This window comes from Amblyomma mixtum, chromosome 3 (genome assembly GCF_055824585.1).
Source record: "Amblyomma mixtum isolate Tamu chromosome 3, ASM5582458v1, whole genome shotgun sequence".
NCBI lineage: Eukaryota > Metazoa > Arthropoda > Arachnida > Ixodida > Ixodidae > Amblyomma > Amblyomma mixtum.
In genome coordinates this window covers 27405114-27477202 of record NC_143014.1, presented here as the reverse complement: position 1 = coordinate 27477202, position 72089 = coordinate 27405114, and the positions used below count along the sequence as shown (strand labels likewise).

Below are 72089 nucleotides of genomic sequence, written 5' to 3'. Positions count from 1 at the left end.
ACTCGCTGGGCTAGCGATTGCTGCTCTGCCAGATCCTGTAGGGCATTGATTTTGCTGCATGCGTGTAGGTTCTCAACTGGGCAGTACTGCGGCAGACCAGTAACCAGGCGCATCGCCTTGCGATTGATTCGCTCAAGCTGAAGGCGTTGGGTTGCGTTAAGCCGCATGTACGAATATGCGTACAGGATTTTTGATGTTATGAGTGCCAGGGTAATCTGACGGAGCCCCACCTCCTTGATTCCCCATCCACGCGCAGAGACGCGGCGCATAAGGTGTAATGCCTGATGACAGCTATGCATCGTGTTGTGAAGCCAGCTTTTGGCTCCTCCATCCTCGTCAATAAGCATGCCGAGTATACGGATTGTTTGTTTCCGGCAGATAATTGAGTGCCCTAAATGAAGAGAGATAAGTTTGCGTTCGGCCTCGGCTCTTACCCGCGAACCATTTAATACAACCACATACTCGGTTTTTTCGGGAGAGGTTTCCATTCCAAACTTCTTGATGTATTCATGGACGGCATTAAGGCCTGTTTGTAGGGCTAGTTCTTGCTCTGCAGGGGACCCTGAATTAGTCCACAACGTTATATCGTCCGCATACACGGCAAAATTAAGACCGGGTATCGACGACAGCATTGGCGGGAGACCTGACACAGCAATGTTAAAAAGAGCCGGTGATATGACAGCGCCTTGGGGGACACCTGTTTGGTTATGTTGCCATTCACCCTGAGTATCTCCAACCATTACCGAGAAAGTTCTTTCTGCAAGAAAGGCTTTCACGAAGCGGTAGAGGTTGCCGCCTATCCCCACTTCCTGTAGCCGGCGAAGTATGGTCGAGTGGGGCACGGAATCAAACGCCTTTTTGACGTCTACCCCAACAACCACTCGGAGCTGTGCGCTGCTAGGGTATGCGAGAACGTCGTTATAAAGCCTTCTGAGAATGTCTTGGGCACAGAGCCCTCGACGAAAACCTACTTGCATAGGAGACAGGACGTTGTACTTGTCTAAGTACCATTCAAGTCTTCTTAGAGCCATACGTTCCATGACCTTACAAAGGTTGGACGTCAGCGATATTGGCCTGAGGTCTTGTAATGTTCGACTTGGCTTGCCAGGTTTTGGAATTGGTATTACCACTGACTTCTTCCAGGCAAAAGGAAGATCACCGTTGGCCCAGTACTTGTTCATCTCTTTCAAGAGGGCAACTTTATGTGACTTGGGAAGGTTCAGAAGTGTTGAGTAGCGTATACCATCCGGCCCTGGGGCGCTATTGTGATTGGAGTCATACAGAGCTGCCTCCAGTTCGTCTAACGTGAAGGGAACGTCGTAATCGTTTGATGTACCTGATACGGGGTCCGCAGGCAAGACATCTGCATTTTCAGGTTGGGGAAAAAATACCTTCCCTGCTTGTATAGCTAACTTCGCCGGGGAGACATTCAATTTCAAGGCCATGCATTGGGCAGGGGAAATTGGCTTCTTGCGTCCAAGGATAGCTCGAAATATGTGCCAGGCCTTCGATAAGTTAGCTGCTCCATTGAGTGAGTGGCACAGCAGCTGCCAGTCTTGGAGAGCGAGCTGCAGAGTATACTTCTCAACTTCTTGACTGATGCGAGTGAGAGCACGCCTCCGATGGGGTGTCCGGCCTGATCGGCGATACGCCTTGAGAGCCCGAAGCCTACGATTCCACAGATTCAAAAGGTGGGAATCCGGCTTTGGGGCATCAAACTTGACTGAAAGCTTCGTTGTAGCTTTCTTCTTGGCATCGCTGATCTGAGTAATGAGCTCGTCTAACCCTGTGGGAGCGTTCACCGTACCGAGCATTCTACGAAAATCGTCCCATGAGACGTGCTCCTCTATTCGACGGCGTTGTTGCCGCTGTAATGACTTTCGCCCTCGAGGAGCCCATGAGACCACCACGGGATAATGATCACTGCCCATGACATCATCAGCCCTCGACCATAGGATCTCACTGGGATGAGACACTAGTGTCAAGTCGGGGGAAGTGTCTTGTTGACCTTTGTGCTGGCCAAGGCGAGTAGGTAGCGTGAGGTCGTTGGCTATGGTCAGTTTCGCTCTGACAATTTGCTGCCAAAGGTGCCTTCCCCTAGCATCTGAGTGATGATATCCCCAGCTGCTGTGCATGGCGTTAAAATCACCCCCAACTACAACGCGATCCTGGGGATATATCCTTAAGAAGTGTTCTACAAAAGACATATCTACTCGATATGTCGTAGTACCGAATGATCGCGCATAGATTGAAAAAACTAAGGCTTGTTGGTCGCCATCTAAGCTAAGGCGTACTCCCGCTACCTCCTGCGTCTGCGTGCACCACGCGGAAGTATCTAGTTCAGTGTGGGCCGTGCGCGACAGAACAAGAACGCCTGCCTGCCCATTGGCTATTGGAGGCGCAGATCGCGATCCTGGCCCGGGACGCCGGTGCTCTATGGAAGGGGTGCAGTAAGGTTTGTACCCTATTAGATTGGGCTTATTAATGCCAGTCTCCTGAAGCAGGACAGCTAGAGGAGGCGTTGGCGTGATGGACAGTCTCCTCTGAAGTTCCGCTTGTTTGCGACGGATTCCCCGGCAGTTCCATTGCAAGAACCATATAGGAGAGTCCGAAGCAAAAATGTCATGTGGTTTCGCGCTAATTCCTGCCATTATTAAACTGAAAGGTACGCGGAAGTGAAGATGATGTGTGCCCAATTTCGGGCTCTTGATTCGGAGAAACCTGTGACATTCCCAAGAGTGGGAGCATACGCTTGATCACCTCGGCAGTGACCAGTTCGATAATGCGCGTGAGCTGGTTTTCATCTAAGTGTAGCGTACGCGAACTATCTTTCTATCTTTTGCAAGATTCGTTTGCGCGTCGCGTTGCGTATCACGGAGTGTTTCAGCGTAAGCCCGATGAATGCGCGCTTGCTTTGGTGCCATCGCGGTATGCTCAAAAACTGCGGTTAGAGATGAGGTGGCATTCCTTTGACTATTGCTCTCAGATTGTGTGGAGGGCTTGTGCGCGCCTTGCCGTTTACTTTTATGTTCGCTGTCTCGTGTCTTCTGCTTCGGCTGACTTTGTAGTGGAGGGAAGTCCTGATTAACAAGCACAATTGACTCCGAGGCTGATTGCTGTGTACTGACAGGGCTCTTGGGCGCCGTCGTCGACACCGTTTGGTTACCACGTAGAATCTCGGCTTGTTGTTTGCGTTCTTTTCGTCGCGATACTCGGATACGACGGAAAATGCCATTCCTCAAGGTTTTTGTGGCCTGCCGCCGAGCAGGGCACTTTGGGTCCGTGGCTACGTGGGGACCTCTGCAATTGCGGCATAGTGGTTCCGTCGGACAAACCTCGAGGTTTCCATGTGCAAGGCGACCGCAGTACGAGCATCGACGTTGGTCGACCAGTGGACACGAAATTGCCCTGTGTCCGATTTTGTGACAGGTCTCACATATGATAGACTTCGGGTGATAAGGTGTCACCGGAAGCAGTATGCTGTACAGATGAATTTTTCGGGGAAGTCTAGAGCCCTCAAACGTGATTAGAGCTGCTCCGTTCTTGCCCATAGGCCTGGCGTTTATTATCCTGCACGAGTAGCACGTGAGGTTTGCCATGAGCTGTTCGATTGTTAACCCGTTGGCACGATAAATGACCCCGCGTATCTGGCCGGGGCGTATGGTTTCATAAGCTTGGATAGGTGTCTCCTTTCCAGAAATTAGGAGAGACTGCAGTCCAATCAGATGGTCTCTGGCATGCATATGCGATATGTCGACAGCAAACTGATTGCTTCGTTCAAGGGGCCGTACTTGAAAGCCAGAGTGAAAATGAATTTTCCGAAGCTCATTAGCAACAGCTTCGTGCAGCCAGTGTGCGGGGAGTGTCCCTAGTTGTCCAGGTGAGGTTAGCTTAATTATCACAGTGTATTTAACACTGATTGGATCGGCGGCTGCGGCCTTGTTCTTTCGCCTAACAGGCTGCCAATCATCTTCTTCAGTATGATCATTATCAGCCAGTTGATCGATTCTGCCCATAGGGGTGACTATGGACGCTGAGGCACAGCCTAGCGATCGATAATGCGCATCCGTGAAGCGAGCATTTATAGCTATCTGCGAGTGGGCATGTTTTACGCCGTGTCGTTTGTTCTCAAAGCGAGTGCTTTCTTGAGCCATCCGCGAGGTGCCTGACCCCATCCTAGGTTGCTTGGCAAATTTCGAAAACGGAAAAGTGCAAGATCCTACCTCGGAAGGGGCGCTTCCCGGCTTGTTTTCCGTGGAAAGAACAGAGAATGGGTTGGAGACAGGTATCGTCGCAACCACTTGAATGGCTTCGTCATCTGCCATGCTTTCGTCGGCGCCGAGCACGGCGTCAGGTTGGGCCGCGTTATCTGTGCCGCTGCAAAACGATGTTACCGCGGCGTCTTGCCGAGGCTGCTGCGAAGCCATGTTGGCGGCTTCGGCGGTAGGCGTATCCGATGCATCCGGATGGTTTCCTGGGGTAGTCGTTGACGCGGAAGCGTTGAAACCGTCGTCCACAGGTGGAGAGGAACACGATGGGGGTGGCCCATTCATTTTTGGGAGCCTAGCCCAAAAACGTCCGGGCCAAAAAGCTTCAAAAAGTCGGAGCGATGCGAACGTGCGTCTGTTCGAGACGGCTGCTTGCAGCCACGCCGGTTCTTTATTGTGCGTATTACGTGCCTGACCAAGGTCATTTTTTCGTGTGAATTTTAGTATGAGGTCAACACGCATTTGGTCTGACTGACTGACTGACTGACTGACTGACTGACTGACTGACTGACTGACTGACTGACTGACTGACTGACTGACTGACTGACTGACTTCGACTGTCTGAGTGGCGTCGACTGACTGGACTGACTGACTGACTTCGACCGACTGACCGACCGACCGACCGACCGACCGACCGACCGACCGACCGACCGACCGACCGACCGACCGACCGACCGACCGACCGACCGACCGACCGACCGACCGACGGACGGACGGACGGACGGACGGACGGACGGACGGACGGACGGACGGACGGACGGACGGACGGACGGACGGACGGACTGACTGACTGACTGACTAACTGACTGATTTTTACATGGCACAGCTACACTGGGGGCTATGGAACACGCTGCAGTGGATAGCTCGAAATTTCGACCACGTGGGGTTCATTAACAGGCACAAAAATCTGCCTATGGGCGCATTTTCATTTTGGCGCCGTCAAAATGCTGCACCAATTTCTGCACTCCATCGACCCATACCTCAGACCAAGATTGCCACCCAGACATCCTTGCCATCTGGAAGATCTTTATCATCGTCTTCGTCTAAACACTGCGTTTACGACCCCCTTATAGATCCATTTAAGTCAAGCGAACAGTGCGCATTGAGACAACTGCGGCTTAGTAGTGGAGCATATGTTTTCAGAGTACCCAGAGTACACTGAACAGCGTGCACATTATGAGCGTCTTATGGAATCACTCAAGTGCCTCTAACACTCGAATGTGTATTAGGACCCATAGGTTTCCATAGACAGCAGAGACGCGCTAAAACTTTTTATTTGATTATTTAATGAAATTGGTATTCTAGACAAACTCTACTCCCTCCGTACAGTGCTCTCACTGCGCATTCTCTATGCAGTGAACTCCGTCATCCCTTTCCTACAACTGTCTTATTCAGTCTTTCTCTCTCCGAGTCCCTTCCTCACGCAGAGTAGCAAGGCAGCGGCTTTAAACGCCGTCTGAATTGTCTGTTTTTCAATGAAAGAGCCCCTCTCTGTCAAAAGGCTGCCGCCGCGGCCGATACCGAAACCGGGACCTTGGGCTGAGCAGAATTACAGGTCCGGAGTATTGCGCCTGCGCCCGAGAGCGCCTGAATCCGGCAGAGAGCACACGCCCCAAGTCTGCATTTGGGCCGTGTGCACAAAAGCGGAACAGCGGAGGGAATCAGTGCAGACGTAACGTCTGCTGGTGTCTTGTTGCAGTGCCTGCGGAGCCCAATTCGAACTGCCTGCTCTAGTGTACAGGGCATGGGCTTCGTCGCCTGGTGCTAGAAAATGGATAGCAGCGGAGCAAAAGAAAGTGCATGTCATGGTACAAGAACGCGGGCGGTTCGAATTGGACGCCTTGGGCATTGCAACGCGTTATCAAGGAATAGTGTTTTCTCTGAACTTCCGGCGCACCTCAGGAGCTCTGTTTAATCTTGTGAAAAAAAACAAAAAACACCCGATTTCCTCGCGATGCAGGGCTTTAGAGAAAGAATTTATGACATCGTCTGGTCTATAGCTACGCACTCCCCATTGGCCGTAACCACTAGACTGTGCTAAATAACAAGTAGATTTGTAATTTTGAGTGAATTAGCCCATAAGCATGCTTTTCAAAATGACTGGCGTCGCCCGCGGCTGACAATTTGTTGCTGAGAATATGTGCTTTCTGTATTTCGAACATCCTATCTCGGGGATTTTCCGAAAGTGTTAGCTTAAACAATCGGTATATGTACTCTTTCACTACAATTTTTTTTTTTAGTGAGCTGGATTCGCCAGACTGCTGTACATCGTGCGCGTTAGTTTTCTTCATATTAGTTTTTAGCCCTACCACACTACTTTGCCTATTCACGCGAAAGCATGGTGACGTCACTGGAGAATTTTGTGCCATGGACGCGCAACAGACGCCGGCTTTTGTGCTGATGGGACATATGTTTTGGCGTTAATATAGGCAAACGCGTGCACAAGAAATCGTAAAGAAGCGTCAGCGTCCCGTCACCGCGTCGTATACGCTGTCGCGCTGCACTTTGGCGATCACGCAACATTGATCGCAGTCATGTAATATGCAAGTCGAACTGAATTTTGCACAAACACACGCATCGGCGTTGCCTTCCATAGTGATCACGTCGCACAAGTAATGTAGGCTGTCGACTGTTTATACTCTCTGCTGGTTAGCTGCATTGCGCGAATCGCTGTACTATACATCGATGTTTACACCCTGAATACACGCAGCAGTCGCTGCGCGACAAATTGCGCGACAGCGTAGAACCCAGCGGTTACCTCAAACGGGTACAAGATTTCTACCGCTATAATACTCGGCTTTGCTGGGTGGTTGGCTCTAGAAAGGAGCCTGCACCTTCACATCCCGCCGCTGTATACGCGATAGCGCATACGCGACTAGAGGTGACCCTAGTGTATGCGTTTTCTTGCTAATGTATGCCAATGAGTACATGTGCTATCAGGGAGGAAGCGGTCTTTAATGAACTTCACAACACAGCTCACGACGAGACAATGCTTTCGCATTCAAAGCACGTACGCAGTGTGACCCCCGTTTTTATCGTTCCCTTCTCCTCAGCTCAAATGTCCGTGGTCGCTTGTGCTCGCGCCCCGAGAGAGATTCCTAATGGTACCAAAGCGATGGTCTTCCGGTGCCACTGAGTGGGTGAGAACGTGAAGGTGTAAACATTTGGGGTTTAAGGACCCAAAGCGACACATGTCGACGATGGGGGACACCGTATAGCGGTGGGCTCCGGATTAATTTATACCAACTGCTGTTCATTGATGTAGTACGCTTACATCGCACGGCACGCGGGCGTCTCTGTTTCGCTCCATTCGAAATAGAGCCAGCGCGGCAGGGATCGAACACACGACCTTGGCATCAGTAGCCGAACACCAAAGCCACTAAGCCACCGCTGCGGGGATAAAGTGTGGGATCCATGACGTCATTTCACCAGACGCCACAGCTAGGTGGAATCCAACGGCGGCATAACTGGCAGCTGTCACAGTTGAAAGAAATGTGAAGATTCCTCGCCGTGCTTGCAAATTAATCTTTGGCGACAGTTGAGCCAGTGTGTTTTTGAGATACGATGGTATTACCAACTCGCGAACAACAGAAACTATATAGTAGGATACAACTCAAGAACGAAGCGGCAAATGCTCCTTAAAGGAGGCCCTCCAGCCAATGGCGTCCACTGATTTTCATGACGTCGCGGTTAATCCGTGGTCACGCTACAGCATGACAAGGGATTGACCACAGATTGATCGCGACTTCATGAAATCGGTCTACGCCAATGGCTGGGGAGTAGAGCACGGCACAGGCCTAATCCTGAGGCCCGAGCCCGGCCAAAGGTCCGTGACTTGAAGCAGGGGCCCGCTAAGCTATCACTGTACTGAACTTGGCTCGGTCCACCGTGCTCGGAGTGGGCTCGGCACCGTTGCGGCAGCACCACGAGAGGTAAATTGTTCACTGTATGGAAGGAGGTTCGTATTATACACAAGTTATAACGTGGCCAGAAAGTGCGCTGAATTCGCTGAATCGCTTGAAGAAATACGTTTGCTAATTATAAAAAGACGTGAAGAGAGGCGGGTCCGCGCGCATGGCTTTTTGAACAGTGATGTCATCTGTGAATAGCTCGGGAGTTGCAAGGGTTAAATGAAAAGGATCGCATACACGCGTAAAAAATATACTTCGAGTTGCCTTAAGATTTTTAATCTGCAGTCGTATTTTACGGCGCGCGGTGTTTAATTATTAAAACATCCTTGCAGCCACAGCATTTGTTTTTATTTAATGAACACGATTGCACAGATAGAATTCATGGCCGCTTTTCAGTGAAGACGAAAAGCAAAAACGCTGGTTTAGTGCATAGTATGTGTTAAAAGACACGACGTGGGCTGCACCAGTATGCTTTTCCTCAATGGCATTTCTCAAAGCCTGGAGGTGTGACTTTGGGAAATCACACAACGATATTCCTACCGACAACTGCCGAACAGTTGAATGAAGCTCCTCCTAGACCCGCAACCTCAAGCCTGGCCCAGGCCTAGGCGCCACTGATCAGTGAATTTCCATATATTCACTCCGTGCAAGTGTATGCGCGTACATGTACGTACCTGTTCAGCTGAGTTTTCACATACTTGGTGAGGTTACGTTTTGCACTGCAGGCATGAATCCGCCTGTCCTCTCCTTGTAGCCTCCTCCTCTTCGCAGTGCTGAGCGCGCCTCAGTTGCTTAAAGGGACCCTGAAATGACTTCGATGGGCATATTATAGCGCAACATATCTTTAGAGATGGTCTTTGTGGGCGTTCGAGTCAAATCTGAAAGCTCCGCGTGGACCCATAATTTAGAATGAATGTTCAAAAATCGCTACTCGCACTAGCTCGAAACCGATTAGGGCGACACACCTCACCGCACGTCCCTTACCCCGATGACGTCAGCGAGCAGAAGAGCCAGCGTCAAGCTCGCCCCGTCAGCCCGCTGACGTCATCGGGGTAGGGGACGCGCGGTGAGGTGTGTCGCCCTAATCGGTTGCGAGCTATAATCTGATACAGCTTAAGTCTTCAGTGAAGCTCCGCCCACATTCAGCCTCCGCGCACAGAATTCCTCCACGACTAAAAAGTAGACAGCTGCTTAAACGTTTCTTGTTGCCTAGACAAGAAGCTTATCACAAGAAAAAAAATATGATCTTTAGAATTTTGTTACGTGGATTGTTTCATGTAGCCAAACATCAAAAAGCTGATTTCGTTTACTGCTGTGATTGGGCAGCGAAGTAATACAAGACGCCGCGGACCGCGGCTCAATGTTAGCAACTGCTGTTTTTTTTAAAGTTGTATCCTACTATAGTGCGAGCAGCGATTTTTGAAACTTCATTCTGAATTATGGGTCCACGCGGAGCTTTCAGATTTGACTCGAACACCCTCAAAGACCACCTCTAAAGATATGTTGCACTATAACCTGCCCATCGAAGTCATTTCAGGGTCCCTTTAAGCAACCGAGGCGCGTTTCATGTGACCGATCTGCACACGCGCGATACCCTAGCGGCGACTAATGAAAACAATCTGCACGACGCTGCCAAGTATTTGCATGCTTTTTTTAAATGCAGGAATGCGTTTAGCGCCACATTTTCACCTCTCTTGGTCCGCAGATTTTCGTCCGCTCGTCAGTCCATTTCGGAGACGTGTTAGCGGGGACGTATGCCGATTTTACCGGACGCACGCGCAGTGACATGGATGGGGCTGGGCGAGGCCACTGCGCGTGCGCAGGAGGCGTCCGGCAAAACTCGTATACGTCTGCGCTAATACGTCTCGGGTATGCTAAAAACGTCTAATGACTGCCTCCAACTACGCCGCTGTCACTGCCGCCCGTGCAGATAGAAAGCGATTGAAAGAAATAGATGCGAAATAAAATATTGAAAAACTATGCTTGTCGCAGCAACCACGTCAGCCCAAGCGATTGCTACAGCAACAGATACACCCAATGCTCCCGTGTCAACGGGCATGCAGGTCATAGAAGCTTATGCAAAGGGGCACTTGCTCATGTAATAGTTAGCTCGGAAGAAGTGTGACAATAGCAATGACAGCGTTTCTGAACATTGACTTTAAGGTCGTACGCACCGCAGCATTGAAGGAAAGCAAAGAGTGATATAAAACACACCCTACGAAAGAGAAATTTCATCCACTTATGAATTCATAATATCCTCACGAGATGACCAAAGAGACATTCCTTGAATATTTGAAAGCGTTGCAGTTTTTTATGCTTAGGAAAACACAGTTCCTTCCTTTGCAGCATTTAAGTTCCTGTACGAAACAGCTCACCTACAGCTCATTTCAGTATTCTGCACTGATCAATGAATCACATTGAATTAGTGAGCAGTTGTGCTAAGATCGATTCAAATGGACAAAAGTTGCATGTGTGTGTCCGAAATTTTTGCGTTGCAGGGCTGTACTGAGCATGAATGCAATATTTGCTGCGTTAGCATATAGACTGCACTGTGTGACTGCGCTGTCAGTTGGGCTATTCCTCTATAACGTTCCCTGTCCACCAATTCAGACAGAGAGACTGCCGTGGTGTGCTGCTAAATAAATTTAATTTTGCTTAACTTTTTTTAGTAGGCCAACGGCTAAAGAATATTTTTGTTTTCTGGCCATGATTCGCCAGTGACCGCGCGGTGTAAAATTCTTTTGTATACAGTCGCTTGACGTACTAAGTTACAGGGAACATGTAGCGCGGCACTTTGAAAAATTCTCGGATCCGTCATTAATTGTAGAACCGGCAGCCAACGGAACAGGGTTTTTTGCGTGTGGTTTTCAGAATTTTGAAAACGTGAATACCATCGGCGCTGCTGTGCTCCAACAAATTCCGCCTATATCACGCCAAAAAAGTCAGGGGGCACTTTGACTGTCGAAAGTGCGTAGAGGCGAAAGCGTTTTCCGCACCACTTTTACTGCCTCTGTGGCACTGGTGGCGTCACATATAATTGAGTACTAATTACTAAGTGATGACAAATCGCTAATTAATGCTTAATTACTGATTAATGCCTGAATACTAATTAACTGTTAATTAATGACGCTTAAGTTTCGCCTTTAGGAGTGGAACGCGACAGCGTGTTGTAGCGCTGCCAGGGAGTCCACGGAACCCCACCACCCGTTCGGCGCGATGCCTTGCCCTTTGAACGCAACGCTTTTTGAGGACAGGAAATGTCGCAGTAATTCTCTGTCATCTCGGTGGACACCTGAACCGCACCGTACAGGAAGGGAGGAAGTGAGAGTGAAAGAAGACAAAGAGGGCCCGTAATGAAGAAAATGAAAATTGTATTTGAGGAAAGGAAATTACGCAGTAACTGTCTCGCATATCTCGATGGACAGCCGTCAAAATTCAGGGGGCACTTTTTTTACCTAAAGTGTGGTCACTTGATCACTGATGTGTGGTTAAGATGGTAAGCTTCGCCTCTAAGAGTGGAACGCGACAGCGTCTTGCAACGCTGCCAGGGAGTCCATAGAACGCCATCGCCCATTCGGGTCTACGCCTCGCTCGTCGGTAAATTGGTTTTTGAGGAAAGGAAGTGTATCTGTCTCTCATACCTCGGTGGACACCTAAATCTCGCCAGGAGGAAAGGGAGGAGGATGGGAGTGAGCGAAGACACCGTATTCACTAGACGCACCTTTGTTCATCTCAAACCATCGAGCTGGCATGGCGGAGTGGATAGCATGCTCGTCTTGCACGCCGAAGACCGGGGTTCGATTCCCGAGCTCGACCAATTTCCTACTCGTTTTTATTTATTTATATGGCCTGACTATAAAAGTTAATTAGGCTAATTAGGTAATTAAGAAATTAACTAAGCTCAGTCCCACTTACTTGGAGCATCACTATACGATCCCTTCAATTGGTTGCATGGTTACTACCCAAAGTACAATTGGCCCCGTTTGAAATTCGCGCACTGTGACGTCACGATCGTTTCGACCAATTGAAAAGCGTGACATTTCTGTCGACAACTGCTGCTTACAACGATGAGACAGTAAAGGCTTTCGCCTTAATACATGCGCTTTCGAGAAACATGCAGGCAAATCAACGCTCCAGTGCATGTAACAAGTTGAAGTACCCAAATTTTGTTGAGCTACACCACCAAAGGTAATCAAGTTTTAGAAATTCTAAAAACTGATATGGTTCTACTAACGACGCTACAAATCCCTAATTGCAACCAGGTGTCTAACTGTAATAGTTAAAAAGTTAATTATCAAAAATTAGTTAAGCGGCGAACTAAATAACATTACTCATTAGTTTTCTGATTAAGCGGGTATTATTGTTCCGCAGAAGCAGCCTTCATACCTCAAAAAGCCTACTTTTTTAGAAAATTTTGGTTCCCCTTCGCTGAAACCCGCAGAGGGCAGCAGAAGAACGATGGTGAAGGAAATTAAAAAAAAAAGGATTTTTGAGGTATGAATGCGGCCTTCGCGGGAGAATAACACCCGCGTATTCAGAAAACGGAAACCCGTAGAGGGCAGCAGAAGAGCGCTCGTCTACCGAGCCGGAGTTCCCAGGTTCGAACCCGGCCGCTGCGGCCGTGTTTCGATGTAGGCGGAACGCAAAAGGCGCCCGTGTGCTGTGCGATGTCAGTGCTCGTTAAAGATCCCCAGGTGGTCGAAACCATTCCGGAGACCTCCACTACGGCACCTCTTTCTCTCTTTCTTATTTCAATCCCACCTTCCTCCCTTCCCTTATGGCGCGGTTCAAGTGTCCACTGAGATATGTGAGACAGATACTGCGCCATTTTCCTTTCCTCAAAAAGCCAATTTTCAATTTTTCCCATTTCAGAAGAGCTGCATCCCACCCAAACAAAGCGAGCTATAGGCGCAAGGCATGGCTTCTGATACGCATCGCTTCCGAACGAAGCGCCGCCGACCAATCCGCGCAGTGACGCACGGTCGCGCTCCCACTGGTCGGTTACTCTTGCTGCGACTGTCCGTGGATGGGTGGCCTATTGTCAGAACCAGCGTGCGTGGACAGCGTCGCCAACAACGACGTTGGGATTTCGCTGAACGTGCCATGTATACAACTGCAGTCGCTGTGGAAACGATAGGATCTGCCCATGCGCACGTAGCTCCCAGCGGAAGACGACCGTGGTAGCAACTCACGGATCGCGCTATGCTAGACCTCTTTAATAAGGAACTGCTCAGCACCAAATTCGTTCATGTCAAATATATCGCAGGATATATGTAGACGCGCAAGTAGCTTCATCAGTACTGCGCCGACTGATCGTCGTTAGCCCGCTAACGATGGATGCGAACGCCAATCTCAAACCTCTCCGCGCCGTTCTTGAACATGCTATGTAGTTTACCTTCCGGCTAGAAAAGTGCAGTTTAATTTTTGTTTCATTTTTTGTCTGCCTGGCGCCGATTTTCGAACCGCTTGTGAAAACAGCGACTCGCGGCCTGAAACGGCAAATCTCGTGATTCAGCTCCCTTCGCGGTTGATTATGACGACGACATAGGCAGCACTAGCCCTTAGGGTGCTGCCTAGCCCTTAGGGTGCTGCCTCACCATCCGACTTTAGATGAGAGGGCGAAGAAGACCCGAGGAACCAGCCCAGAGCATCGGAACGCCTCGGTTAAAAAATTGATTGTTTTTTAAGGAAAGGAAATGGCGCAGTATCTGTCTCACATATCTCGGGGGACACCTGAACCGTGCCTTAAGGGAAGGGAGCAAGGTGGGAGTGAAAGAAGAAAGACAGAAAGAGGTGCCGTATAGTGGAGGGCTCCTTAATAATTTCGACCACCTGGCGATCTTTAACTTGTCCTGACATCGCACAGCCTACGGTCGCCTCTTGCGTTCCCGCCTCCATCGAAACGCGGCCGCCGCGGTCGGGTTCGAACCCGGGAAGTCCGACTCAGGAGCCGAGCGCCATAACCACTGAGTCACCGCGGTTCATTAATAGGAACTCGGGACAGTTCCCAGTCAGTGCTGCGAAGCCCAGCGGCCTATCACTTTCTGTTCTTCAGTCATTCAGCCATTCTCTTTGTTTGTTACGTCACGATGATGTCAACGCGCTATTTTTTAATGTTCAAAGCCAAGGGTGGTTGCAGCAGAGGGGTGTATAGTCGGATACAATTCAAGAATGAAGCGGCAGATGCCCCTCAAAGGAGGTCCTCCAACAAAATGCGTCGACCGATTTTTATGATGCAGGGGTTAATCCGGTTAAGCCATGCGTCAGCCCTTATTCATCCCCCATACCATGCGATTTCAGGCTAGCAGGTCCAAGGGAATTAACTGTGACGTCATGAGACTCGGTGGACGCCATTGGCTGGAGGGCCTCCTTTGAGGGGCATCATTCTGCTTCGTTCTTATCCGACTATAGAAGCGCTTGTCCCGAATTGCTGGTAATTATTTTCTTATTTGGGCCCATTTTGCTCGACTCAGCGGCCGTTTTGATAAGGATGTTGACGTTACCGCTGTTATCTGACTCATTTGTAAGGCTTCCACATGACTTGGGCAGGATTTGATACCGCCTGCGCTGCGAAGGGCTCGCACGACTGTTTCGCACAACAGCGTGCCTAGCTATAGGCACCCTGCGCATCTAACTCCAGCGTGACGCGCGCGCCACTGGCGGCGGCGCGCGCGTCCCTGTCAGGAAGGCGGGGGCAGTCCGACAGTTCCCGCTGTGTTGCGAGCTCCGTCGCGAAGCAGTTGTGCGCGTCCTTACCGAGCAAAAAATGGCACATAACAACTGCAGGGCACACTGCTGTGTTACAGGATGCAATAATGCGTATATAAATTCGCCTGGGACAAGATTTTGTAGATTTCCGACGCGACATTGGGAGACTGCCCGCCCTTCGCGACGGGCAACACGTACGCGCGGTTTCTGGTCTAGCAGTGGTCAAACCCGTGCAGAAGCTTACTTGACTCATGCATGGCTGTAAACAATATGTGGTATTAAAAAGCCACGCATAACTCTCCCGCAGTCACGCCTGAGGAAGAAGCCCGAATTTTGCGCAGTAAAGAATCGTTTACCTTACTTCCAGTTATGCGCGGAATCCTTGCTCGCTTCCACTGCGCCTTGTCGTCCAGCGTCTTTTTTGACAGTAAAGGCACGTTTTCAGGGGCAACGGCAACATGTTCCTGATAAATCTTTGCCTCCACATCTGAAGGACTGGGTGATAATTTAGTACAATGCTAATGTCGAAAATTTAGGGTACTTGTACTGAATGTGTAGAAATTAAACAAAGCTTGCAATGAAATCCTGCTTTTTGAGCACACGCTTTCTGCAAGAATCCTGCATGAAATAGCTGGGATGCTCCTTTTTTGCACAATCTCAGTCAAAAAGTTTTATGTTTTCCGCAGGAGTTTCAGTGCGCACAGGCGCTTCTCCGCAGCTTGCATCCTTTTCTGCTTGCAAAAGCTCGTTCATTGGACATCTCATATCATCAAAACACTGGCACACGTGTTGCAACGACAAGGACCTGGCAGTTGCTGGAAAAATTAGAAAATATGAGCGGCAGATTACGCCATGGGTACATCATTTCAAGGCGTAGTTTGAACAGGGCATTTCACATCGAACACCGAAGGTGTGTCAGACGAGAATGTTATGAAGTCAAGTTTGCGCCGCTCGTTCAAAAACTGGACTTTTCTAATTACCTTCAATGTTATGCCGCCTGGCCGTCTTTGAAAGTTTAGGGTAAGTTTTTTTAAATGCAGGAACGCTCCAGGCTTGCGGTTGGCTCGTTTTGCAGAGCGTTTCACACCGCTCCAAAAACACGGCAACGGTAGCAGCGCATTTACATTTGCCTGCGATGCCTGCCTTGCAACTACAGCTTGCAGTAACAAGCTGTCTACTGGAAGATAGCTAAATAAAAAAAAAATGAGTGAGAGTGCAGCGCTGAAAGGCATTAGATAGAAATATTTCTTAGCGTTAATTTGGTGGTTTTCGGTGGCGCAGGGATGCTTGTCTGCGCAGTGCACCGGGCTGCTACTTCGCTCCCGTCTCAAGATACCGCCTCTTTCACGTTGTGTACATGGCCTGCTTCAAAAATCTTTGTTCCTTTCCTGACGTTCGCTCCTCGAAAGAATTTTTCCGCCTCATGAATGAATAGGTCGAAATCCCGCCTCTACGAACAGCGGCAGCCGCTAGCAGACGCCATCCCTTCGCAGTCGCGGGGCGAGCCTTCCTGACAGGGACGAGGAACTGGCCGCGCGGGGGAGCTGAACGCAGCCTCGACGGTGGCGGTGCCTGGCGGGTGCAGGGTGCCTATAGGGCCTAAAGTGATTCTTTTAAAGGTGGAAAACTGCGAGAACTTTGATTTTTTTCAGAAGCATCTGCTATTGAATAGGGAGGCTTGGTTGGTTGGTTTATGGGGTTTAACGTCCCAAAGCGACTAGAGCTATGAGAGACGCCGTAGTGGAGGGCTCCGGAAATTTCGACCACCTGGGGTTCTTTAACGTGCACTGACATCGCACAGTACACGGGCCTCGAATTTCTCCTCCAAAGAAATTCAGCCGCCGCGGCCGGGATCGAACCCGCGTCTTTCGGGCCAGCAGCCGAGCACCATAGCCACTGAGCCACCGCGGCGGCGAATAGGGAGGCATTTTATATTGTCACGGACTAGAAGACGACGAACTGTGCAGTGGCGCGGGCGGGAGCGCTCGTCCCCGGCCGTCCATCGTTTAATCATGCACTCGGCTTATGTCATATCGTTCTGATTTCATCGCTTTGCCGTCACGTAACAATATATTCTTAAGTTTCTTTAAACTTTTTCTCTTTAATAGAAGCCTCTCCTTGCAAGTTTTGTTCAAATTTTATATAAAAACCTTGATTTCACAGATACAATTTGACAAGACATGAAGTACTTCAACGAAGCTTTTATTATTAGAAAGTGTGTTTAAATGCCTTCATTTTGACGCAGTGCATTAAATTTTAAGACTCCTCTTGGACCAGAAAATTTTAACGAAAACTTACAAAGTACGGCTATTTTTCCCACGGAAGGGAAACAGGTAGTGAAAGGGTGGATGGAAACATCTGTCAGGAGCAAGACCGAAAAACATAGTCAAGCCGCGAAAACAATAAAGTAAAGTAGCTATATTGCCGGTCGCAGGGCGTGGATATCGAAGCCAGCACGATGAAGTGACACCGTCGCTACACCGGCTCAAGAAAGCTGAGCACTTCGTTACGAACTCCGCTTCAAAGACAGCATAAATTTCCGTTATCACAATAGTACATTTTGTAGTGTGTGATAATCACTCGCTTTAACAGCGCGAAGCATTAGCGGAGCATAAACGCAGGTAAATTCACGAGTACCACCTTCTGACTAGATCAGGAGCAACATTCATCTGGGGTTCTTGTTTGACACCAGCATAGTCATATTACTCGTGAAGATAAAGAACTGAATGCAAGCGAATATGTGTGAAATATTCCTTGCCGAAAACAGCAACTAGGTGATTCACAAACGTACGGAACACTCATTCGTCGACCACAACAACCATACAGTAGGCGGACAACACTTAAAGAAAAATGAGTGATCTATAACTTAGTCTCACAAGTTGTTCGCAGTGGAGTGAAAGGTACAAGCAGGGCTGCTAGTTCAGCTGTTTTGTAACTAGATTTAGCTCCTTTTGGAAGCAGCTAGCTACCAAAAATTTGCTTCAGCTATGAGTAGCTAATTTGGCTCTTTTTCAAAAATCTGTCTCTGGATTTAACTTTTTTTGCTTATTGTAGCTTTAATCTGGCGAATTTTAAGAATCAGTAACTTGGAAGATGTTGGGCAATTCTAATGAGCATAAATATTAGTGTGAAATCACTGTTCCAGACGTACCAACCTCGAGCAAGAACCTTGTGTTCCGAACTAACCCGGGTAAGTTCGGAGGAGCGTCGCGCCAGCTGTAGCCAATGGGAGGAGGGTGACAGTTAAATCAACGATTAATCGCGAGAGGTTGCTGGGGAAGAGCAACATGGATCGCACAATCCCTTCCGGTGGCTGTGACAGGAACGGCCACCTGCCAGTGCAGTGGTATATGAGGACTCGCCGCCATCTATGAATCTTAAGCAGAGAACGACCAGTTCTGCATATATGGGCATTAACCAAATAACGCCCTTAAAGCGGAGCTTAAGTGTCCCCTGCTTTCGCACGTGCACTCGGTTTAAACCCATACCACTTTTCCTATTCCATTGTTTCCTCATCGTGCAGCGCCAATGACAACACAGACCCTATCCACGACCCGTCTTGCTGCGCTGGCTTCCCCGCTTTGCCGCAGCCCGATTTCGTGCACTTCGCCATTGATCACGCGGCGAGTAATTTCCCAGAAAGCAAGACAAGCTTCTTTAGGGCGAAGAGGAGAGGGCATCGCCTAACAACATGTAACATGCACAGTCGGCGAGAAAATAAGCCGCGGAACGCGACGGGGGACCAAATTCGGCAAAACTGCACAGCCGCGCCATCTGACGTTGCACTTCAGGTGGCGAGATCTTGCTGCATGCATGCGCGTCCTTTCGTGTTCGCAGCCGAGTCTTATAATGTGAAAGCATTACTGTAGTCCCACTGCGAGAAAAGCCGGCGGCGTGTGTGTACTCGCAGAGGGTACATGCATGCAGAAAATCCCAGCAAGAAAAAAGGGCGACTTGCGATAGGACGCACACAGCAAGCCGAGCACCGCCACTTCAGACAATCCTATACATGTTGCCCGGCTATATACACTCGCCACTGGCCGACTTCAGTGTGGCGCAATTTTTCCCGAGATTCGCGCGAAATTATGGCGCAACAGTTTGTCGCACAACGTTTTGGGTGGTGTCATACGATTTCTCGTTGCAAATGTACTTAAATGTGCTGGTCAAGTTGGAGGCTATAGCTTGCGACAGGGATTCGAACCGACTACATATGCACCCTCAATTGTATGCTTTCCCAGACTTTGGTATCGGAATTGTGATGCAACAATTCGTCGTACAGCGTTCCGTGTGGTGCCATAAGGGTGGGTGTCGGTGCAACCAGGGACAGTAATGTTTTCTCGCTTCCGTTGAACAAGCTGGCGATACTCAGCGCTATAGGCGCGAGGGCTCGCTGTTTTTTAACCACCGTGTCGCACGCGCAGTTCGGCGGCGCGCGGAGGGCGATGGGGCATGCGCCGTTCACTTTGTTGTGACACTTTCCTGCGTTCTACAGCGTCTCCAGCCAACTCACCTTACTCTAGTTTTATGAAGCAAGTCGTCCGCACTTCCAGCACATCCCCCAAATGCCGCAGGTGCCGTAACAGTTCGATAATCTCCGAGTTCTGGTCGAATCACAGCGCCAGCTTTTGATACAGGAGCTCTTTGGAAAGTGAACTGGCATTATCAAAGGCCTCTGGTTCGGAAGGCGCTGGTCTGATGCGCGCCTTGCGTCCATCCTTATCGCTTCTTATTCACGCAGCCACCGAATGCTACACCGAAAAAGTTCAGCAATGACCGTCGTGCTCGCTTGCCGGCGGCTGAAAATCACGTTGAAAAAAGACAAGCGGCGCTACAGCACATATCGCTATGTGGGAGCAATAAGAGTCGTGGTTGCATCTACTAATCCCGTAGCGTCTCGAGAAAAGCGTAGACGACGAATTCGGCGCACGCTGATATCTCGGCGCGCAGTCGCTTACATTCGGTACTCACTGCTGTGCGTCGGCGGCACCGGTGCGTTGGCTTTTTGATCATGAGTTCGGCGCAGAAAAATGTCGCAGTTAGGAGCTCGGCCTGTACTGGAGTAAATGGCGCTAAGAGTCCTGCGCCACCATCGTGTCCTGGCAAAAAGAACGCTTGTGACGACGTCGAAGACGTCTTGCTGAGTATCGGCCCGTCAACACCGTCGGAAGATTACTACGCGGCCGAAGAGCAGCACCTACAGGACCTTGCCCGCCATTTCGATGCTCCGACGGTGGCAGAGCACTCGACAACGGCGGTCAGGCCACATCAGACTCCTCGTGACGCGAGCACGGTCGAAGAATGGCTCGAGGGACCTTCGTGCAAGGCTTTGTCGGGGCGCTCTACGGCTGTACCGTCCACGCCGGAGGACGCCGCGCCGAAGGACCCCGCCGTAGCGACGCCCATCACAGTCCGCGTCATCGACGACCCCGTTGTCAAAAGAGAGGTAAGGGCTCGACGCGAAAATTGGCGACCCTCTACAATGTTCTACGTCGATAGCATCGGCCTCGTGACTAGTACGATATGACCTATATCGACAGGGTACTACGTTCCAACCACTAAGCAACCACATTCACCGTAAACGGAGCTTCTATAAGCTAGAAAAGACCCAAAGAAGAAGCGATTTACATGCGTTAATTACACCATTTTTGTTTTGCGCGGGTCGGAGAGCCTGCACTACGCCGCCTTTCACTGTGGCAACCCGTCCTTTTAGGTAAGACGTTACGAGTCTGGATAGACTGGCGGCAAGATTGTTAAACGCACTTTTATCGGTGAAAAATTTGTGTTTTGTTGCCGGAAAAGAGAAGAAATTTTTTATTAGAACAATAATAGGATGGAGTTGTCTTCAGTGCCCCTACCAGCTCTTCCGATGGGATTTTTCGCACTTTCCGGGATGAGTCATGGATGCTGCCAGCCGCGCTCTTTGAACTGTTTGCGGCGGGGTTCGCCCGCTTTTCTTATCAATGCGAGAGCATTGTATGGCTATGTAGGCGTCATCAAAAAGTGTCCGCAAATTTTGCCCGCACGTTGATGTCGTTCTATAAAGATATGGGCGTGTTCAGATAAGAACGGTAATCGAGGTGCCATGACCATTTTTTGTTTTCAATTAAATTTTAATATATGATGGGCAAATGTGTCCGCACAAAGGAATGAACCTTAGTTTTGCAAGAAGCTTCATAGTTTTCTCGGAAAAAAATCGCATGTCACAAGAGGTGGAGAATGTCGTTTTTGGCACTTCGCAATGTTGCAAGTTTGAAGCCTCATTCCATGCACAAAAATTTTTTTCCACGCATCAGAATTTTTTCAGAACTTCTTTACAACTTGTAAAATCCGAGAAAATAAAAAATGTTTTCTTGCTATCTCAATTTTCCGAGTAAAAAAATTTCAAACTTCGCTTCTGGAGCTATGCGATGCAAAAAAGGCACTTTTCAGGGCAGCCTTAGGGCAAGATGCCTAAAGATCTTCCCACTGAATATTTTTCTCAGTATTTATCACCTGTTTTTACTCCCTTCAGGCAAGTTCTGTTGCTCTAGACTTGACAGATAGTTTTCAGTACGGTCTCAAAATTGGCCGAAGTTCAAAAACGCCAAAAAAGTGACAACTTTGACTTGGGTTTAAAAAAAAAACAACATCATCGAATTTTGTTAAAGTTTGCCTGAATAATCCTCAATACATGATAAATTTAAGGCACCAGAAAAGTGTTGCATTATATTGTTTTAAAATACAAAAATAAACACAAAACTGAGTTCATGTTTTTGTTATATAGAAGTGCTTATTACTGCCTCTTAGAAATAGTAGCTGTCAGAAATTTGATTTAGCACTCATTGAACGTGGTTACATTTTATTTACCCCAATATCCAAACCATTCTCAATGCTTATAGAGCTTCTATTCGCTTGTTAGCGGCGCTCTTAATGCGTGAAAATGGGAATACGCTATTTTGCCTGATGTCATAAGAATTGGCTGGTGGCGGTCAAACGTTGTTTGTATTCTCTAATTTATTCGTCGTACGGTCTATTGGTATATACAATCGATTCTTTAAAGATATTAGATCATTTCTCGGTTCTTACAAAAATTTGTATATATAAAAGTTACTATTAATGCGTTTCTCAAGTCGGCGTTTTCGAACCTGCGTCTATTTACCTCTGTGTTCAATGGTTCTACAAGGCACTGTCAGGAGACAAAACGTCGTCTCCTGAGGGGAACGATTTATCTGCAAGGTTTTTATTCATGGGGAGTTTTAATCGGGAGGCAATTTAAAAGTTTGATGCCGCTTCATGTGCACATTGCAATTCAGAAAATCGTAACAAGAAATGAACGGCGGCAGTTGATTTCGGTTTTGCGCACAGTATATTGTCCAGCACGAAGCACTAGCCAGATCACAGTCCCTTCCATTCAGAAGCAGCGGTGGAGGCCACGTAGGATGCATTGCCTTAAGTTGACTGAGCGTACTTCCACAGGTGGAGCGTCTGAACTCCAGGCACTTTCTTTGCCAGTTTCCAATGTTCCTTCTTCACTTCGCGAAAGTCTGCAAGCTCCCTCTGTGGCAGCTCCAGAATGGTGATGTTCTTTAGTGTTTCTTGAATTGCGTCTACGAAGCCTCCGGCTCTGTGTATGGCCTCACTTGCAGGCTTCCGCAAGTTGTGTTCTGATGCTCGATGGTGTGATGCTGCGTCATGTTTCCTCAGGAATTGTGCCACTATCCACATGATGGCATTTTCACTTTGGAAAATTTTGAAATGAGCAGCGAGGATGAGGTCTTGATTGCTACATGGGAATACGGTGAGCTTGTAAAAAAAACTCTGACCGCTTCATCGTTTATTAGAGAATTTCTAAGAGTGGCCATGAAATGCATTCCCTACAACTATATTATATCTGTGCAAGCAAGAGCAATACGCTGAAAAACACACAGCTGCAATAGAGGTGCAATTGTTTTACATTTTGATTTCGCCAAAAAATGAACAGTTGTGCTTCCAGACTGAGTACAAGCGTACCATTGGCAGAAAAAGCAGGTAACCGTGTTTACCTGCGTTGTCATGTCAAGAAAATCGACTGGCAACTACGCCGTTAATTTCGACGATATGTCTCATGATTCCGCTCATGCTTGGCTCTGTCGAAAATCAAAGCACATCTCGAATAAAACGCGCCAATATACACCAAGATAATATATTTGAGCGACGGGGCTCCCGCTCACTTCAGGAATAAATACCAGTTTCATGAGCTGCAGCGCCGTGAATGTCAACGGACGATATTGATGTTTTCGGCCTCTGGACACTGCAAAAATGCTTGCGATGGCGCTGGTGGGCTAGTGAAACATTGAGCACCAAACCACAACTTGCAGAAGCCTGCCAATGAGGCCATACACAGAGCCGGAGGCTTCGTAGACGCAATTCAAGAAACACTAAAGAACATCACCATTCTGGAGCTGCCACAGAGGGAGCTTGCAGACTTTCGCGAAGGGAAGAAGGAACAATGGAAACTGGCAAAAAAAGTGCCTGGAGTTCAGACGCTCCACATGTGGAAGTACGCTCAGTCAACTTAAGGCAATGCATCCTACGTGGCCTCCACCGCTGCTCCTGAATGTAAGGGACTGTGATCTGGCTAGTGCTTCGTGCTGGACAATATACTGTGCGCAAAACCGAAATCAACTGCCGCCGTTCATTTCTTGTTACGATAATCTGAATTGCAATGTGCACATGAAGCGGCATCAAAATTTTAAATTGCCTCCCGATTAAAACTCCCCATGATTAAAAACCTTGCAGATAAATCGTTCCCCTCAGGAGACGACGTTTTGTCTCCTGACAGTGCCTTGTAGAACCATTGAACACAGAGGTAAATAGACGCAGGTTCGAAAACGCTTACTTGAGAAACGCATTAATAGTAACTTTTAAATATAGAAATTTTTGTAAGAACCAAGAAATGATCTAAAATCTTTAAAGAATCGATTGTATATACCAATAGACCGTACGACGAATAAATTAGAGAATACAAACAACGTTTGACCGCCACCAGCCAATTCTTATGACATCAGGAAAAATAGCGAATTTATTCCCATTTTCGCGCATTAAAGGGACCATGAAAGGGATTAAAAGACGCTTGTAAATGTTAGAAGTTATGCTCAGAAGCACTGACACCAAGTATGAGTCTTCGGAACTGAGCCGGCAATTTATTATGGCTTTTTAAAAATCGCGTTTTTTAAAATTCGCGGGCCGATTGGTGTCTTCGTAGGGAGCGATTTTGAAACCAAAACCGGGAAAACAGACGTCACTAGTCCCATGACGTCGGTAGGCCACCACACGCTGTCATTCGCTCGAGCCGCGGCAGCTACGACGTCACGGGCACACTTCCGGTAGCGGTGAAAATCGTCTGCTCGAGGCGCCGCGCGACCCCCTCGGGCAAGCGCGGGCCAGGGCATTGCCTTCACGCATATGTTTCCAATTTACCTCTGCCGCCTCTTTCTGCCCGGAGTTCGGGAGCAAAGAAAGCGCCGAGACCGGAGAGACGCTGCCGACGCACGCTGCTCCTCGGGAGTGCGACAACCGGAAGCCGTAAACCGAACGTCAGCGAATGACGTATTCATGGGCGGAGCCCAGTCCCGGAGCTGTTTTCTTTATTTTTTCTTGGTGCTCCGCGCGTATGAGTTGAGGGGGGAGAGGAGGAGCGTGATTTTTAATCGTCTATAACTTCGTTGTTATTCATGCTAGCTCGAAAATTCTTTCGCTGGGGTGACGAGTGATGGATTGCCTATCTTTACGTAATCTCAATTAATTTGTTTCATAGTCCCTTTAAGAGCGCCGCTAACAACGAATAGAAACTCTATAAGCATTGAGAATGGTTTGGATATTGGGGTAAATAAAATGTAACCACGTTCAATGAGTGCTAAATCAAATTTCTGACAGCTACTATTTCTAAGAGGCAGTAATAAGCACTTCTATATAACAAAAACATGAACTCAGCTTTGGGTTTATTTTTGTATTTTAAAACAATATAATGCAACACTTTTCTGGTGCCTTAAAATTATCATGTATTGAGGATTATTCAGACAAACTTTAACAAAATTCGATGATGATGATGTTTTTTTTTAAACCCAAGTCAAAGTTGTCACTTTTTTGGCGTTTTTGAACTTCGGCCAATTTTGAGACCGTACTGAAAACTATCTGTCAAGTCTAGAGCAACAGAACTTGCCTGAAGGGAGTAAAAACAGGTGAAAAATACTGAGAAAAATATTCAGTGGGAAGATCTTTAGGCATCTTGCCCTAAGGCTGCCCTGAAAAGTGCCTTTTTGGCACCACATAGCTCCAGAAGCGAAGTTTGCAATTTTTTTACTCGGAAGGTTGAAAGAGCAAGAAAACATTTTTTATTTTCTCGGATTGTACTAGTTGTAAAGAAGTTCTGAAAAAATGCTGATGCGCGGAAAAAGTTTTTTCTGCATGGAACGAGGCTTCAAACTTGCAACTTTGCGAAGTGCCAAAAACGACATTCTCCACCTCTTGTGACATGCGATTTTTTTCCGAGAAAACTACGAAGCTTCTTGCAAAACTAAGGTTCATTCCTTTGTGCGGACACATTTGTCCATCATATATAAAAATTTAATTGAAAACAAAAAAATGGTCATGGGACCTCTATTACCGTTCTTTCTGAACACGCCCATATATGAAAAAGTTTGACTTCATTAAGTAGTGGGTGAAAAAATTTGCTAAATTACAAATTTGGTTGATGTGAAGTAATTAGTTAATTAAACTCGAAACACACACCTGGACGTCGCAATAGCCATGGACGCCGATATAGCGCTTGGACGTCAGAATAGCCATGGATTCGATATAGTATGTGGACGTTTTGCTGTCACTTTGGTCCAATGCGGGTCGCCGCACTGATCTCGAAGCAAAAACAAACAAAATAAACAAATAAAAATAGAAATAAAAACCAGAACAAAAATTCGAAACCGCCATGAGGGAAGGGGTAGAGGAGGGGTGGAAAGAAGGGGTTGTACACGTAGGCGAGAAATGTTATCAGTCAAACACGCTCCTCTAATCGTTCAGAATGCGGTCTCGCGCTTTAGGCGCGTAGTGGAACAATTGCAGCGCCGCATGGGCACTGCAAGTTGTCTACGCAACCGCACGAAACCGCAAGAGGGCAGTCGGACACGTCGGCAACGCCGAAGAAAAGGAGATGAACGCCGCGGTGAACACGTATACAAATGCGCGAAAATGTTTTAAGCATGAAATGCTTTCAGCTTCCATTGGCGGTGACCTTGGCGCCTGAACGGAGGAGAACAGGGCGGCGAATCTAGGCGAACTTTGGCAGTCCGCCTGGTACCTGCGCTGCGCAGCCGCCGGAGGAGCCTTCATGGTCCCGCGGTGGGCGATGACAGCGTGCGGCGCGAAGGAGCTTATCAGGGTGCCGAACCGTAATTTTTTTTTGTGTGTGTTTGGTTCGGGTTCAGGCCTTGCGGGTTCATTTCCAGGTTCAGTTCCGGGTTCGGCTCCGGAGTGACATTCTGTTCCGGTTCGAACCGAATGAACCGATTCGAATGGGTTCAGGCCCAAAAAATAAAACTGTGAATGCAGATGAGTTTTAATGAACCTTATTATGCTATTTACGTTTTTCTGTGACATCGGTATATAAATAAAAAAACGCAAAATTTGTTTAATGCGAGGTGTTTTCACTTTACCAACTTTAATTTACTGTCCGCAGCATAAAAGATGGGAATTTATGCCAGAGCCGCAAAATCAAATGACCTCAAAATTAATGTAAATCGGCTATGTATAGGCAAGAATCCATCTGATGAGGTGCACAAGGCGAAAGGCTGGTGGATTTTCCATCTATAAGACCCTCCAGCTTCGGCAGGTTCGGAGGCTCCGCTGCGCGAGTATTAGGTCTCCCATGAAGCTCGTGTCAGTCGGGAATATCTCCTACGCAGAGTATTTGTGCGGGCGCCGTCAGGACCGCCGCATGGGCCCTCTACGTTATCGCGCAAAATTGGGAAAGGAAGGTGTCCTGTATGGGCAACTAACCAACTGTTTCAGGGGAGGTGATCACTAATTTTTAGAAATGTTTTTGAGGTAAAGAGAAGATTTTCTTGGCATAGTAATACTATCTTTGGTGGACGTCAAAAAAAAAATCAGACGAAGCATGTTAACTAGAAAAACTATTAACTAAATTCTAATAGTTAGCTTTTTAACTATTACCGATTGGTACCTGATTGCAATTAGAGATCTGTAGCCGGCCGTTAGTTGTTAGTTGCTATTTATTAATTCAAAATTATTTATTTATAAAAAAAATAACTAAAGAAATGGCAGTATGCGTAGCGTAGTATGCGTAGCGAAAGCAGTTTCGTCTACCGACATTTCGGCAGCGACACGCCGTCGTTGTCGTTCAGCAGCTTGGCGGCGTCCCTTCGCGAGACGTTCTTCTCGTTCCTCGGGCGTCTCGGCCGCCCGCTTAGCCTTTCTCGCCTCGTTCTGGCGCTGTCGGCCGGCCTCGTACCATGCGACGACTTCTGGATCGGAAGACTCAATTTCAGTCAGCCTGTACTGCTGCTGTGACGAGCGCGGCCGCTCTCCTTCTTCCGTGGTGCGCGTCTGAGGGGCGAGCGCATCGCTTCCGGCCTCTGTCCCAGCTGCGCGGCGCGACTCTGCGCATGCCCAGTGAGGCGCCTAGCCAAGTGATCGGAACTCGGCGGAGCGACGGTGCGCGGCGCACACCCAATTCCACCGCCACTAGCTGCCATGGTAACGGCGCATGCGCAGCAGTGGCCTTTGCCCGGCTCCGCGAAATGCGCTTCTGCTAGCCTAGCGTAGCTTTCGCTGCAATAAAAATAAATCCATAGCAGCTTTTGGAATTTCGGAAACGCGATTACCCTCAGCGACACAATCTGGCTATTTCGACTAGTTACGCGCAATGGAGGGGTTGCTTTGCCTGCATGCCTTTCGAAAGCAAGACCTTTGCAATCTTTGCAATTAAGGGCTCCCTTGGCGCTGCCATATTGTTCACTGAACTGTCATGAGCGCCTCGCTATAGCACGGTGGAAGCGGCGGTGGAACCGGTTTCCCACAGTCCAGAGAGGAGGCGTTTCGAGAACTCCCTCACCCGATGCAAAGGATGTAGCCAAATTTTGTCGAGCCGCAGAGGCGAGGGTAATCGTGTTTCCGGAATTCTGCAAGCTGATATGGCTATTGCTAACGGCTGGCTACAAATCTGTAATCTCAATGAGGTGCCTACCGGTAATAGTTAGAAAGTTAATTATTAGAATTTAGCTAATCACTTTACTAGTTAGCATGACTCGCCTGTTTTTTGACGTCCGCTGACACTGGTAATACTATGCCGCAAAAAGCTTCTCTTTACGTCAAAAACTCTATTTTTGAAAATTAGTGATCGCCTTCCCTGAAACATCTGGTATAGAGACAGACACCTTTCATAACATGTGGTGTCATAACATTTCTCGTTGCATATAGCTTACATGTGGTAGTCAAGTTGGAGGTTAGCTTGCGACAGGGATTCGAACCGATGACATATGCACCTTCAATTGTTTGCCTTCTCCGACTTTCATATTAAAAGTGTGGGACAACCGTTCGTCATACAGCGTTCCGGGTTGTGTCATACAGGAGTGTGTGTACCCCGTAGTGGGCATCTGTTAAAGCAGATGTTTATGTGTGCAGTGCGACACCACAGACCCCGAGCACCCACATTCGGCCGTCTGTGGCAGTGCCATGTCCGAGGAAATGAGGATCCTGGTGGTCGAGCCAGGGACGATTGTCTGGACCTTTAAGGCTAACCTGGTGGGGGGCAACTGCCCTGAGTCACTCATATGGGGTTATAGTTAAGCTGTACAGCTGGCGTGGGCAGGATTTGCTTGCAAGTTCCTGTCCCGTCTCCTCGTTGGGCTCCATGATGGGTGGCTGGCACCGTAGCCGAAAAACATGCATATTATATGGCTCCACCTCCTACACAAAATGATCTCATTCCAAAGAGTGCGGACCGAAGTCACAGCTGATTTTTTCCAAAAAGCAAAAAAAAAAAAATCCCCAAGTATCATGTTCTTCGTAGTGAAGAAAAAGAAAAAAAAACTGCAAAAACTATGTCCCCTTTCTTAGTCTCTCAGTGCCTAGTATAGGATAGGATAACTTTATTTAGCTCTAGCACAAGTGCTTTTATGCGGTAAGATGAGTCCATCCGCAACGGTCGGTTGCCCCTATTCCAGGGCTCCGCTGGAGGCTGCCGTCAGCTGAGGTCGCCGTATCAAACCGATCTGGTCATCGCGGCAGTCGCTAGAGAGCAGACCCTCCCATTGCTCCGCACTTGGGTTTGGTATAACTGGGACGACGTCGACTTTTTGACATGCCCATGTTATGTTATACTGTGTAGAACTGTCACCTTGGGTCCAGACCACAAACTACAAAAAATGGCCAGCGGAGACCTACTATTAGAGCTCAAAGACATTGCCCAGTACTGGAATCTTTCGAGCCTAGTGCCCACTGGGACATCTGTGTCAATAACGGCGCTCTGATTTCTGAGCACCGTCCGTGGTGTGATTTCTGAAACATATTTTCATCCACCTCACTGAGGAAGAGATGCTTGAGGGTCTCAGAGACCAGATTGTTATAAATGTACATCGCATAAAAATAAGGAAGGAAGACAGAGATGCCCACAAAACGTCTAGTTCCGACTTCAACTCGAGCACATTCCCGGAGTACATAGAAGCAGGCTACCTGAAAATAAACGCCCGACATCACATTCTCAATCCGCGAAGATGCTTCAAATGCCAAATGTACCGTCATGGGTCGCAAAGTTGCCGCGTGGCCTCGAAACTTGCTTGAAATGCGCCGCAAAAAAGCATGCTTCTGAAAACTGTGAAGCAGCAGCACTACCCTGTGGAAACTGTGGAGGTGATCACCCCGCGTGTTTAATGTCATGTCCCTCATGGAAGAACGAGAAAGGATGCTAACCATGAAAACAAAACAAAATAATCACTTTTAAGGAAGCACAACGACTCTTCCACGCAAAGAACACTTTAAACTTCTTCGCAAAAACAAACTTCGCTGATGTGGTGCGCAGGGGCGGTGCATCACACCGCACTCCGGCATCTGCTCAGGCCACTTTCACTGTAGCCTATGGCAGGGCGATCCGCGCCCCAGGCGGGGACAGCCAAGACTGCTCTGCCATCTCCAAAGCAGGAAGTGCCGGTCCTTGGGTCGGCACCCTGCAGGACTTCCCCCCGCCGCCGGAGGTCTGAAAGCCACACGCCCGCAGCTTCTCTGCGGTCCTCCAGGACCTCTATATTGAGGTGATGGATGTAACTCCCAGTCCGCCCGCTTTGCAGCGGCAGAATAGCTCTCTTGAGCGAAAAAAAGAAAGATCTCTGATAACGGGCCCAGAAAAGAAGTAAACCCTTTCCATTCACATCCAAAAACATACAAACATGACTTTTTTGGTTCAATGGGACTGTACAGGACTGCTGAGGCATTAGTGACATAACACATATTCCAGGGCCAATGTTGCCTGTAGCTTTGCCTTCAGGAAACCATCTCGGTCCATAAAATGTGAATATTCTGAGACATTATTCAACTTTTCGACACGATCGCGAGCTGGCAAATGGACTCTCAGGAGGCGTCGCAATTGTCTTACAAAGCGTCGTCCCTGCTCAAGAAATCAAACTTAAAATAAAACTTGAGGCGGTTGCGGTCAGCATTGGCAACTACAAAACAGTAACAATGTGTTCTTTGTATCTTCCTCCACATCTCACATAAACAGTCCAAGATCTAGAAGACCTGATCGATTAACTTGGGGATGAACACACGCGCTCAAGATGTCCTGTCATTGGTGCATCATCGAGCCCATGCTGATTGCAATTCACGCACCAGATGGCGATGTTACCGTTCAGATATCTTTGTTCACTGCTGTGGAAATGAGCAAAGCCATCTGGGTGGTACTGACTGTAGAGTGCGTCAGGAATGGCTTCTGTAAAGCATGCTTTTAGGACCAATAGGAACGTCTGAGAGCACTGTTGAGCACTCGCGTGGTTAGACGCATGCGGATTTCTACCAACGCGTTGTTGATGCAAAGATGGCCGCACGTATGATTTCGCCTTAGATGCCTTCATTGGTGCGAATCGTGAGGCAGGCATCGCAAATTCGTACACTGAAGAAGCCATTGTACGCGAAGTATGAGCGCTGCCCGGCTGCCGAGAATCTGATGGCGATGACGAGGAGGCCGACGTGTTGCCGTTTGCGCTTTAACCACGATTAGTAATACTGTCACGACCAGAGGAGCCGCGACGGTAGGCGTCGGGAAGAACCCAAGACTGGGAGCCTTCTTTTAATTGTAGAGCCAGGTTCCAGGACACAGAACAGAACAAGCGTGCCTCGAGAGCCCACCGCCGCTTCGTCGTCGTTTTTCGACTCAGCGCGGAGGCCGCGCGGCCAGGAACCTAAAGTATGACCACTCTTGAAGGTTTGGCAACCGCCATGATATGGTATAAGCCGACGCGCATAGAGAACTTTTGTAAGAAATAAACGGCGGTTTCATTCGACTTCGCATTTCCGGCTGTAAACTGAGAAGTCCATTTACTGTGAACTTCGGATACAACGAACGCAATACACGCGACCGTCAGGTTCGTTGTGACTCGGCTCGACTGTATATGGGTTGGTCAATTTGTTTTCAGGATGCAAGTTGAGGAGGAATTTATTATGTTGGGAGGTCATGGATTTCATTAGAAGCAAGACGTAATACTCTAACGTTTTGTGTACTGGTGGAATATTGTGTAGAATAAATAACGGTGCTGTATGTGCTACGTAATCTGCAGAGGAAATAATACAGATGGCCTTTTTCTGCACGAGGAGTACATGGCTAATATGTGTACTGGCTGCGGTACCCCAAACGAAGTGGCAATAGTTAATTTAAATGTGAAATGATGCGTGGTATATCATTTTCTTAATTTCTAATTTCTTAAATGCTTAATTTCTGGCGTTTAACGTGTCGAGGCAACACGGGGGCTATCATGGACGCTGTAGGGGACTCCAGGTTAACGTAGACCAGCTGTTGCTTTTCAACGTGCGCTCACATCGCACAGCACACGTGTGTTTCTGCATTTCGCCGCCATTAAAATGCAGCCCCCATAGCCGGGACTGAACCCATGACCTTGGAATCAGCAGTCGAGCGCCATAGCCACTGAGCCATTTTTGTCTTTATTGTACCACTGAGCCATCATGAGAGGTTTTATTTACAGTTAAAGCTTTAACGAAACCCGATTTTACGAAGTTCCCGATCTAACTAACAAAATTTGGTTCCCCGGCAAGTGCCCATTGTATTCGATGTTCTCAGCAACCCGAAATAACGAAACAAAAGACCGCTAAATCCGATTTAACGAAATTTTTCTGGGAATAATTGAGCAAAAAAAAAATGGCTGAGGCTTAACTTGGTTAAGCCTGGAGAATGCGAAGCATCATCGTGTCGCGTAATTTGGAGGCGCACAACCACAGCGACGGCGCGAGGTGGGCCCCCGTTTCTCCACTGTCGTGACGTCATCGTGTCACGTGGTGTGACGTCATGTATCACGTGATTTGGAGGCTCACAACCACAGCGACGGCGCGAGGTGGGCCCCCGTTTCTCCACTGTCGTGACGTCATCATGTCACGTGATGTGACGTCATGTATCACGTGATTTGGAGGTGCACAACCACAGCGACGGCGCGAGGTGGGCCCCCGTTTCTCTACTGTCGTGACGTCATCGTATCACGTGGTGTGACGTCATGTATCACGTGATTTGGAGGCGCATAACCACGGTGAAGGGCTGAAGTGGTAGCTAAAGTAGTATGCTTCGCATAAAAGTCATTTCTCGCTTATTTTCCCCACGATGTCTCGCAGCTTGTTCGCAACGTGTCAACAGTAGCATCTGGGCGCCGAAGTCACGGCCCTGGTTTTGTTCAAGCTGCGCCGCTGCACAGAGCAAAGGATTCGGCAGTCGGCGGCGCTTCCCATCTTGGCTTCCATTCCATATTTTAAGGCGGAAGCCTTTAATGTATCATCGTTGTAAGCAGCAGTTGTCGACGGAAAATGTCACGCTTTTCAATTGGTGGAAACGGTCGTGACGTCACAGTGCGGGAATTTCAAACAGGGCCAATTATACTTTGGCTAGTAACCATGCAACCAATTGAAGGGATCGTATAGTGATGCTCTTAATTACCCAATTAGCCTAATTAGCTTTACTAGTCAGGCCATATAAATAAATAAAACCGATTAAGAAATTGGTCGAGCTCAGGAATCGAACCCCGGTCTTCGGCGTGAAAGACGAGCATGCTATCCACTCCGCCATGCCAGCTCAAAGGTTTGGAATGAACAAAGGCGCGTCTAGTGAATACGGTGTCTTCACTCACTCTCATCCTCCTCCATTCCCTTCCGGCGAGGTTTAGGTGTCCACCGACAAATGAGAGACAGATACATTTCCTTTCCTCAAAAACCAATTTACCGACGAGCGAGGCGTAGAACCGAATGGGCGATGGCGTTCTATGGACTCCTTGGCAGCGTTGCAAGACGCTATCGCGTTCCACTCTTAGGGGCGAAGATTAAAATCTTAACCACACATCAGTGACCACACTTTAGGTAAAAAAAGTGCCCCCCTGAATTTTGTGAGACAGTTACTGCGTAATTTCCTTTCCTCAAATACAATTTTCATTTTCTTCATTACGGCTCCTCTTTATCTATCTTCTTTCACTCCCACTTCCTCCCTTCCTCTACGGTGCGGTTCAGGTGTCCACCGAGATGACAGAGAATTACTGCGCCATTTCCTTTCCTCAAAAAGCGTTGCGTTCAAAGGGCAAGGCATCCGCCGAAACGGGTGGTGGGGTTCCGTGGACTCCCTGGCAGCGCTACAACGCGCTGTCGCGTTCCACTCCTAAAGGCGAAGCTTAAGCGTCATTAATTAGCAGTTAATTAGTATTCAGGCATTAATCAGTAATTAATCATTAATTAGTGATTTGTCATCACTTAGTAATTAGTACTCAATTATATGTGACGCCACCAGTGCCACAGAAACAGCGAAGGTGGTGCGGAAAACGCTTCCGCCTGTACCCACTTTAGACAGTCAAAGTGCCCCCTGAATTTTTTAGACTTTGAAAAGGCTTGAACGAAAACATCTTCGACGGAGGTCCGTCTGGTTGGGTTTTTGATAGTTGAGAGGAAAAACTGACGCCAACCAATATTTTAATTTTGCCCAACGTTTCGGGACCAACTCGGTCCCTTCTTCAGGGGTGACTGAAGTATGCCAGCAGCAGCGGGGTGTTGCCTTCGCGCTCCCTTTGTTAGCACGTGGCGGAGGCCGCGTGCGGAATCCACTTTTGTCAAGGTTCCTCACAAACGGCTATTTTTAAAACTTTCGTGTCATAACCTTGATATGCACATATATGAATGGATATGTGATTTCTTAACTAACCGCCAGCAGTTTGTGTATGTTAACAATACCGCCTCTTCCAGGTCTCCCGTACTTTCAGGTGTGCCTCAGGGTACTGTCCTTGGTCCCCTACTCTTTTTAATATACAGTATATAAATGATATCGCTTCAAACATCTCATCTTCCATTCGCCTATTTGCCGACGATTGCATTATTTACCGTCCTATTAACAATCACGCCGATGCTCATGCCCTCCAAACTGACCTTTCACACATAGAAACTTGGTGCAAAACATTTCATTTCATTTCATTTCATTTATTGATTTTGTTTGGCCAGTACAGAGACTGCAAACAAGGGAGAGCAAGCTAAAGGCGCCTAGTAGCGCCTGACAGAGGCCTGCCCTCCCCATGTAAAAAAAAACAAAACAAAGTGGCACTTGGCAATGGTACAAAGTTTCCATAAGTAACAGAAACTAGAAAAACAGCGGATATATTGACAACGAAACAGAGATCAGGCATGCATAGAGCTAAGCACAACAAACTAAGATCAAAACATAACAAAGACAAAAACTGATTAGGTAGAAACACACCACAACTAGCTATAACAAAAATATTCATGAACAGTTTTCCTAAATCTGACCTCCCTGAATGTGAAAAAAACTTCGTTAATTTCTTTTCATCGGCGACGCACTAACCAAACTCCTTGTTACGTACTTTGCGGTTCCGTTATTTCTCCGACATCAACATGTAAGTACCTCGGAATTAACATATCGCATGATCTTGCTTGGTCCACCCATATCACTGCCATTACTAATGAAGCTAATCGTGTCCTGTCTTACTTTCGACGTAATTTGCCAGTAGCTTCTTCGTCTATTAAAACTCTCGCCTACATAACGTTGGTTCGTCCCAAGCTGGAATATGCATGCGCAGTTTGGGACACTCACATTTCTTATCTAACTAAAGCATTTGAATCAGTGCAAAACCGCGCAGCTAGATTCATCCATTCAGACTACTCTTATCATTCTAGTGTTACTGCCATGAAGTCAAGAGCTAACCTGCCTGACCTCGAGCTGCGACGCAAAATCTGCCGACTCATCCTTTTCCACAAGTTTTATCACTTGTCCCTCGCAGATCTAAAACCAGCTAATCACGTGTCCCCTCGCACCAGTCACAGCAAAGCCGTTTATCCCCCCCGCGCACGCACCACTGCGCACCTTCATTCCTTCTTTTCCCAGACTGCAGTAGACTGGAATGGCCTGCCTGCCGATGCCGCACTCCACACCAGCCCCGTCCATTTTAAAAAAGCCATTGAAAATGTTCTGTTTTAAGCCCCATGTCATTCATTTCAGAGTCATTTTGTGTATTGTTTCCCCTCATGTAATACCCCTTTTCAGGGGCATTTGAGGTATACAATAAATAAATAAATAAATAAATAAATAAATAAATAAATAAATAAATAAATAAATAAATAAATAAATAAATAAAGATGCCCAGGCTTAGCTTGGTTAAGCCAAGAATGCGTTGCATATTGCGCGGTCTTTTTTTTTTGAGGGCGGGGTATTGCTTGGCGGCACTCGATTTTCTCGGCAAGACGTCACGCGCCGGCGCAGCGCCCCTAGCGGGAGGAGCGGGAGTCAGGTGGTGGCTGCGGCCGCGCGCGACCGCGCGAGTTGGGGCCCAGCTTTTCCTCCGTCTGTCGTGACGTCACGTCACGTGGTTGCGCTCAAGGTCAATGGTGGCTGCCCGGCCGCGCCCAAGGGCTGAACTGAGTGATTACAATATGCAACGGCCGCCGCGGTGGCTTAGTGGCTATGGTGCTCGGCTGCTGGCCCGAAAGACGCAGGTTCGATCCCGGTCGCGGCGGCTGAATTTCTTTGGAGGAGAAATTCGAGGCCCGTGTACTGTGCGATGTCAGTGCACGTTAAAGAACCCCAGGTGGTCGAAATTTCCGGAGCCCTCCACTACGGCGTCTCTCATAGCCTTAGTCGCTTTGGGACGTTAAACCCCATAAACCAAACCAATACAATATGCAACGCATAATAAATCGTTTTAGCATATGGCGATTTCATGCACAAGTGATTTGGGCCGCTTTCGCGGACTTTTCAAACTCACAGGCGCGGGTTGTCGGCCGCGGTAGCTTTTGGGTGCCGCTAGGTTACAGTTTAAGATTTCAAAGGCACAGGCCTTCCTTGACGTCAAGGCCTTCCTTGACGTTACGAATTTCCCCATTTAACAAAATAATTCGTGGCTGCTCTTCACTTCGTTAAATGGAGTAATAACTGTAGCACCTGCTGTCTGAGACAACGAATGCCTCCGAAAGTAAAAGTTACACAACGTGGTTGGCTCGCTGCACCTGTGTTTCACATATTTATGGTACATAACTGTAAGGGAAACTATTCTCACTCGGCGCTTTGAGTTAGAGCAGTGCTAATAATTTCATTAAAACCATACGCAAATGTAAAAGGGGTATATCTAATAAAACCTAGATTTCGCATCAATCTGGCGTACAGTGCTCTAGAACTGCCGAAAACACGTTATAGAAGCGCCATTTAGGTTTCTTCCCAGACACAGGCTTCCTTGAATTTCTTGTCGTATAGATTGGGTGCCATTTTCGCACTGTCTAGCGCAGGCAGCCTTCAGTGTGTAAAACTACGCACTAGTGCATCTCTATTTGTCTGAAAAAGAAAAAAAGGAAGTATACCGGGTGACAAAAAAAAATGGCAGTGGCATAGCTCTGGTTAAGCCTGGATATAAAAGCGAAAAGCTGCAGTTATGCTTAGTTTGACGTCATGGCTGTCGCAGTTCGCGCACAATGCACTGGGAGCACCACGATAACGATGTAGGCAAGCGCGTTATATAACCCTCCTTCCGCATGCGTAGTAACTGTGGTAAACACAGGGCAGCAAGTAGCGTCATACGAGGAAGCCGAGCGCGCGCCGATGCACACTCTAACGACGGCGAAGGTCGACCGGCGGAGCCGCGCTCGGCGGCGGCTTCGCCGACCACCTGCGCCTCTCCAGTGACGTCACGCGGCGAACTCGCGCATGCGCAGCTGTGGCTAAAACTGATCACGGCGCACGCCAGACCCGGTGTTGACTAGCATAGTGAAGCTTTTCGCTTCAAAAAGCGGGGCTGAACCGAGCCCCGAACCGGTTCGGAACGGTTCCTTTGAATCGCTCCGCGGTTGGGGTTCAGTTTCAAGATGGCGAAAAAATATGGGTTCGGCTCAGTATCGGTTCCGGGCAAAAATACGGCTCCGGTTCGACACCCTGGAGCCTATGCTCTGTCCTGTAGGCAGTGCCGCGTACGCGCGATCCTCGCGACATGTGAGATGTGCTTCTTGCGTAATGCGCGCGCCCGCCAGCAATATGCAGCGCCCTCACCGTTCACAATGGGTTCCACGCCGCGCCGAGGGATGCCGCCACGGCTCCGCGCAAGATAGGGTGAATTTGAGTGAATCGATGCTCGCCCGGCATCTGCGGCACTGGTCTACCCAGGTACCCTAGCACGAGACGTTGCACTGCACCCACGCTAAAGACGTGTGGCTATGTTCGGCCGAGACGAGACCTTGCCTTGAAACGAAGTTCAGTGTGCGTAGCGCAGAGGCTGCAAAGCATTTCATGTTTACGTCTGCTCTCGACCACGAGTTTGGAACTCAGAATAAAAAAAAAAAAGGATTTTCTCGCCGCCTACAGGCGAGGACTGACATTGAGGGTTGCACTGCGCAGACCCAGCGGGGTAGTGCAGAGACTGCCAGGCAATTAAGCTCTTGTTCCTGCTGTCCGTGTTCCGAAAACTTTTGTGGGAACCAGTACATAACCTGGCCGAGATCGATTCAAAGAGTGAAGCTAGCAGCATCTATTAATGTGCTACGCTGCCTCTGAGCAATTTGCGTTGGCGCCTACACTCGGCGACGCGATAGACTATGAATCGCATTTCTTTTTCTGCGCCTTTTTCGTGCCGTTCACAAGGAGATGATCGGGCGTTGTTAACTTGGAAACGAAAGTTACTTGAGTGACCATCCCACCGGCACGAAGTGAATATGGGCGGGTACTTGAGGAGCAGAATAGGCAGAATGGAAGGGGCAATATGGGCGGGTACTTCCCCGCTGTTGGGCTGGAAGAAGCCAGCCGGGGTGCGGAGGAGCGCGTCTGGAAGGCTGCTTCTAGTCTCAAATAGCGTTCCAAGGAGATGGACGAAGGCCGCTTAAGAAAAGAAGCGGCACCGAAGCAAAGAATGAAGTTGCAATTATACGTGTACCCATACTCAAAGTAAATTTCGTGCCGACGGCAGAGATGTATGGAACGACGCCCTGTCCACCTCCCTAGGTTGACCGAATGGATTGCCAGTTGTTTAGAAACGAAAGGGACGCTGTCTACAGGCAAAGCCTCTAACATCGATGTTTACAGGAACTTCACAGAGGACTCGATCTTAGTTTGCACTCCTGAATATTGAGGAGCATATTTTGTGCATGTTTTTAGCGAAGTCAGATTAACAACCATGTCTCAATCTTACAAGTTTAAACACAGTCTGCATTCTTCAAGGATTCGATATTTCTTTTCGAGTTACTGCAGGCTTCGGCGGCGGCCGTGCATTTGACGTCACTGTCTTCATTGGCTGGAACATCCGTGTCCTCACTTTTCGGGGATCCCGTGCTCCTCACCCCCCCTACTGCTCCTGCATTGAGGACCCATGGTATTGTACCACAGCTACAGTTGAGTGCGTTTCTTTGTTCCTGCTTGAATTTCTTAAGCGCAGACAAGCCAACAAAGAATGGTTGATAATAGAGCCGCTCGAAGCGATGCAAATTAACCGACAGTGCGGATGAAAGCAAGCGGCGCTCATTCAAGTTACCATGTATGAGCGGCTACGACATCGGCCGGCACCGTCATGGCGTAGCGTTGAGGCTCGATTTTCTTCGCGCGGTGTGTTGGAGCGGATAGCACCCTTTTTATCTGAGCATAGCCTGGCGTTGTTAGAACCGTTCCTCTTCAGGGCGGCTCGCCAGCCATAGTATCGCCCCGCGAGTAACGCAACACAAGCAGCAGACAACACAGTTCATTACAGGCTAACGATAGAGCACTGAAATGTGCAACAAAAAACCAATGTCTCGAGCTGCGGTGCAAGGGATAGGGAGAGGGCAGGAAGAGGGAAAGAAAGGGGGGAACGATAGTAAGAAGGGATAAGACAAAATTTTTTTCTAGAAAAATTCTTGGTTAAAACTCTATTCCATAATTGCCAACTAGCCCAATTTTTCTCCAAAGAATCGGTGGTGGTCGCTTTTGTGGTCCATGGGACGTTTCGCGTGGAATGACCCTATTCCACAAACAGGACTCGCACAGACAAAACGCAAGACATGGTGGACATAAGAATGCACATTGGCAAAAAAAAAAAAAACAGCAGAACAAATCTTAGGGTGCTCTACGTCAGTATCCCACTGCGCAGAATTTGCTTATATTTAAGAGGGCCAAGGCTAGAACACAGCACGTGCGTAGAGATGCAGAGAGAACTTCCTAGAGGAAATATGTGTCCTCTATAAACAGTTCAATACCCTCAAATAAAATGTGGGAACAAGTTCGTAAATTCTCTGGTGACCATAGCCCTTCACATCTCCGTTGCTGACAGCACCCCGTACACAACCGTCCTTGGAAGCACAAGCCAATGTAATGGGCGAGCATTTTGCTGAAGTCTCAAATTCGGTGAACTACACACACATTCCAGAAGCTCAAAGCAATAGCAGAAAAACAAAAACTTCCCTCTGGAACGGGCATTAATGAGGACAACAACCAGCACACCACTGCAAGAATTAAATAGAGTATTCTCTTCCGGTAAACAGACAGCTCCAGGCCCAGATAATGTGCATTACGCTGTGCTTGCCCATCTCTCCGAGGCTGCTGTGGAGGCACTGTTGAAATTCTTTAATAAAATACGGGTAGCTGGGAAAATACCTGGGCAGTGGAAAAAAGCAGCCATAGTACCTTTTCTGAAACCCGGAAAACCACCAACTCCTAGCAGTTACAGACCGATAGCCCTTACCAGCTGTATTTCAGAATCATTCGAGAGTGTTGTCGACATTACACTGGGCCTTCGTACTTGAATCCCGGCGTGTGCTAGACAAGCGTCAATGCGGATTTAAAAAAGCATGTTCAACCACTGATTTCATTTAATTTCATTTCTTTTATTGAAGCCTTAAGGGCCCGTGGGCATTACATAAGGCGGGGGCAAGAACAGTGTGTAACAACATATTGATACCAGCTCAACAATAACAAAACAAAAGAGCAAAGGAACGAAACAAAGCAAAAATCATGAAAAGAGACAGTAGCACAGGATAAGATTATTTGGTAAGCCGAATACACCACGTAAGACACAGATGACTCGCTAGTTAAGTGCGGAAAATTGCTCGATCTGTGCACGAAGCAATATTATCAGGCAGGGCATTCCATCGGGCTATTGCATCTGGAAAGAATGAATCATTCATCGCTGACCTGCGGACTTTCAAGAGGGCTATGTGATGACTGCGGTTTTGGCAAGGGGATATTCTTGATGGCGGCTGTAGCAAAGTATGCCTGTTAATAGGGTGGTAGAAAAAGGAATGGAGGAGGCATAGGCGTGGTACGATGCAACGTGATTGGAGACTTGGGAGGGAAAGGGCTCGTTTTAGGGCAGTGACACTAGTATCACGCGAGTACTATGACACGATAAACCACTCAGCTCGGTTTTGAACGGCTTCTAATTCATTTGTAAGGTGTGCTTGCGAAGGGTGCCAGATGGATGAGGTGTATTCGAGCTTCGGGCGTACGTATGTCTGACAAGCTAGTTGTCTGATTTCAGGTGGGGCTGATGTTAGGTTCCGTCGCAGATAGCCAAGAGTGTGTGTGGCCTGGGAGCATATTGAATTAAGGAGTGACCCATGATAAGGATGATGTCAGGTGAATGCCAAGGTATTTTTAAGAGGTAGTTCGGGCAGTGGGAGTTGAATTAATATGGTATGTGTAGTAGAGGTTTGTTTACGAGAGAAGGACATGAGTTGGCATTTGCGTAGGTTAAGTGGCACGTGCCAATTTTTACACGATGATGCTGCAATTGTGTCTACATCATTTTGTAGCTTAATGATGTCTTCAGGGGCATGTATGATGTTATAAACGACGCAGTCATTCGCAAAAAGTTGGTTTGGCGCTTGGGTTAGTTGGGAGGTCATTTATGCAGACTAAGAATAACAACGGTGATAATCCTGCGCCCTGAGGGACACCTGATATGACGTCAGTATGCGATGAGCTGCAACAGCTGGCGAATGTAAATTGTACGCGTCCTTTCAGAAAGTGCTCGAGCCAGATGAGCAATGTTTGCAGGATTCCAAATGAAGCAAGCTTGGCTAGCAGATGATTATTCGATACATGGTCGAAAGCCTTAGAAAAATCGAGAAATATGGCATCAATTTCTAAGCGATTGTCCATGTACTGAAGGATGTCGTGAGTGAATTCGTCGAGCTGCGTTTCGTATGACAGTAGCTTTCGAAAGCCATGTTGGTGCGGGTAAAAGTAGTTTAGTGATTCAAGGTGAGCGATTAACTTTGATGCTATTACGTGCTCAAGGAGTTCATCATCTTGTTCGCTTAGAAAACACCATCCGGCGGGCATTCATCCACAAGGAGCATTGTATCCCGGTTTTCTACGACCCGGAGAAGGCCTATGATCCCACCTGGAGGTTCGGTATCCTCCGCGGCCTAGCAGGCATAGGTATTCACGCCAGGATGCTGAAATGCTCGAATGACTTCCCGGCTAACCACACATTCCAAGTCCGCCTAGGAACAACTCTCACCATGACTTTCACCCAACAGAATGGCTTACCCCAGGTGTGTATTCTAAGCACGACACTCTTCATTAAAAAAATGAAATCCTTAGCTAAAATAATCGCCAAGTCCATGATGTGTTCGGTTTATATAGATGACCTGCAAATGGAATTCACTTCATCCAGCATATCCAGATGTGAGAAACAAATGCAAATGACATTAAATAAGCTGGCTGCTTGGGCAGACAGAAATAGATTTAAAATTTCCTTTAAGAAAACAGTAGCGATTATATGCTAACTGAAACAGGGACTGCCGGTCGATCCTAACTTATACTTGCCCCAAAGCGCACTAGCACTTAAACGAGAACATAAATTTTTAGGCATCACTTTTGACAAGAAACACATGTCTGGCACACACAAACAATCTCAAAAAGAAAGCTTCCCAAGCCCTCAATGTCATAAAAGCTCTCTCACGAAACCGGTGGGGACTAAATAGAGCCCGCCTTTTGCAAATCTTTTGCTCTCCGGTGCGCTCTAAGCTAGACTATGGGTGCGTAGTATATAGTTAAAAAGATTATCCTACTTGAAACGATTGGACCCTGTTCGCAACCTTGGTCTGCGCCTACCATCTGGAGCATAGAGAACATCTCGGTAACCAGCCTTTACGTTGACGCTAATGGCCCAACTCTAGAGGATCGAAGAATCGCACTGACGTGCACATACGGTCTAAAAATCCGTTCTGACCCGGTCTGAGCCGGGTCGGGCCTCACGTCGAGCTTGGCGGGCCAGACTCGGCCTAAGTAGAGTGATAATGTAGCGGGCCCAGGCCGGGCTCGGGGCTCAGAATGGGCACATGCAGGGATGTACCGCATGCTGTGCAATGTCAAAGCACGCTAAAATAGCGCCGGTGGTCAACATTGATCAGGGGCCCCTAACGTGCCAAAGGGACCGCCATCTCATCGTATATGTTCCCTGAACTCTGGTAGCAAGACCGCTGATGCTGCGCTTAACAACACAATCTAAAAAAAAAAACAAAGCTTTCACTTGAATCCTTGAAGCGAGTGAGTTGAGGCGTGGCACTGCACCGCAACGTGCAGAGGTACTCGTTGATATACCAAAGGAAATGGGGCCGGGTTCGATGAGGCCATCACCTCTAATGGGTGGTAACGAAATCTATTGTCGCGTAGTGGTAAAACAAACCAATTTGGGCCAACTCGGCATGTGTCCCGCAGCTACATGCCGCAAGCAAACAGATAAGGCCGCGTGCCGGCGCCTATTAAAGAAAAAAAAAATCACGGCAACAGTACCCTTGGTTGTCCAGTTTAAAAACAAACTGCGCGTCTCTCCCGAAATGCGGCCGAGGCCGTCCATATCAAAGGGTGCTCGCGAAGCTGCAGCTCAGGATCGCTTCCGGCGTCAACCTTGCAACACTGAACTGCTAAGTTCAGGAAAATTTGTGGACAGAGGTGCTGGATAGCGGTAGGACTGAAATAGGCTAAACAGTCATTAATAGCAGGGAGGACAAAAACGAAGTCTACACGCAGCCGCCGCGGTGGCTCAGTCGTTATGGTGTCCGGCTGCTGATCCGAAATACGTGGGTTCGATCCGGGCCGCGGCGATCAAATTTCGATGGAGGCGAAATTCTATAGGCCCGTGTACTATGCGATGTCAGTGCACGTTAAAAAAAAAAAACCCAGGTGATCGAAATTCCCGAAGCGCTTCACTACTGCGTCTCTTATAGCCCGAGTCGCCTTGGGACGTTGAACCCCCGTAAACCAACCCAAACCGAAGTCCAGACGTACTGTAAAAATTAATGTGCGGAGCAACGCGCGTCGCGGGGCGTCGGCCAGCCGCAGCTGCTTCCTTTTGAGACATCCTTGGCCACCGCAGGAACATCGTGGCCACGGTGAACCTGTGCTGCCAGCTGGACCTTCGCCAGATCGCGCTGCGTGCGCGCAACGCCGAGTACAACCCTCGCCGCTTCGCCGCCGTCATCATGCGGATCCGGGAGCCCCGCACCACGGCGCTGCTGTTCCGGTCCGGGAAGATCGTCTGCACTGGGGCTCGCAGGTGCGGTCTGTTCCACCACCATTCGGACCTCTCTTTTTGAAGCGAAAAGCTTCACTAGGCTAGTCAACACCGGGTCTGGCGTGCGCCGTGATCAATTTTAGCCACAGCTGCGCATGCGCGAGTTCGCCGCGTGACGTCAGTGGAGAGGCGCAGGTGGTCGACCTTCGCCGTCGTTCGCGCGCTCTGCGCGTGTTCACCGAGTGTGCATCGGCGCGCGCTCGGCTTCCTCATATGACGCTACTTGCAGCCGCGTGTTTACCACAATTACTACGCATGCGGAAGGAGGGCTATATAACGCGCTTGCCTACACCGTTATCGTGGTGCTCCCAGTGCATTGTGCGCCAACTGCGACAGCGATAACGTCAAGCAGCATAACTGCAGCTTTTCGCTTGTATATCCAGGCTTAACCAGAGCTAAGCCACTGCCAATTTTTTTCAAGGTGGAATACTTTTTATCCTCTTCGGTCGGTCCCGGTAAGGAAGTCAGAGGTAATCTTCCCATGACTTTCCATGACATGACGCACGGGTAGTCTGCCGCGCTCAGGGCGTCTGGAGCTCTTCGGTGAAACAGGTATTGTGAGAAAAAGAAGGGAGGTCGGTATCTTAGATTGCGGACGATACTCCGGACAGTGGAGTTTCACAGAAAGAATAGCAGAGAGTATACACGCACAAGCTGAGATTGTTTTGCGTCTATACATTATCGCGTCCTAACAAGGACACTAGTTTCACTTGAAACGGAGCTTTTGTACGATAGCAATAGCCAGAAATAGTTTCAATTGAAACGCAGCTTTTGTAAGGTTGAAATAGTCAGAAATGAACTATAGGTGTCGCCATCATCGCCCGATTTCTCAAGTAAACTGTGGTACGTTTACGAATTTTTTGGGTGCAGATCCCAGAGGCTACGCTACAGCGCCATTCACTTCGAATGGCGATCATGGAGTCCATGCAGACGTCACTAGTTTGATAAGTGTTGTGTCCCCTTATTGCTTTTGTGTGTGTGCGCCCCCGCATCCTCCTCCTAACGACCACTTGCCCCTCGTCGCACGCTGTCGCCAGATGCCCCCCCATGGTGCGCCCCCGCATCCTCCTCCTGTTTTGGGAAGCCACTCCCTCCCGTGGACGCTTCTCCGCTCCCTGCTTTCTTCGGGCGGCCAGTTCGGCTCCTGCCTCGGTCGACGCTGGTCGCACCCTCATCGGCTTTAAATAAACGAAGTCTTAAAGTACCGTGTGCGTCTTTCGCTGCATTCAACACAGCGACCGGACACGACAGTGGCGACGAGAAAGTGGATTCGACCCGCGCTACGCAACGCTATTGACAAGCCATGGCTACGCGAGGGTTTCCCAATCAGATACCAGAGTTCAACGGCTCATCGTGGTCATCGTGGGTTGGACGCCTTCAGTTCTACTTTGAAGCTAACAACATCACAGACCCAGCCTTGAAGAGGGCCAACCTGCTGACGCTGTGCGGGGAGCAGACCTACGATACTGTCTGCGCCCTTATTCAGCCAAGCACACCAGCGGCAGTGTCTTACGACGACATCGTAAAAGCGCTGCAAAAGCACTACGACCCAAGGCCATCCGAGGTCTACAGCCGGGCTCGCTTCCAACGACGAGATCAACTGGGAGGAGAAACTGTGAGCGCCTACGTAGCCGCGCTCAAGAAGCTCGCTGCCGACTGCAATTTTGGAACGCAGTCGACAACAGCTACCGGGCAGGAGGGAGACGCAGCTTCTTCTGCTAACACCACCATGCTTCCCTTGGACGTGATGTTACGCGACAGATTTGTGTGCGGACTGAGTGACGAGTCACTGCAGCAGCGCCTGTTCGCTGAGAAGGACCTCACATTCAGCAAAGCTTACGACATCGCCGTTCGAGCGGAGAGCGCCGGTCACCAGCAGAGAGGGATTCGCCGGAACACCGAGCCGGTACACCAGACAAGCAACCAGGTGCGCAAGCCTTCTGTTGTTGTAAAATCGGTCAAAAAGGCACAACGCTGCTGGCGGTGTGACGACCAACACAACCCCCAGGGATGTCGATTCCAGTCAGCCACGTGTAATTTTTGCCACAAGCGAGGGCATATCGAAAGAGCATGCATTACGAAACGGAGACTTGCCAAGATAAAGTCACCTTCCCAGCCTAATCACAGCGTCAACGCCTCAGAGAATACGCCGCTATCTGATCTCCATGGAACAACATCAGCAACACCATCTGTGTTGTACGACCTGAACACCATGAATCTCGGCACGCGACCGAAGATTTTTACAGAAGTAAGCGTACATCACCAGCTGATTAAGTTCGAGGTGGACTCCGGCGCAGCCTGTACTCTGATCAGTGAGGACACGTTCCGAACTTCATGGCCATCTGACGCACCCGCCCTGCAACAAGACGACACGCACCTGCGAACGTGGTCAGGACAGAATCTGCCACTATTGGGCTCTGCCAACGTGCAGGTTAACTACAACGGCCAGACCCATACGCTACCTCTGCTTGTTGTGAAGGGCACAGGATCAAGCCTTCTAGGGAGAAACTGGTTTTCTCCACTAGGCGTGATGATATGCGGCATACACCAGACGCCGAGCCAGAACATGGTTGAGCAACTGCAAGAGAAATACGAAAGAGTATTCTCGGAAGAGATTCCAGGAAACGAAGGGCCCCCGGTCACACTGGAGTTGTTGGACAACGCGCAACCCAAATTTCTGAAGGCCAGGCCGGTGCCGTTTGCTCTCCGAGATTCAGTTGAAAAAGAGTTGGACAAACTGGAGCAGCAAGGTGTCATCGAGCCGACGCAGCATTCAGAATGGGCCACACCACTTGTCGTAGTTCGCAAGAAGAACGGAACCATACGCCTCTGCGGAGACTACCGGAGCACCGTCAATCTTGCGACTAAAGCGTCCTCTTACCCGCTACCGACACCAGAAGAAGTATTCAGTGTACTACGTGGCGCAAGAGTCTTCAGCACATTGGACCTCACCCAGGCGTATCAGCAGCTGAAGGTGAGCGAGTCAACTGCTGAATTATTGGCAATTAACACACTGAAAGGCTTGTACAAAGTCAAGCGACTGCCTTTTGGCGTAGCTGCAGCCCCGGCCATATTTCAAAAATTCATGGAGACAGTGCTTCAGGGCATCCCAGGAGTTTGTGTCTACCTTGACGATGTCATCATCAGTGGCACTTCCACTGAAGAGCATGCAGTGCGCCTAGAGCTCGTTCTCGAAAGGCTAGCAAACGCTAATTTGTGCATAAGCAAATCGAAGTGCTGTTTTGCGGTGCCAGAGGTGCAATTTCTGGGACACCGAATTAATGCGGAAGGCATTCACCCTACCGAGGACAAAGTGCGAGCGATCACAGAAGCACGAGCTCCAACAAACAAGCAGGAGCTACAGGCTTTTCTCGGACTCTTGACGTTCTACGACCGGTTCTTGGAACAAAGAGCTACCGTGGCCAACGACTTATACCAACTCCTTCGGAAAGATGTGACATGGACATGGTCGCCACGCCATCAGCGGTCATTCGATGCCCTGAAAGACCTGATTCGAAGATGTACAGTCCTCCGCCACTACGACGAAGGGAAGCCTCTGCTTTTGGCTTGCGACGCATCACCGTACGGAGTCGGCGCGGTTCTATCGCAAACTGACGAGCAAGGAAGGGAAGCTCCCATCGCCTTCGCCTCACGTACGTTGTCGCAAGCAGAACGCAACTACGCGCAACTTGACAAAGAAGGGCTAGCCATCGTCTACGCGGCGACACATTTTCACCAGTACATTGCCGGCCGGAAGGTGACCTTTATAACCGATCACTGACCGCTATTGGGCATTCTGGGACCACAAAGGCCTATGCCACCAACTTTGTCTCCGCGAATGACACGTTGGTGCATCAAACTCTCAGCGTACGACTACGCTCTGGTCTACCGCAATGGGAGTAAACATCAAAACGCCGATGCGCTAAGCCGTCTGCCACTAGACGCAACTGTTGACGAACCATTTCCACCAGGAGACGTTCTGATGTTCGAAGCACTGCCAGAACCTCCGCTTACAGCAGGCACAGTTGCAGCATCTACGCAGAAGTGCGCAGCTCTCCGGCTAGTTTACACAGCTGTTCAACAAGGCAACGTGCATAAACTCAAAGGGGACAACTTCGACGCTTACCGCAGGCGAGCTACAGAGTTGAGCACCCATCGCGGCTGCATCATATTTGGGTCCCGAGTTGTGATGCCGAGAGAACTACGCGCACAAGCTATGTCTCTCATCCACGCCGGACATCGGGGCATCGTTGCAATGAAAAAGTGTGCCAGAAGCTACATGTGGTGGCCTGGCATTGACAACGACATCGAAACAGTGGTGCGAGAATGCAAGCCTTGCCAGAGCAGCCGGAGCGCCCCGCCGAAAGCTCCTGTCCCAGAATGGGAAAAGCCAGACACACCATGGCACACACTGCACATTGATTTTGCAGGACCAATTGAGGGCTGCACTTTCCTTGTGGTCGTAGATGCCTACACAAAGTGGCTTGAGATAAGGCAAATGGGACAGACGACTTCGGCAGCAGTCATTGACAACCTCCGATCACTATTTGCAACGTTCGGCCTGCCGCGCAAGGTAGTGTCGGACAACGGAACACCGTTTGTGTCTGCGGAGATCCTCACGTTTTATCGCGACAACGGGATCTCATCAGTTACATCGGCCCCCTACCACCCAGCGACAAACGGACAAGCCGAGCGCTACGTAGCCGAGCTAAAACGTGCCCTTGAAAGAGATCAGACAGGGTCGCTGCAGCGCCGCCTTGCGCGCTTTCTCTTCAAGCAGTACACGACGGTTCAGAGCACAACAGGCGAGACCCCCTCGAAAATGATGTTCGAGCGTGAAATGCGAACCCAGCTCACAGCCATCCTCCCCGAGCCAAAGGCAGAGACGTTCCGGGAAGAAAAAGCAATTCCGCGCTGCGGCACGCTTAATGAGGGGCAGCGCGTCCTCGCCCGACAGTTTCTGAAAAAGCCACGCTGGGAGGAAGCTACAATTGTCAGACGCATAGGCCTGCGCTCTTGGCTCGTCAACATACATGGCACAGTAGCACGCCGACATCTCAACCAGCTGCGTAGATTTACGACGCCGTCTGAGAGCTGTCCGCCAGCGGAGAGAACACGTGCACCATCTTCCCACATAGCCTGGCACCTCTTCCCGGAAGAAGAGACTTCGCCCAGGACAGACCTAGGAGACACAGCGAACAACAGCCAGCCTACAAGTGTTTCTCCCCCGAGCGCACAAAGCCAGCGCGCCTCCACGCGTGAGCGCCGACCCCCTGCACGATACCAGGCAACTTTCTAAGGGGGAAGGAAGTGTTGTGTCCCCTTATTGCTTTTGTGTGTGTGCGCCCCCGCATCCTCCTCCTAACGACCACTTGCCCCTCGTCGCACGCTGTCGCCAGATGCCCCCCCATGGTGCGCCCCCGCATCCTCCTCCTGTTTTGGGAAGCCACTCCCTCTCGTGGACGCTTCTCCGCTCCCTGCTTTCTTCGGGCGGCCAGTTCGGCTCCTGCCTCGGTCGACGCTGGTCGCACCCTCATCGGCTTTAAATAAACGAAGTCTTAAAGTACCGTGTGCGTCTTTCGCTGCATTCAACACAGCGACCGGACACGACAATAAGAATGGCCGGAAGTTTTTTAAGTGTAATTTCTTCAGAATAAATACGTCTTTTGCTGACGGACAAGTGTTAACATAACCCAGAAAGATCCGTAGAGTCGATGTTTAATTAGAGCACAGGTTGGAGTTGTCCTCAGTCTCTGTTTAATGGAGTTGGCCGCGATAAGGGGTGCATATATATGAATATATTTTGCTTTGCATACGCTCACCGCCATCGTCGCTTCGCTCGGAAAGCTATAGAACGAAATTTGTGCCTGGGAAAACGAATAGATTACAACGGGAACGAATTACCGCGATGAGGACAGGACTGAGGCAGAGACAACGCAAGGCGGCAGTAGCGACTGCAATTTCTTGAAGCTGCAATGCGGCTTGTGTTGATCAAGTGCGGGTGTACACCAGAAAACAGTCTCAAAGCGGTAGTGAAAAGGCTGATGAATGGGGAAAAAATCCCAAGAATACATGAATGAGAACGACCTACACATGGTGGGCATGAAAGGAGAAAAAAGACTAGTTTTCATGAGGAAAGAACGATTTTGTTTTGCAGTATGCCAACGGAAGGAATGATTATACATTTACCCCGTTTCGAACACATAATGGCGATTGTTGCGACCATCCTTCTGTCAAGTTGTCCCTTCCTTCTTTCGATGATTTCCTACGTTCAAAACCGGGAATGTGCATTTAAACCGCTTATGGCATGTTTTCAGGCCTTCCCGGCCTTCCATTGTGTAAGGGCTGGAATGCCTTTTCGCTGCCTGCTGCTGACTGCCGCATCCCAATGGAGGACGGGAAGAAGTTATTTCGCATCCCACACGGGATGCACAAGCAGAGAACAATGAAAGGTGGTTGCGCAGAGTTAGACGAACTTTGAGCTTTCAAAACGCCTTACCACGATGCGAAATAACTACCGTGCATATGTGTGAGGAAAGAGAAACGTAATCGCGCACTGCCGCCGATGGTATTTCACTCCTACGCCCAAGTGTTTAAAGCGAAGCCACTTGCGGAACCGGCATGCAGCTTATTCGTTTCGAGAAGCTAAGTATTCGAGGATTTTTAGGACATCACGGAAACACATCGAACCGCGCATAGTAATCTTCAGCTAATTGTGGGCATTCACAGAAAATATTCCGGAAATGCCTGTGCTGTAAAATGCCTGGGAAAGAGAAGACCAGAAAAGAAGCTGGCATCATCACGGTAGATGTTCTTAGCAATGCATCGAATGACGCACCCACGCTCAACAATTCTGTACAAAAGCGGGAAAGAGTTTATGAACGCAGTTTTTTCACATATTGTAAGATTTTATTATAACAGTCAGTATACCCGCAGATCTTGTTTCGACAGGCTCGCATTTCTGAGGCGAAAGCCTTACTTGCCCCATTGAGCGAAAACTCGTCTGTGTGTGGTAACATGCATTAGGTTGGAGAAACCAAAAAAGAAATAAAAGTAATAAGCCCCTGCCTGCACTGTGTGTGGTGACACTCGATTTTACCCATAAACGGTGGCGTCCTCGTGCAGACGGTCGGCGCATCCGAATGCAACCTGACACGGGGCCGCGGTAGGGCGGCGACTGCGTTCACGAAGTGTGCGCGGCGACGCGGCGACGGCTTAGGGGTAAAATTGCAAGCTGCGTGGCATCGGGTTACATCCCGCCGTAGCCTGCGCAGTAAAAGGAGTGCAGTGGCGCCGCGGAGGTGGCTTTGAACAGCCATGGGCTGCGTGGCAACGCGATTCCCTCTGCCACGTCAGTTCCCCGGCGCAAAGTCACAGCTACTGGTTGTGTGTGATTGTGGGCTACGGACAGTGAACAACTGCGTTCACGAAGTGAGTAGGCGGGCTTTCGCCTTCTCACGCGGAAGCAGTATGAAGAGTTTCTGCCGAACTTTTTTGCGGCTAACGTTTTTGCTATCGTCAGGAGCATTTCCCATTGGTTTTTTATGTTCGCCTCCATGCGAGCGGGGGAAAAAGTTAAAAAGCTTTTGCTACACATCGCAAGAATGACCATTACCTTACATATTTCCATAACAGTACCTTACAATTTTCCAATATTCGAAATTTTTGTCTAAGAGTGTTGGATATATCTGCACCTGCGACCTTCTTTGAGTGTCAACGGCTTAGGCTCAGAGTTGCTGGCTCAGGATGAGCATCCTTCTGAAGATGGCTGGAGCAAAGCTTGGCCAATAATGTAGACTTATGACAAATAACGGCCATAATACTGCGAATATCACTATACATTACATCTTACAGATGGCACAAAATTAGTAAATTGGCACCGGTCAGAAAACAATTATTTCCGGTCTCTGGTTTATCGAGGTCTCCATCGTAAAAACAAACCTGACTAGCTGATGCCATCATGAAGCCCACTGTTACTAATAGCGTTTAAAAAAAGATAATAGTGTGGAGGAAAAAATCGCGAGATCGAGGTCACTTACAGACAGACGGCCCGGCTGTCAGGGAGTCAGGCATGCTTTCGAAGAAAAGCTGAGCGCCGCGGACTTCAGTCCCACATCAAAATTAATCGATTCGTTACTAAATACTTCAGAACTGAAAGTTGTCTTTTTGAGCTATGTAACAAGTCTCAAAGCGCGTTCGCAGCTTTGAAGTAGCGCGAGGTATCACCGGTGACCCATGCTTAGTGCGCACAGCAAGTGTCGTCCCATCTGTAAGTCATTTTTCAGAGCAGAATTCGTCCTCATAATGAGCACTTTCAAATCTTTTCACACATAATAACTATTGCTGTTCGGAACCGCAATAAACTGCCTGCTTTTCAACTGCTCGTTACAGATTGTTCGAACTGTTCGCAAAACTACGGGAACCAAGAGCTTCCTTTTTCACTGCCAACGTAATGAGTGCGGCACACAACAGAGAAGTACTGGCAGGAAAGGCACGAGTTACCAGTTATGTTTCCATAGGCTTTTAGTGCTGGTAGATGTGCGCACATCACATGCGATAGTTATCCGTAAACTTGGAGTGCTGCTCTCGCTCTATCCTGCCTATTATGGGTCTGTGAGCATTGCGTGCTTCATGAACTGACCCTTTTTGGCTCTATGTTGTAGAGCCACTTGACTCAAGACTAATCGATCAATATTCTGAGGATTACCTGCCAAAAAGAAAAAGAGAAGTTAAGCCATATATGCAACTCCTAGTAAGAAGCACATTTTCCCCACATAGCAAGCGTAATTAATCTGTGTCAGTGTCGAGGCTTGCACTACGAAACGAAATTTCCGCGTCTTCGACTACCGCTCCCTGCTCTCCGTTGACGACCGCCAAAGGAGTCGACTTCTTTGAAATGCCAGCAGACGAGCGCTGTGCTTGAATTGCTAGTTTAATCAGTAAGGAATAATGATTACTTTTTGCCATAAACAATCCGGAGACGCACTCTCGTCCTGTCCTCCGTGATCTTGTTTTGTTTTTATTAAAAAAATCAGAAATTGTTCTTCAGCTTTTCTTTCTTCCTTTTGACACCGTTTGCCATGAATACGCGTCAGCAACTTGTATGACTTAACATACTATGTTGCCGCAGTCACCGTGGCCGTCGTCTGTTCCGGGCGCGCAGGGTCGCTCTAGGTGGCGCTCGCTGCAGTGGTCGCTACCTTCGATTGAAGGAATCTGGAGTTAGAGCTTGACTAATTATATATCGGCCATAGTTTTGTGCCGCGTGACGGCGTGAAGTTGTTTCTTACGCGGACATATCAGAATTCGCACAATATGTTAAATTTGTTTTCATTTTTACAGCGAACTTCAGGCCAGGATTGCAGCAAGAAAGTTTGCGCGAATCACGCAGAAGTTGGGATACAACGTAAGCTGTGCTCTTTGAATGCTGTGCTGCTGAGTAAACTGGGCGGTTTGAAAAGAATTTGCATTTGTTCGGATAGTGGCCAGCTATGTGAAGCTACACGTGCTTCCATAGTGTTCTGCAAGGTGGCAGTTAGTGCAGCGTTCATAAAAGCTTCCGATACGCTAGGGAGACCCCTTCAAGACAAAAAGTTAATAGCTGGTCACGTGATCACATTATCCTGCGACCAGACTGTTTTTCTTTCACGCCGGAGATAAAAAGACAGGTAATGTTATTGCCTCGTCTACCAACCAATCAGCCCATGTAGAAATTAATACGGCGCATGTGCAACTGTGCCAACATTTTTCATCTTTGGTATATATTCAGCTAATGCATTATATATTCAGCTAATGCATCTTCTTTTTTGCTCGGGACATAACTTATGTTATGTCCCGAGTATGTTATGTCAACGATTAGGCATCTGAGGCACATTACATCACCGCATGCAAAGCTGTTTATTTCTGCACCAATTTCATTTCAGCTAGTGAAAGGAAGTAACAAATGCAGACGAGGAACAATAATACACGCTAAGAAAGCAGGCTACACTTTTTCCGAAAACTTTACGGGCACCAAAAGTAGTTGAGGCACCAAAGGTATGTCATCGTCATTCGTGCTTCTTTTCAGCTTTTTTACTGCTCAATTTTGCAACTTCCGTATCAGATAACATAGGTATGCAGGATCTCTGCCCTGGGCGTGACGATTTTCGGGCGCGAAATTTTCAGCTAATTTTACGGCCGGTCTGGAGAGGAACTCGGTGGCCTGGCTTACTTGTGGTGCATAGTGCCGACGAGGGAGGGCAGCACTGCAGCCTATTGGGCGCAAATATGGGCAACGCGCGCGGCCTCCTTGCTTGTAACAGCGGTTCGTGTCGAGGCCGTCTGCGGCTAGTCTGCTTACTATTCGCGTGCTGCTCAAACGAAACAAACGTCCTCCCGCAACTCTTTCGCAGGCAAGGTTTACCGACTTCAAGGTGCAGAACATTGTGGCCAGTTGCGACGTTGGATTCTGCATCAAGCTCGAGAGCCTGGCTCTCAACCACTCGCAATTTTCGTGGTGCGTATACCCCCGAAAGGCGTTGGTTGCAGTGTTGCAAAACTGTCGATAGTTGAGTCACTGTCGAACTATCGATGATAAAACATCTTCGAAATGACCCGGGCAAAATTTGGAGGTGCCATCGTGTTGGGCACGGTCAGTCATGGTTGGACATCGATTTTGGTACAAATCGGCCAAGGTCAGATTTCGGGGGTGGCCCAGGCGAAATTTGGAGGTCGTCATCGTGTCAGGCATGATCAGTTATGGTTAGACAACTGACGTTTAGCTTAAAGCTGTTGCTGAGCGGCTTATCTAGGTCAGTCAAGGTCAAGGATCGGACCGGCACGGAGATCGACTTTTGCACGTAGTAGAGCCACCGCTCTAAGAACCATCGGTAGTGCTATCGAAAATATACGATTACGCAACGTGCCGCTCGTAAACACTGCAGCATAAACTTGGCGACGTTTTCACGCGTGCCCCGAGCACGCGGGATGGATGGTACAGATGATGGGGCTCTCCGTCAGAACAATTAGTAGAACGGCAGTAAAATTGCTTATGTAGTAGTTCGACCATTGAAATTTAATGTTTCGCCACAAGGGTTAGATTTGAGTGACCTTACATGCAGAATGCCTTCCGCATCCCCTGAAGCTCACGATATGATTCTGCTTTGAGAAATGTAGTTGGTAGCGTGGAAATTGATATTTTGTTTGGAGCAGAAACAAAAACAAGATAGTATGCGGCTATTGGAGAAATATCAAAGCGTCTTTAGGACACGAGAAATGTGCCACGAATGATAACGGTCTCTTGACATTCATCTAAAGTGCCGCCACGGCGGAACAGCTGCCGGCAGTGTAATGCTATAGGCTAATCTCTCCAGTAGCCCGCAACAACCACAACTTCTCCCAGTAACACAATACAGTGGCTCGCGAAAGAGCCCCGATGAGGTGCCGAAAGCAAGAGCACAGAGTGCGTTGGAAGTGGCTCGTGTTATTTTTCAGAGCTTCACCATTGCATAATGGGGAATAATGTGTCGAATATGCGGTGGTGTTGATTGCCCCTCTCAAGGCGATTCAGCAGTAGTTAAGCGTCGAGCTCTCACCATCCCTGGTAATGTTTCAGCTACGAGCCGGAGCTGTTCCCGGGTCTGGTGTACCGGATGGTGCAGCCCAGTATCTTGCTGCTGGTCTTCGTCTCTGGAAAGGTGGTGCTCACCGGTGAGGATTCTGCTGCCTGTGGCGCCGCACGTATGCCGACAACGCCCTCGAGCGTGTGAAGGCTGTGATGAATGGGAGTGGGCGGTTGCCGTCGCAAAGCAACTGTTTGTATTGTAATGAACTGGCCTGCTTTGATGCTGCTCGTGACGTTAATGCCTTTCTTCACCGTCATTTTTTTGCTACATGAACTCGGCAGATGATTAAAGAATACGCTATGAAATGAAAGAAAACGAAAGAAGCGTTAAAGCGCACACGTGCCCATGATGAGAACCTATCGCAAAGAGGCAATAGAGAAAGCGAAGAGAACGAGGGGACAGTAGCATGCACCGTCGTTGTCATCGCATAATGTGTTGTCCCTTGGCCCTGTGCTTTCACCATATGCCTAAACGAATTCTTGCCGTGCTATCCGCTGTCCCTTGTACAACGAGCCGCTAAAAAATAAGTTTGCTCAAATGATGTGCACAAGACCGCATGTCATCATCATCAGCCTCCTAACTACGTCCACTGCAAGGCAACGGCCTCTCCCATGTCCCTCCAAATAACCCTGTCCAGCGCCGCAGCATGCAAGTGAAATGAGAGAGATGAGAAATATTTTATGAGAGGCAAAAAACTAACAATAGGAGCTCTAAGCAAGGGCCCCTCCAGACCACATGCTTGGTTCTCTCGGTCGCGTTACCACAGACGGCAGTCGGTCTCATTCGTCATTGCCGCTGCTCAAAGGTTCACTTGATTCCGAAATGGTGACGTTTTCTGTTGCATGTACACTGCCGCTACTACTACGAGGAAGACGTACCTGATGTAGCTGTCGCTGTAAAAAAATTGATGCATGAAAACTCAGGCTACAAAACTGCTCGTAAAACAACTACAATTTAACGGTAAAATATCACGCGCAGTTTCACAAATTCAAATAAAAACGTTATTACTTTATAGGCAGTTTTCTTGCCCCCATGGATCACTTCTTGGTCCAAGCACTTTTTTTTCTAACAAGGATTACCATCATTAAGATTCACTGTGGTCAGCAGTGCAGCCCTTTGCGACTGTGCTCATTAGCCGTTCGTCACTACGCGGTGCTGGCTGTCCTGAAATGCGACTTGAAGCAGTTTTGAAACCGGTAACAAACTTGACCCTGTTGTTTTACTACGATAGCTGCAGAGATTCGTTTGTGGGGAATAGCATTTCACAAACGAGAAAATTTTCCACTAGCGACACTTGTTGGGCTCATTGGTGCATAGCTCATGAAAAAGACTAGCGCAGCAGAAGACGAAAGACAGTGTGAGACACGAACAGCATGAGCGCTAGCAAAAGTAAATTTTGTACGTGCATGAAATATTTCCCGTGTTGAGGAGGTGTTTGCTCACCATTTCTCACTCATTCTCTTTAATGGTTTGACACTCCCACAGGAGCCAAGGTCCGGGAGCACATCTACAAGGCTTTCGACAACATCTACCCCATCTTGAAAAACTACCAGTCGGTGTGAAACGACCTGCGCAGCCAAGCTGTGTCGGAATAAACGCCCGTAGAGAGACTGGAGGTGTCGCTGTATCTTCTGACATGTTAAGGAATTTTGTACAGCACCACTATACGTGGTCCAAACACGAGTATTCCGAAACAGGACGGGCCCATAACAGTGGTCACTGATTCACAATCCGCCTGCAGGACTCTGGCAAAAGGCATGGTGACTTCTATAAACACATCGGATCCTCACATCACTTTCCTCCACTGCGTTTTGCAGGGTGCGCATCGTCTGGACACGCCTCTCCTTGGTAATGAACGCGCTCTAATGCGACAGCCTCAGAGATCGCTGACCGAGCACCAACGCAAACACTGAACTAAATCATTTGTAAAGCGAAGTGCAGCTATTCCTCGCTTTACTGATTTTGATTGGGCGCAGCGAAAAGCTAAGAGGGGCTTATTATCGCGAGCGTCACAACTCCAGGAAACATGGTTGTTAGAGAAAACTCCATGTCCAGAAGGCGGAACTTCTACTTTATAAGAGAAGCTTTACAACTGCCACAATTTCATCTGGGAAACACGTTCAGTTGGGCGAGTTGGTAGATATTCATGATGTAAACAGCGCGAACTACAAGGGACAAGAAAAGAAGGGACACAGGACAGCGCTCGTCCTGTGTCCCTTCTTTTCTTGTCCCTTGTAGTTCGCGCTGTTTACATCATGAATATCTGGGAAACACCTTTACATCCTGAAGTGACAAGCCGTTCCTAAAAAGGAAGGGGTGTACATTGGTTTGCTGTTTAGCGCCTGCTCTTAGTGCCCCCCCCCCTTTTTTTTTAAGCCACTCACAAAACCCTTCTGCGTCACTTTGAGTGTTGAAAGATTTTACGATTTTGATTCGTTGGTTTTTAATGCGAAAGCATTATATTGCTTATCGGCAACGAAATCCGGCTTCGACGTTAACCAGCCGCAATGGCCTCAAAAATCCCAGATGACGTCAACGTGGTATCAAAGAAAAACAGATTTGCTCCCAAGATGCGAGGAATTCAACCCAGGACTTTTAGATTGCGAGGCGAGCACGCAACCCGTAGGCCACAAAACTTTTTTTTGGTTACCTGCTCAGGGTAAAAAAAAATTACAGCAGCAGCAGAGAAAAATAACCGTAACAGTACAATACAATAATATTCAATGAGGCAGCCGCAATTAAGGCTGCAAAACCGCGTTGCTTCTTGGCGAACAAAGATGACTTATCCGACTGCGCGGCCTGCTCATGTCCCCCCCCCCCCCCCCCCCCCCCGCCACCAGTTTCGGGTTGGTGTAGTTCCGGGACTAGACTCTGTCCTGGTGCAACGCCGTCGGTGGAGACGGGTATGGCCGGGACCCATCCTCTGGGGATGCGAACCCATGGGAGTGGCAGCGACACCCAGGCGATTGTGAGGGCCAGTTGTTCCCGTGACAACCGATGCCTGGGCGGAGGCAGGCCTTGGTTTATACTCAAGTTGGACCCACGGAATCCGGCACGGAAAACACGTACAAAGATTAAAAGGTTTTCAAATACATGCTACCTCCCTCCGCACGCGAGGGCGTACACGTCTGGCTGCCGACGAGCCGGTTTCTGGTTCCAAAGAAACCAGGTCCGGGCTCTAAACGACGCCTCGGGCAAGCGGTCTCAGGCCGACTGCAGGGCCGTAAAGGTTGTTGTTGCAGGATGCCAAGGAGGGGGGTTGTATTACGACCGAACGCAAAAACCGTCGCTGTTGTGGAGTACCGGTGGAGTAGGCCCCGGTCATCTCACCCTAAGCCCAGTTCTTGGTATGTGGCCCGGCCAGCCCTGCCTTCCTCCTTTGTAGGTGTGGAGCAGGCTAGGGGAGGAAATAAGAAGTGCGTGGTTGGTTGGTTGGAAGCACGGGTGGGTCCCCATGGTGTTAGGTCATGGTTCCAAGGGCCGGAGGGCCGATAGGCTGACAATCTAAGCCTCTGCTGGCTGGATCACACCTTACAGGCTTCTGGTTGTCTGAAAAACCGTGAAAAGCACCCGTCAGTTAGTAGCTGGCAGGTTGGAAACAAACCCTGTCGTAGAGGAGCCCCAAGTAGCTGCTGACTCCGTGTTAGGTTCTCCTGTCTCCGGCGGTCGGAGCCCGTTGCGTTTGGTGGGTGGCCGGGCATCCCGTGCCGTGATTAGTTTTCAATACAACCTTTCATCAACTTGTCAGTGGTGTTTGGAGCACGGACAAAAAGCCAGAAAAAAGCTTGACTAGGCCCGTATCCCAAAGTATGGACCTAGCGTCCCCCACGGGGACGCGACCATGGGACGCGAGCTTAGATGGCCCATACTAAGGCCTGGCTTGAATAAGCAGGATCACATAACGGAATTTTTTTTAGAAATAAATGCCACGATAAGTAGCATGGGAAGCCCACTTACTACGAACCTCGAATGCAAAGATCCGCGCGACAGTCTGATTCGTTATAAGTGGGCTCGGTCCACTTGCTTTAACAAGCGCAGAGCACAGATATAGCGGTTACGTTTGTCTTAGCAAACCGCTGCATCTAAGTCCCTCGTGAAAGACGGCGAAAATCAAAACTAATGCCCGCTCGTGCTTCCTCTCGACGGGGTTAATCTTTGTTTCGCCGATGACGAAAATGGCGCTGCGCAAATAAAGCCAAGAATTTCGTTGGTCGACCATCCAAACTGACGGGTGATGGTTGGATCGCGAGCGCTCGTCGCTTCCATTCTACTGCGAACAAGTTGCGAGAAGTCCCTTCGCTTTTATTTAAGCTTTTTGCGTTGAGCAGTATTCTCGCTTTGTTCGCGAGTTTTGTGTGAGTCACAGGTTCAACGCACACCTGTCTGCGCACGGTTCCTTTAGTGAGAGAGAGTATATAGGAAACATGCGCTACCCAGGGCACGCTGCGATTGTTCCACTGAATGTGGCCTGTGGTAGTCTCTTCAGGCTTTTGCTCCCTATTGAATTTTAGCGTCTTCAGCATTGATTTGTGATGCTTCTTGCTCACACCTTGGTACGCAGCTATGTTCTCTCAGCTTTGTACTTCAATCCTCAAAACGTCAATTAACTTAGAGTATAATTGACTGCCCCGATGCGTTGTCACTACACAGCTGAGATCCAGTTTGTTTCGTGCTCCGTGCTCCGTGTTGCCGTTTCCGCGGCCTCCTCCTTCGCCACGGCTGTACTCTGTAGAACTCGAGCAGTGTTTCTTTCAGCAGCGAGGTACCAGCAAGAAGCACCAGGTAGGAGTCAATGCTGAAGACGTTAAACCCATCTGGAAGCAGTGACACTGAACATCCAATAACTATACCAATAACTGTACTGTCGGACATTAAAATTCTAGAAACGAATGAATACAATTAGGGAGTTAGAACCTTTATGTCTTAAAAGTATGTACAGCCTTTGTCAAAAGTTTAGAGCCCAGGGGGTTTGTTTCTAAGCGCTATTGTGGCGCTCCTGCAGCACTTGTGGAAGTTCTACGCATCGGAGGGAGCAGGACCAAAAATCTTCTTACCTTCAGAAGATTTGGGACGCTGAGGTCGCATTACGAGCAACGCAATGCAGCCCAGAAGCAAACCCCCTGGGCTCTAAACTTTTGACAAAGGCTGTACATACGTGCACGAAGAAGACAAGCACAAACGAGGAACACATGTGACGTGTACAGAGTGCTACTCCAACAGTTTTATTTCTTAGAAAGAAGCTAGAATTCATAACAGTGAGAGCCATCACAAAAGGCCGAAAAGGCTGGATGTAAAAACAAAAGAGAGCAAAAAGAAAAATGATACACGTGCGGGATTCAAATCAACACCACCGCCAAGCATCATGCGAAGCCAAGATTCGCCAAGCCTAGTTCTTATAACTCAAAGCGAAACAGCGGCAGTCTTCCTATAGATACAAGGAGTAAGCGTTGTGAGTGGGTGACAGTGGATCATGATAACATCTGGTCGTAGCAAGAATAGTGTCAAAAAGTCAGAATAAAAAGAATAAAGAAACATTTACACAAACAGCTGGTCAACAGGGTAAAAGCCATCGTAGCAAAGCAGAGTCGAATATTGAAACCATACGAGGCGAAAGCAGCGTGAAACCGTAGCCGTAAAAACGCGCGAGGTAATCCAAGCAAGTTGCTCACCAAAGTCACACGTGTCTGTTTGAGAAGGCTAATTCTTTGTTCAGAAGTAAAACTGAAGAAGTCTACACACATTTGCAACTGGACTTAGTGATGTGAAAAGCTTGATTATTTCTCTCTGAGCCTTCGTTTTGGCATGTGCCAGAACTGTAGCCCCTGTATGCGAAGGCTTGCAGTTATGACTCGTAGCGTGCTCTGGAAGGCGGCCTCTTCCGCCCTCGGTCACTGGCGTCTTGCATTCGCGCAGTCTGTCATTTACGCACCTCTCCCTTTGTCCAATATGTAGGCTAAAGCATGTAAGAGGAAGATGTACGTAGACAACGTTGACATAGCTCTCGCTTCTTGGATGAGACATCGCATATGCTAGACAGCCTTCTAGGTGCGAAGAAAAGCACATTCGCATCGTATTTTTCTGCGCCGTAATACTAAGCGGTTTCTTTCAGGAATTAAACCGCTATTGTAAACAACATATATCAGGTCCATACTTGATTACGCCTGTACCGTGTGCATCGTTCCGATGGTGCAATAATATGGCCTCCTGCGGTGCGGATTTGTGGACTGTCCCAAGCGGTCATGATTTTCCTCAGCTAAGCGGAGAACGTTCCATTTATCACTGAATAATTGGCTCCTGTGTCGACTAGAGCGGTAACTGAGGCCATCGATAGCCACTTCCAAGTCAGATGTTCTGGCTCTTGGGTTGCACGTCGTCGTCGGCGTCGGCGTCGTCGGCCTTCGTGTGGCATGTGAATCATGGGTGGGGTGTGTCGTCGTTGCCTTTCTGGGTGACGGCGTAGCTCCGAAGTCGGATAGCTTCGCGGTCGAGGTCGTGTTTGCATGCGGCGTCCTCATGCGGCGTGGTCGGTGGAGGAACTTCGGCGTTTCGCTCGTGAGCAACCTCGCCTCCTAAGGATGCTGTCTTTAGTTTCCCCTACGCAGGCTGGGGGACCTTCCTCGTGCCGTGGCTGCGTAGCTGCGGCGTGGCTACGCGAAGGGTGAGGCTGCCGGCGATGGCTAATGCGAAAGGTGGATCGGCACATGCTTCTCTCGACGCAGGTAGTCATCGAATCTTTGCGGGCGTTGGCCGAAGCATGGTCGTGGTGCGTCAATGGCAAAACAGCGAAGACCGATACGTCAGTACGGATAGTGACGAAGAATATCGCCGGCCTCACCGAAATAGAAGCACAGTGGCAGTTGTCGGAAGTCCTCCGGGCGTCGCATCTCCTGGGGCTTGAGCGTCCCTCGTAGGCTGGGTGGGCAGGGGCAGATGGAGGGCGTTCTGGAACAGCTGGTTCACGTCGAAGTCTTGGAGGTGTCGTTGGGGCTTAGAACGGCGTACTACAGAGGCGTAGGTCATGGCTTGAGCTTCCGCTGGAGCCTTCGATGAAGGGGGGCTAAGCGCATGCGGCACTTCTTCGCGGACGATTTCTTCAAGGGTCGCAACTTGAGGCTGATTGGAAGATGGTAATAGTCGAAGCAGCTCTTCCTCTATAATGCCGCGGATGACATCGCGCAAGTTGTCTTCAAATCCAAGAGGCTGTCGAGGCCACTTGGAACGGCCGAGGGAAATGGCGGGCTCGTGCGTTTCCAGGATTTTCTCACGATGGCCGTTTCGCTAGTGAATTCAGCGACGGCCTTCGGTTATTGCTGATCAGACCAGCGAAAGTGCCTCTTTAGCACCTCGCATCAAAAGCTCCACCTTCTTCTCTTCCGTGATGTCAGGATCGGCGCGTTTAAAAAGGCGCTTCCTTTCTTCACGTATGCGGTCACTTTCTCATTCGGGTGCTGGAAGCGCGACTGCAGAAGCAGTTGCGCTCTTTCTTTCCTGACGATGGCTGTGAATGCCTTGAGGAACTCTAGCCAGAACGACTCCCACGTCGCCAGAGAACCTTCATGGCTTTCGAACCAAATTCTGGCTGGGCCTTTCAGGGCGCAGAAAACATACCTTGCTTTCGTCTCGTCATCCAAATTGTTGAACACGGGCACACGTTCCAATTTATCGAGCCATTCTTCAGGATCTTCGCCTGATGAGCCGTTGAACGTGGGCGAAAGTCGAGGCTGGCGCAGAATAACGGACGTCGGTGTTGTAGCCACGGTTGACGTTCACTCTGAGAAGCCCTTCTGCGCTCGCGTGTGGTTAGGTAGTAGTCCGTGTTCGGGTGGCAGCTTTTGGAGACGCCGGCTGCTTCGCAGTTCCTTTTCAGGTTGGATGGTTTCGCTGTCTTTCTCGGTGTCTGCTTCGGGGCGGCTCGGGATGCCTTGGTGGGTGTCAGGGGGTGAGGTCGACAAGTACATCCACCTCCACCAGATGTCATGTAGTCGCAACGGCAGTCCGGCGAGTAGGAAGACGGCCAAAAGGCTTCCAAACGAAAATCTTTTCTTGGGCTGACTCGCATTCACAAAGAACTTAATGACTCGGCGGCGGCGTAGCAACAAGCGCGCTCGGCGGTCGTCGAACAGAAGGCCGGCGCTCTCGGCCGTGCTCAGTTTAAAGCTGACAACGAACTTTCGTTATACGGCGAGCAAAGTAACCACAACTGTCAGGAACAGCGTACAATAGGCTCCATCTTGGAGCGCTCAATTGAGATAAATCTGGTAACGTCTTGCATCACATACAAAGTGATAAAGCCACATGTCGGCGTCATTGAGCATGAATAAATAAATATTACGAAGCTTTGTGGAAATATGCCCTGAGACATCACCAGGTTCCGACCTTTAGTTACTAGCATCGTCAAAACTTGTCATTTTGTACTGAAAACAATACTGTCTTGCTCAATGCACAAATAAAAGAGTAAACGCACCAAGAAGAAAATTTTTCTAACCCAGCCTGTATGTCCGTATGCACTTCCAGAACGCCTGCCTGCATTACGTACTTTGGCTCAGCTTGCGTGCATGAACGCCTAAAGCACGTGAGGGCCTGGGTAAGCGACTTTCAGCCATGTGCTATTGCTGCGAAATGCTGCTGTACTCAGTCTGGTTCGACTGCCTTTTGCCTTCTGGGCGACTGGGCGACTGCCTTTTGCGCAGCGCCTTTGTACTCCGATATGTGCGCAACTGGCTCCTGCCTCCACAAATCAATGGTAGTCCATATTTTTTTAAACTTTAAAGTGCATGTACAGAAAACTTGGCGCATCACGGGAGTAAAAGTCAAAGCTTGCATAGATGGGCTCATGTGCATAGATGGGCTCATGGGCTCATAGCTGTCTCATGTTTCATCTTTTCGGCTTATGGTAGTTTTTTTTTTGTTTCTCATGAATTGAACAACATTTTCGTTTTCCGAAAAGTGCATATTTGTCTAGTTTTGTTCCTCAGTTTCGTGCCACCTTGGCGAGATAAATGTGCAAGGCATATCAGGGGTGCGGCGAATGCAAACTTTACTTGGTTTCGTTCGTTTTTGTAGCGGGTGTTTAAAGTACTCACCTTGACACGTGATGCGCCCAACGTACCACGCAAAAAGGTCCTAGACTAGGTGCAGACATGGAGTAGCTTCCCTTGGCCACATGTCGAACTTCAGAAATAGCCTCCTTGCAGCAGCCAGCGTATGAAGAAGCAGTGAGTGAATTATTCATCTCAAAAATATAAATAAGCCACGAGGCTTACTTTAGTAATGATTGCTGCTGTACCGAATTTTCTTCTGCCAGCATGGAAGTAATTGCCGTTCCTCTGAATCTAACAAAGCCCTCAGTGCCGACTTCGGATTATCTCTGTCTGAAAAAAAAAAAAAGATTTCAGAATTCTGGATTATTACTTTCGTCCATAGCCTCGCAGTTCTGCTTGCTGCTGTTTTAATTTTGGAAGCCATTACCTTTCTGCGCTGGTGCTTTGCGTAATGATCAAAAATTTTTAGTTGCGAAAGTTCTTAATGCGCACAACGTACCGAAGCAATCTTCAGCAAAAACTTTCAGTGATAATCAATACCAGTTTGAAGCTTTCTAATGCAAGGGTTATACATACATTAATAATGATGCAGCAATTAGTGTAATGACATATATATATGGCGTCTATGCAGGTTGCGCTAATGATGATATTGATTCAGCAACAAATGCAGCTGTCACTGAAATGTTCAAACATGCAAAAAAAAAATTCCGGCTAACATTTTTGCAAGAGAGGAAAACATTTGGTTTCAGTTCTCTGGTTTTGTAAGAATGAACACATTTCATGAAATGTCGCACTTGGCACGTGCCTTAGAGTTTTTTCGAAGCTATATATATCCCCGCAATGCTCCGACTTGTATCGAACGCAGCCTTTCGTTTTTTGCTTTGCTAAGCTTCAACGTTGGTATTTTAGGCACAATCTTTCTTTCTACGTTGGGTGCTCAGCTGTTTGGTGATTTGTTTATTGATTAGTACCACAAAGGTCCTCTAGGGGGAAGACCCGAGTCGTTCATCATTTTAATTGATCCTTCGATGATTGAGTTGAAGCTGCGAGGGCACGTTTTTATTTTTTATTTTTTTTCCAAACACTGCCGGCAGCTGTGCTGCCCAAGCAGGAGAGGGTTACAAAAGGTTAGTTTGCAAAGAACGCTCAAAAGTATTAACATTAGCACATTCCACAACCAAAGCAGGCAGGCGGTTCCATGGTTCGACTGTGCAAAGAAAAAGAGAATTTCGGAATTGTTTAGTCCTGGAGTAATATGGTCGCATAACTTTTGTGTGGTTCAGTTTTGAGGATCGCTGAGGTGCAGAAAAGATGCATGATTGACGTGGCAATCCTGTTTTGTTGGTATACAGCAAGTACAAAAATTTCAACCTAGCGATATGACTGCGCATCTGGAGCGGCTCCAACTTATGCTGCCTCAGCATATTAGTAACAGATGAACGTTTGTGGATAATAGGGTGAAATGAACCTGGCTGCATGCCTTCGGATGCGCTCCACTTGCTCGATGTTTTTGTTATGGTACGGACACCACATCTTAAACCGTACTCTAGGACTGGTCGGATCATAGTGCGATATGCTTCAACTTTCACGCTCGATGGAGACCCTTTCAATTTATTGCGCAGGTAGCACAATTTCTTGTATGATTTCGAGCATATATCACTAAGATGCGTATCTTGTTTAAAATTGGAAGTAACTGTTACACCTAGGTATTTATTGGAAGTGACTTGATTTGTGGATTTCTCACGAATTTAATGTGCTGTAAGGGGTGTTTCTTTGTTGCAGTTGCCATTGATGCTGTTTTTGAAAAGTAAATTTTCATCGTCCTTTGCTGACACCAGTCCGCGAGCTTACATAAAGTTGTATTCAGTGATGCTGGCTGGGAAAATTTTCAATGACAGAGTAAATGACACAACCATCGGCAAACAATTTCACAGCGATACCTTCATAAACATGCTAAGCAACGTCATTTACATATATGGTAAACAATAGCGGTCCGAGCACTGATTCCTGCGGCACAAAATGTGACACATTTTGCGTAGTTTCATAGTCGCAATTGGAATAGAATCACTACTGCAGTAGACCGAGAGGGAAAGGCAATTAACCCAGAACTGAAATATAATCATAATTGGAAGAGAGTCAGAACTGGAAGAGATTGGCGAGTGAATAAAGAATGCTATCGCCTTTCCGTCGCATCAATCCAGCTGATCGCCATTAAATTCTTTTGTGGATAAAAATACTTCAAGAGAAAACTGTACAGCTCAAGAACATATCTGACAATGACGATGTCTCAAGACGCATTGACGACGACAGCGTGGCACGTGGGGCTTGAAGGGCTGAAGCTGCACGCGAGCTGTGAGAAACGCTGTATGTATATAGGGAAGAGGCTCCTGATTAATTTCCACCACCCGGGGTTCTTTAACGCACGCGGTCGCCCTACAACACGACGACGTCAAGCAGCGTTAGAGGTCGGGCACCCACGTGTAAATTGCATCTTCTAGCATTCACCAGCACCTCTCGCACATCTCAGCACCTCTATAGTACAAGGCAGATGCGGTAACCACTAAGTGCCCCGCCGCGGTGGCTCAGTGGTTACGGCGCTCGGCTGCTGACCCGAAACGCGGGTTCGATCCCGGCCGCGGCGGCTGAACTTCTTGAAGGCGAAATTCTAGAGGCCGGTGTGCTGTGCGATGTCAGTGCACGTTAAAGAACCCCAGGTGGTCGAAATTTCCGGAGCCCTTCACTACGGCGTCTCTCATAGCCTCGGTCGCTCTGGGACGTTAAACCCCAATAAACCAAACCAAACCTAACCACTAAGCTGTGGTGGCCTACTCGTTGGAGCATTAACTAAAACATATCAACTCTAACGTCTGTTCTTGCGCAGTCACAAGTGAGCTAGCTCTACCATTTGAGTCACAGCTCGTCGCCGTCCTGTGATATTTTTGCTTCTGGGTTCTATCGAAGTGCGGCCGAGATTCGACCCCTCAATCTTGGGCTTAGCGGCCGAGCGGCCGAGCGGCCAAAGCCATCACGGCGGTTTAACGATGACTGCAGTACATGATACGGCATCTCAGGATGTTCGAGGTATAGTGTCAGTAAATGTGGAGCATGTTAAACTTACGTTGCATCTTCGCAACTCAGAGCTGCTCCATGTCGCAATCCCGGCTTCTGAATTTTGTCAGTTTTATTTAATGACTCGTTACCTCTGCCCCCAGTCTCGTTTTCTCTTGAGCCGTTACATCGATACATTCCTAAAAGATCATACAGGAGAAACAAAGCTGTTCCCAATACGAAGCACGGTCGCCTAAAACAATGTGAAGAAACTTGATTGCAGAGAAAAGAAACATGGTACGCAGTGAACGACGTACGATGAACAGAATACGAAGCGAAGCACTTAATAGCGTAACTGAATCTGTGGCAGCGTTACTAAATTAAGGAATAGCTCTAAGAATGAATTACGCAAAAGGTTGGTTGATGAGGTTTAACGTCCCAAAGTGACTCAGGCTATGAGGGACGCAAATTACGCGAAAGAAATATAATTCACCAATGTTCACAAAAATGCTTGCTCAATCTGTCTGTCGCCTTATCTGCAAGTGAAATAAAAGTTTCTCGATTCGGCACCAGGCCTTCTGGCTCTGCACTCGCTTGCCTGTTGCTTTCCAACTCTGTTGGCCTCTTTCCCAACGTCACCGCCGCCGCCTGTCAATCCGTTCACTTCGTTCGGCCAGCGCCACCCCCCGTTGTGTTCCTTCTCGTCCCTAGCAGGCATTTGGCGCTGCCTCCCTCGGGATCTGCGAGTCCGCTGGACAAGTGGACACGCCTTTCGCCTGTCGTCTCCCAACGGAGGCTGGCCACCAAGAATCCTGTCCTCTGTTTTGCGGTTTGCTCCGCCCGTGTTTCGTCCTCCTGGAGTGTACTACTAAGTGCACCAAGTGTAAGCCTCTCTTCCACGGCACCGTTGGCTTGGCTGCCTGGTGATCTCTCCAGGGCGATGGCGGTGCGTCGTAACGAGAGCTGGCCCACGAAGAGGAGCAAAAAAAGAAATAATAACCTCATTATAATTCCGATCTACGCTTTTTGAAGGAGTAGCGAAATCACAAAGGGGAGAAAAATGTTTGGGAGAGAATTCTCTGCGCTGCCGCAGTCAGCCACAGGACCTCGTCTGTTACCTGAGCCAACGCGGCTGCGCCTTCAATAAAGTCACTATCACCGCTACTAAAATCACGCATAACAGAACTTATACTGATGCACTAAAATGCCTGGAGTTCTTTTCAACTTTTCGTAAACAATTTGTCATCGATGCCAGCGATGTTAACTCTCCCTTCCATACTGCTAGCTCCGGTGCTACTCAAGGCACTGTCGTTGGGCCTTTACTTTTTCTAATATATAAGAATGACGTGCCCGACTGTGTTTCGGCATCCATTCAATAATTTGCTGATGAGTGCATTCTTTTTCGCGAAATAACATCTGATAATGACATATCCGCGTTACAGATCGATATTAACATCGGCACATGGCGCAAAAAATGGCGTATGATGTTAAATGTAAAAAAAAAATCGACCTACGATTAAGGTGCTCCTAAATGCGAAATTTGAGCTCAGTTCGATTTTGGAATATATTCAGGCAGAAAACTTGGACGACGCTTAAGCTACCCTTAAGAGTACAAAGCGAGAGAGAGAGAGAGAGAGAGAGAGAGAACAAACTGTATTTGAGCCTTTGAATAGGAAGGCTCCCTTCTGGCGCAGGTGGGCTACTGTCGCTTGGTGTCCTTGGTCTCTTTGATCTCCGCGACCTGGTCAGCTCTGTCTGGGAGCAACTTTTGTTGACACAGGTCCGAGCTGCGAAGTGTGGTCTCCCACTGCTCGTCAGTGGTTATTTGGCTTAAATAATTCTTACTGCAGGCCCACATATTGTGGTTGAGGTTTTGCAGCTTTTGAATTCTGCAGAGTATGAATTTCAGCTAGTCCTGCTGGGCTTGGGAATGTGTGTGCTTGGAGCTGCCTGAGAGCGGTTGCTTGCTCTTGCGTGAGTGTGGGGCTGGAGGAGCTACGGTATTCCCTTCTGCTCGTTTGATAGAAAGTCCTGATTTCAATAAAAGTGAGCAGATGGTCCCTTGTTGATATGGCCCCTTGGTTTGGGAACGCGCCTGGTCCTGCCCGGATAGTTAGTCGACGGGCTACTTTCTTGACTTGTTCGTTTCCTGAGAGACCTGAGCGCGCGGAGGTCCATATGAGTTCGATCCGAGCTGGTCAGAGGTATTTGATAATTAGTTTTGCGGCGGGGGGGGGGGGGGGGGGGGGATGGGGGGTGACTCATACCCCCGCAGTTTTGCAGTTTTGCAGGGGGTGACTCTGTCCCCCGCATTTATCGCAGTTTTGAGTCGCTTATTATGATCTTTCGCCCTGAAACTTTATGGAAATGACGTGTGCTATTGCTGCTTCTTCTGCTCTTTAGGAATTTTCGCCGGTAAGGTTGTAGCTGCTATGCGTTCTCCTTTGTGGTCAACTATATATCTACAACATGCCTCTTTGTGCCTTCATTTGGCAGCGTCGACATACAGCACTGACTTGTCGTCTTTAAGTTTATTGTGTAGATTTGCCTAGCGGGAGCTTTCCTTCTGCTGCTGTTGTGCGAGGTGTGCATGTTTTTTTGGGAGGGGCGGCATGATGACACCTCCCTTTATTTCTCCATCGAGATCTATGAATTGAGGTGACTTTTGCCTGCATTTTACGTTGACACTTTCAGGATTTTTCCGCCTGCTGCAGTTTTGGAGAGTCGTGTTGCCTGCCCTATCAACTGCGCCATTCGCCTAGTCTGTCTTATTTCTTTCCTTCGGCGTGATTCTAAGATATGGGTGTGCGTAGCATATGCGGCTGAGCACGAAGGCTTGTACGAACTTTATCGCTTCCTTTTCTTTTAGTCCTTTGTTCTTGCTGGTGATTCTCTTGATGAGCCTAGCTGTTTGTTCTACGTAGTTGGCCATATTTATGATGAAGGTAGAGTTTTATGCGAAGCATACTACTTTAGTTACCACTTCAGCCCTTCACCGTGGTCATGCACCTCCAAATCACGTGATACATGACGTCACACCACGTGACACGATGACGTCACGACAGTGGAGAAACGGGGGCCCACCTCGCGCCGTCGCTGTGGTTGTGCGCCTCCAAATCACGTGACACGATGATGCCACACCACGTGACACGATGACGTCACGGCAGTGGAGAAACGGAGTGTCTAGCGTTCCGTCCAGACGGAACATTTGCTGCTGCTGCTGCAGTTCCGTCCAGACGGAATATTTACTGCAGCTAGAGTTCCGTCCATATAATAGAAAGTTTTAGTTTCACGTACTTAGAAGCTTCACGTAAGTACAGCGCTTACGTGTCACCAGTGCGCATGCGCAGAACGTTAAGTGTCTGCGTGGGTCTCACGGACGTACGTGAGATTCGGATCTTTGCGTTGGGGTCTTCACGTTGCTTGCATACGTGGCGTTGGCAAGACGGCGGCGCCCTACCCGCCCGCTTCACAACGATAACAGCTTCGTCGCTAATCCCTCGACGTGGTATCGTGCTGTAAACTGCTGTATTTGCCTTCAGTTAGTCCATTCTTGCTCTCGCATGAAGTTTTAGGTGAGAATTAGCTTTTGTTTTCCAGATAGAAATCCCTTTCCGCAGCTCCTAAGCCTGACGGAGAAGCGTTTGTGGTCGTCATAGCAACGAGTGTGCCGACGGTCTCGCCAACGAGGAGGCGCTGGTCTCGCGAGACCACGCGAAGCTCAAAACCTCGCGGGATATCTCGAGACACTTTGCACAGTCAGCGGGAAAAGCAAAACGGTGCACGTTTTGGCTCCATACGCACACGTCGTCGATATGAGTGGGAAACCAGCTCGCCTTCGCTTCTCGAAAAGCGATGATGATTTAAATATGCTGCGGGACGTGAAGGAATGCAATCCCTTTGAAGGTAACATGCAACATACAGTTCGGTGGAATGAAATCGCTCAATTTTTGTCAGAAGAAAGGGGGAATGTATTTACCGCCCGCACTGTAGCTTGGCCTGGCTCCGCTCCAAGCAGCTCGACTAAACAAAACTAGTTTTCTTTATCTGTACTAGATGGCGCGGCACAACATGCTAGCGCATTTTTTAGGTTCTATGGTAGATCTACACAGCTTGCGTCCCGTACGTGTAGCTAAAACTGTACGAAGCGACACGAGCGTATGCTACGTAGACAGCTCACGTCTACGCACGGGAAGGTTCTACGTACGTATATAGTGTACTAGAATTAGGAGTAGTGGGGCGAGTGAAGCTCCGCGCC

At 48.7% G+C, this 72089-nt stretch overlaps 1 protein-coding gene across 1 annotated transcript; it reads left to right on the top strand.

Annotated features, from left to right (window-relative positions):
- The first annotated feature begins 19895 nt into the window (after positions 1–19895).
- Positions 19896–57352, top strand: LOC149349495 (TATA-box-binding protein-like). Its single transcript, XM_089575460.1, has 8 exons — positions 19896–20330; positions 26187–26279; positions 38838–38977; positions 43942–44121; positions 53482–53545; positions 54531–54634; positions 55733–55827; positions 57228–57352. The coding sequence occupies exons 1-8, from the start codon at positions 19896–19898 to the stop codon at positions 57302–57304; spliced, it is 1188 nt and encodes a 395-aa protein (XP_089431586.1). The 3' UTR covers positions 57305–57352.
- The last annotated feature ends 14737 nt before the right edge of the window (positions 57353–72089 follow it).

Bases quoted from the DNA above. Each gene is read 5' to 3' on its own strand.
- LOC149349495 (XM_089575460.1), top strand. From the start codon at position 19,896: ATGAGTTCGGCGCAGAAAAATGTCGCAGTTAGGAGCTCGGCCTGTACT. The intron at 20,331-26,186 runs GTAAGGGCTCGA...GAACTTTGGCAG, and splicing joins ACCCCGTTGTCAAAAGAGAG to TCCGCCTGGTACCTGCGCTG. The intron at 53,546-54,530 runs GTAAGCTGTGCT...ACTCTTTCGCAG, and splicing joins CGCAGAAGTTGGGATACAAC to GCAAGGTTTACCGACTTCAA.